At 46.4% G+C, this 72,089-nt stretch overlaps 1 protein-coding gene across 4 annotated transcripts; it reads right to left on the bottom strand.

The window, feature by feature from the left end:
• Positions 1–25,709: 25,709 nt before the first annotated feature.
• LOC138282964 (zinc finger protein 271-like) lies at positions 25,710–55,416 on the bottom strand. Of its 4 annotated transcripts, none has more exons than XM_069221037.1 (4): positions 55,344–55,416; positions 40,028–40,172; positions 35,606–35,688; positions 25,710–27,375 (listed from the first exon to the last, which is right to left on the bottom strand). In XM_069221037.1, exon 4 carries the CDS (start codon positions 27,110–27,112, stop codon positions 25,772–25,774), a length of 1,341 nt encoding a protein of 446 aa, XP_069077138.1. In that variant the 5' UTR covers positions 27,113–27,375; positions 35,606–35,688; positions 40,028–40,172; positions 55,344–55,416; the 3' UTR covers positions 25,710–25,771. The 4 variants fall into 4 exon arrangements, with proteins under 4 accessions (XP_069077138.1, XP_069077139.1, XP_069077141.1 ...); XM_069221038.1 differs by having other exon boundaries at positions 35,635–35,688; XM_069221040.1 differs by having other exon boundaries at positions 40,028–40,169; positions 55,344–55,406.
• Positions 55,417–72,089: the final 16,673 nt, after the last annotated feature.

The raw sequence follows: 72,089 nt of genomic DNA, 5'->3' as shown, positions 1-72,089 counted from the left end.
GACCGGGACGAAGATATCCATCGCCTGGAGAAGCACTGCACCTGCTTTCCCCAGGCCCGAGAAAACTGACCACCGGTGCAGCAACGACCAGCAGGTGGCCCTCACCCGTGCCCAGTTAGTGGTTTGCTCGAGAAGCCCCCTTATGCCCTGCCTGCAGGTCCTAAGTGACCCCCGGGTCTCTCCATAGAGTTCTATTGAGAATTCGACGCCCTGTTTGCACACTGCACCCGGCCTACCCTGTACCACTGAGGGTGTGGTTGTTGTGCCTACTTGGTGCCCCTCCAGTGCTCCTCTAAAGCCCCCTGGTCTGCCCTCTGACAACGCGGGTACTTATCTGTCAGCAGACTGGAACTGAAATAAACCCTGTCTCCATGGGGACCCACGTTATTTTGGCTCCTGTTTGACCTCTGCACCTAACAGGCCCGGTGTTGCTGGTGCTGGGTTTTTGGGGTTATCTTGAACCCCCAACGGTGGGCTACCTATGCCCTGAAGATTGAACCCGTAAGTTTGTTACTTTACTTACCTCCCCCAGGAACTGTTGAAAATTGCAGTGTCCACTTTTAAAATAGCTTTTTGCCATTTCAAAGAAAACTGTGTACATTGTTGATTCCATTCAAAGTTCTAAGTATTACTATGCAGAGTACCTTTCATTTAATCTACTTACCTACTATATGAATCTTGTTGTTCTAGACATAAATTAACAAAATAATATTTTTCTATGTAAAAAACCTATTGGTCTGGAGTTAAGTCATTGAGTGTGTGTTTTCACTTATTGCTTGTGTGTGTGCAACAAATGCTTAACACTACCCTCTGATAAGCCTAACTGCTCGACCACACTACCACAAATAGAGCATTAGTATTATCTGTTATAGCCTCTGTCAAGCCTCTAGGGAACCCCTGGACTCTGTGCACACTATGGGGCATATTTATACTCTGTTTGCGCCGGATTTGCGTCGTTTTTTTTTACGCAAATCTGACGCAAAACTAACTCCATATTTATACTTTGGCGTTAGACGCGTCGAGCGTCAAAGTTCATGGAGTTTGCGTCATTTTTTTGCGTGGACACCTTCCTTGCGTTAATGATATGCAAGGGAGGCTTCCCTACTAAAAAATGACTCCGAGGCATGTGCGTCGTATTTATACTCCAGGGCAAAAATGACGCCCGGGAGTGGGCGGGTCAAAAAAAATGACGTCGACCCTCGTTAGCGTCATTTTTTAACGCCTGCTCAGGGCAGGCGTTAAGGGACCTGTGGGCTCGGAAGGAGCCCAGAGGTGCCCTCCCATGCCCCCAGGGACACCCCCTGCCACCCTTGCCCACCCCAGGAGGACACCCAAGGATGGAGGGACCCATCCCAGGAAACAGTAGGTTACAAGAGACTTTGTTCTGCTTTGCATCAAAACGTAATTATAGCATTCTAACCACACATCTTGCTTCTCTTATTCCTTCAAGGCATTGAATGGAGAGACCTTTGCAATAGCAATCTCTCTCTCTCTTCCATCCCACCATGGGATAGAAGAGAGAGAGAGTGACAGGGCCGCAGGGGTGCGGGGAGCCTCAAGGCCCCTGCGGGCCTAACTGGCTCCCCACTTCCAATGGGAGCCAGCATTTGTCCCCCAAGAAGGCAGCTGCTTTTAATAGCAGCTCCCTGCTTGCAGGAGCAATGTTTTCATCTATCTTTCCTGCACACATATTTGCGTGAGGGGAAGACAGATGCAAAATCCGCTTTCTAACAGCGGAACCTGTTTGACAGCTCCCACTGTCAGAAAGTGGACTTTGTTTGCTTTTGTTTAGTGGGGGCTGTCAGCTCCCACCAAGCAAAAGCAAACAGCTATGTCCTGGGAGTGGGCACCCTGAGACATAGCAGGAGCCGGCCCGGGTGGGGATGGAGGGGGGTGGTGGTCCCCAGAGCCATTAGTGGATCCTCGAGGGAGACCACATGTTCCCCCCTCTAATGAGTATAGCCCTGTGGAGGTGGTGGTCCATGGGAGTCTGAAATTGACCCCCTTCACTTTTTATTTTACTGTAGCCCCAGGGGTGTGGTGGGTGACCCCCCCCCCCACTGCATTATTTATAATTGCTGCCATAGGGGAGGTGGTGGTCTCTGGTGCTGCAAGGGGGGCGCACCCCCCCTGCATTTAATTACATTTAAGCCTGGGGAGTAGGCAGTCCCTGGGGCTGGGGGGGGCCATGTGGTCCCCCACACATAATGTTTTTTGCCCCATGGAGGTGGTGGTCCCTTGGGCTGCAGGGGGGTTGGGTGGCCTTCTCCACTTTGAAATTAACAATGCCCATCGGGACTTGGGAATGACGAAGCCCAGGAGCCCTCACTTTTTTTTTTTTTTCTCCAGATACGCCACAGATCATGGCAAGAATTCAACTGGAAAATGCTCTTGGAGGGGGGGGGGGGTTCCTCTTGGACTGCAGCACCAGAGCTAAGGGGTCAGGGTGACTCTACTCTGGCACCTTTTGTTTTTTTTCACACTTTTTTCTGGGGCTGAGCTGAAACCAAGTCCCAACATGGCTGCCAACACTTTTTTGTTGGAGTGCTGGCAGCCAATCAGATCTCAGCATGAGATCGGGAGGGGTTGCAAATCCTCCCCGTCCCTATATGTACAAATTTGGATTTTCATTCATTTCTCTAAAACTCCTGAATGGATTCACACCAAATAACAAAAAGGCATCTTTGTGGACCAAGAGCTACCTCTCTGAGAAATTTGGTGTAATTGCGTCCAGTGGTTTTAGTGCTATCACTGTTCAAAATCCCTATGGAAAAATAAATGGGAAAAATGTGTTTTGGGACCCTCCTTTTTTCTCAGCCCTCGCTTGACGGATCTCCCCGAAACTTCGCAGAAAACAGCTGAAGTGAGCATAAAAGTTTTTCAGAAAATTTGGTGAAGATTACTTAACCAGCCCGAAAGAAATAGACAAGCCCAAAAAATGTTTTTTTTCTATAGAAATTAGGTCCTAACTATAACTACCTAGTGATGTCCACCACTAGGTAATATATATGTATGTATGTATGTATGCATGTATGTATATATATATATATATATATATATATATATATATATATAGTTGTTTCTATTAAAGCATTGCTTTATGCTTTCTCCGTCAAAGATGGGTTCTTGGAATCCCCTTTTCTCTGTGCTTTTACAGAACAGATTTGGCTAAAATAATGGTTTTCTACAGCAAAGAGCTATGGCTCAGTGACATTGCCTGTTGATTCTGGTCCCCCACGTACCGGCTGTACATAGGTTCAGATCCTACCATGGGAGCAAGTAGTTTTTATGTTCATATTGTCTATTGTCTTCTGACACATTTTTGTCCCACTGCCATGAATAGCACTATTCCCATGCTTTTCAATGTCTTTATGACTTTACTGGCCTGTGGTCCTTCCCACATTTCTTATGATGTAGTGTATGTGCTTACTCACCTAACTTCCTTAGAGTGTCTGATCTCGTTATCTAGCCCGGCTTGTTCTAGTCAGAGACCTTCAGTAGGATCAGTTGTGATCTGCATTAAAATCTGCTACGTACTGGCCAAGAAGCTACCCCCTCAGGACTTACGTGCTCATTCTACCAGAGCTGTGACCACTGCATTGGAATGCGGGGTTCCGGACATGGATATCTGCCAGGCAGCAACACGGGCTTCCCTGCACACATTTACCAAACATTATCGTCTGGACAATCGGGTCCGTTGTAGGTAAGTAACCTCTTTTTAGCATGGTTACCCTCACTTTTTGCATGTTTATCAGTGTGTGTGACTGTGTTCACTGGGATCCTGCTAACCAGGACCCCATTGATTATGCTCTCTCCCTTCTAACTTGGTAACTTGTACCATTTTCACCCCACATTTGGCATACTGGTGCCCCCATGTAAGTCCCTAGTATATGGTACCCAGGGCATTGGTGTACCAGGGGATCCCCATGGGCTGCAGCAAGTATTATGCCACCCATGGGGAGCTCATGCAAAGTGTTCTGCAGGCCTGCCATTGCAGCCTGCATGAAAGGGTGCATGCACCCTTTTTCACTTCAGATCACTGCACCAGGACACAATAAGTCACCCCTATGGCAGGCTCTCCTAGCTGAGAGGGCAGGGTGCAAGTACCGGTGTGTGAGGGCACCCTGCACTAGCAGAGGTGCCCCCTCAAACTCCAGTGCCATGTTTCTGGATTTTGTGAGTGCGGGGATGCCATTTTTGTGCATGTACTGGACATAGGTCACTACCTATGTCCAGCTACATAATGGTAACTCCGAACCTAGGCATGTTTTGTATCAAACATGTCAGAATCATACCCTAATATTGTTGCCAGTATTGGAAGTATGATTCCATGCACTCTGGGGGCTCCTTAGAGGACCACCAGCATTGCTCCTACCAGCCTTCTATGGTTTTCTGGGCAGCCCAAGCTGCTGCCACCCCTCAGACAGGTTTCTGCCCTCCTGCTGCTTGAACAGCTCAAGCCCAAGGCTGCAGAACAAAGGATTTCCTTTGGGAGTGGGGGGTAATACCCTCTCCCTTTGGAAATAGACGTTACATGGCTTGGGAGGGGTAGCCTCCCCAAGCCACTGGTATGCTTTGAAGGTCACATTTGGTGCCCTCCATGCATAAGCCAGTCTACACCGGCTCAGGGACCCCCAGTCCCTGATTTGGCATGAAACTGGACAATGGAAATTGAAGTGACCACTCCCCTGTCCATCACCACTCCAGGGGTGGTGCCCAGAGCTTCTCAAGAGGGTCTCTGGGTTCTGCCATCTTGAATCCAAGGTTGGCAGGGTCCTCTTGGAGCATCTGAGTGGCCAAGCCAGGCAGGTGATGTCAGAGCCCCCTCCTGATAGGTGGTCACCTGGTTAGGTGACCAATCCCACTTTCAGGGCTATTTAGGGTTTCTCTCTCTCTCTCGGGTGGGTCCTCAGTTCGGCTTGCAAGATTCCAGCAGGGCTCCTCTGCAACCTTACTTCGGCTTCTAGCCACTGGAACCGCGACTGGACCCCCCGGGAAGCGACAATCTGCATCCATGACGAAGACTCTGCTTGCAACATTGTCTTCACGGCTCCTTCCAGCTTCTGCAACATTTCCCCGGCTGTGCATCCTCTGAGGGCGGCAATTCTTCAGTCTGCACAAGAAGGAAGAAGGAATCTCCCTTGGAATGAAGGAGTCACTCCTCTGCATCCGCAGGCGCCAACTGCAACGACGGCCAGCTACATGGATCTCCTCTCATCCTGAGCTGCGTGGATCCTGCATCACAGGTGGTGATCCGGAGTGGTCCTCTGGGTCTTCTCTGTCAGCTGTCCTACTTTGGTGGAGGTAAGCCCTTGTCTTCCCATGCAGGACCCTGTGCACTGTGTCTCTTGCAGCATCCAAGGCTTGTTTGCATCTCCTCACTCCTTCCTGCGAAGCACAGCTCCCTGCGTGATTCTCGTGCAGCATGAGACCTTTCTCCACTCGTGCTGCGTAGGCTCTTCTGCAACTCCTGTGTCCCTATCCTGTGTGACTCCTGTGGGTGCTACCCCTGCTCCTGTGGAATCTCTGTGTTGCTGAGGGTCCGTTGTGACTCCCCCTCCTGGGTTGAGTCCTCCTAGGCCTTACTGGTCCCCAGCAGCTCCACTTCCCACCAACCGTGACATTTGCCGCTGCCAAGGCTTGTTGGTGGAATCCCTGAACCAGAACCTAACTGTAATTCTTCTTCCAGCATGGGACATCATCTGCATCCCTCAGGAACTCTTCACCGACTCCAGGGCTGACCTTCATCACATCACCGTCAACCAACTCCTGCATCCACAGCTGGGTGGATAGTAGCTCCTAGTTCTCCTGGACTCTTCTGTGACATCTGGACTTGGTCCCCTTCTTCCGCAGGTTTTCCTCTTCAGGGATGCACCGCTGGTTTCTTGCAGTCTTGTCTGGGTGTTGCATTTTCTTCTTTCGCTTCCTTTTGGGTGGTTTGGGGAAAATCTAGTAATTTACTCCTTTCCTCCTGGTCGCTAGGGGGCACTGTGGTTCTTACCTTTGGGGTTTCCTAGTACTGCCAGCTCCCCTCTACACATTCCACTTACCTAGGTGGGGGTTCTGTGTTCGCATTCCATTTTTTTAGTATATGGTTTGGACTGCCCCTGGGTCACTATTGTCTAACTGCATTTGCACTGTTTTCTATAGCTTCTTATGCCTATTGCTGATATCTAGTGTATATATTTAGTATGTTACTTACCTCCAAGGGTTGCCTCTCTAGTACTTTTTGGCATTGTGTCACTAAAATAAAGTACCTTTATTTTTGTAACACTAAGGGCCTGATTACAACTTTGGAGGAGGTGTTAATCCGTCCCAAAAGTGACGGTAAAGTGATGGATATACCACCAGCTGTATTACGAGTCCATTATATCCTATGGAACTCGTAATACGGCTGGTGGTATATCCGTCACATTTGGGACGGATTAACACCTCCTCCAAAGTTGTAATCAGGCCCTGAGTGTTTTCTTTCATGTGTGTAAGTACTGTGTGACTACAGTGGTATTGCATGAGCTTTGCATGTCTCCTAGATAAGCCTTGGCTGCTTATCCACAGCTACCTCTAGAGAGCTTAACTTTTAGACACTGCGTACACTACACTAATAGGGGATACCTGGACCTGGTATAAGGTGTAAGTACCTTAGGTACCCACCACACACCAGTCCAGCCTCCTACAAAGAGTAGTCCACCGTCCTTCTCGACCTCTCCTTAGTGCCCTATGCGAAGCTGCCCTGCTGGCCAGAACTTGTCACCCAGAACCCCAGGCACAGTCCGGCATCTGAACCGTAGGCAGCTCATTTTTGCGATTTGACTCCTGATGTCTTAGAATTTGGCGTCCCTGTACTCACGAAGTCTGGGAAAATTGTCCTGGAGGTACCTCTGCTAGTGCAGGGGTGCCCTCACACAGGTACTTTACACCCTGCCCTCAGGGCTGGAGAGCCTGCTATAGGGGTGAGTTATAAGTGACCTGGTGCATTGAAAATGGTAGTGAAAGGGTGCAGGGCATCACAGCAATTTGACATGCTATGCTGCCCTGTGCCAAAAGCCCATAAATATGGGCCCAAGTATGGAAGGAGTGGAAGAGGAGAAAGAGCATAGGTAAATGTCCTTGAACAATTTGTCCGTTGTTCATTTTCGATGGACTCTGGGTGTAGGACCCAGACGGTGAAGCTTGGGTGTTTTCGGCAGTAGCGAAGACGTCTATATCAGGGGACCCCTAACAACGGAAGTAGGAAATGAGGGTGGAGTTCCTACTCAAGGACTTGTTGCTGCATACTGCTGAGCAGGTATGCAAAGTCGTCTATTCCTGGTAGGTACTCCACTAGGAGATGTATGCTGTTGTGGAGCACCTACTGCCAGGGAGGGCCTTGCGCCAACACTTACAGCTATTGTGAGGGTGTGTCGCCTTGTTTTTGGAGGCAGTACATGGTGTTCATGTTGTCTGTCTGGATGAGGACTACTCTGTGCTGTATGCAAGAGACGGCTGCTTTGAGAGCCAATTGCATGGGCGTTAGCTCCAGGAAGTTGATGTGGAACCCCTACTGGTAGGGAGTCCACATGCCCTGAATGGTCAAGTCTTGTAAATGTGCCTCCATCCCATAACCGAAGTGTCCATGGTGATGGTCACGTACCGAACTGGATCAGCCCCGCAACAGATTATTGCTGTTTCAACATAGCAGAGAGTGATGGGTGTTGGCCCAAATCAACACTAGATCTTCCCAGTGACCCTGTTTAGGGAAGTGCCTCTTTTGACATGGTCACCTCCACCTCCCCCCCCCCCAATGCCCCCCATTCCCCCCTTTTCCAAGTTTCTGTTGTAATTCGACTGAAAGTGCGCTGGGTTCCTGCTAACCGGAGCTCCAATGCCAGACTTCCTTCCCCCAAAACTGCACAGTCGATTTCTCAATTGGCAAAACCTTTAGCACCCACACTAAGGGCCATATTTATACTCTGTTTGCGCCGGATTTGCGTCGTTTTTTTTTACGCAAATTCGACGCAAAACGAACTCCATATTTATACTCTGGCGTTAGACGCGTCTAGCGCCAAAGTTCATGGAGTTTGCGTCATTTTTTAGCGTGGACACCTACTTTGCGTTAATGATATGCAAGGTAGGCGTTCCCTTCTAAAAAATGACTCAGAGGCATGTGCGCCGTATTTACACTCCCGGGCAAAAATGACGCCCGGGAGTGGGCGGGTCAAAAAAAATGACGTCCAGCCGCTTTTGCGTAATTTTTTAACGTCTGGTCAGGGCAGGCGTTAAGGGACCTGTGGGCTCGGAAGGAGCCCAGAGGTGCCCTGCCATGCCCCCAGGGACACCCCCTGCCACCCTGGCCCACCCCAGGACGCCGCCCAAGGATGGAGGGACCCATCCCAGACAACTTAAGGTAAGTTCAGGTAAGTATTAATTTTTTATTTTTTGTGGCATAGGGGGGCCTGATTTGTGCCCCCCTACATGCCACTATGCCCAATGACCATGCCCAGGGGATGGCCATGGGCAAGGGGGCATGACTCCTGTCTTTGCTAAGACAGGAGTCATTTCAATGGGGGTTGGGAGTAAAAAACAATGGCGCAAATCGGGTTCAGGCGAGAATTTTGCCTCAGCCTGACTTGCCCCATTTTTTTGACGCCCAAGCTCCATATTCCCCTACGCCGGCGCTGCCTGGTGTAAGTCATTTTTTTTGACGCACACCAGGCAGCTCCGCCGGCTAACGCCGGCTAACGTCATTGAATAAATACGGCGCCCACATGGCGCTTCAGAATGGCGTTAGCCAGCATTAGATTTTTTGATGCACAACTGCGTTGGCGCAGTTGTGCGTCGAAAAGTATAAATATGGCCCTAAGTCCCTAGTAAATGGTACCCCTAGTACTTAGGTCCTGGAGTACTAAAGAGGATCTCCTTAGGGCTGCAGCATGAATTGTGCCACCCTAAGGGACTCCTCACCAAGCTGCCATTGCAGGCTGCGTGTCTCGGAGCAGACGAAAGTGAATACACGACATGGCACACAGCTGGTGTGCCATGTCCCCTAAACACTGCATGCAATATACGTGTCACCCCTCTAGCAGGCCTTATAGCCCTAAGGCAGGGTGCATTATATTAATGCGGCGAAGGCCTGGAATGGTCATCCTTTTGACAAAAAATCATTGCCCACAAATGTGCTTTTTAGGAGGCATTGAAAACATGGCTTTTCACCAGGAATTAGGTTGTTGGGACATTCACCAGTACTCAGGCTACTAGAACTTTTCTCATGGCTTTCAGGTAGCGCCAAGACAGCTATTTTGGCATTCAAGCAATCTATAAAAATAATTAACATAACAAAACATTACATATGAGGGAATATCTGCACAAACAGATATGCTCCTGCTGTGTCGAATCTCAGACACAGTAAGTGACCAGGGAAGGCATGTTAAATGCATGCGCTGGGCACTGCTCACTAGGAGTTTCCCATCAAACGTTTCAGATTAATAAACCCTCACTGATGCCAGTGGGGGATTTATTAATAACTACACCCAGAGGGCAGTTTAGAGGTGCCCCCTGAAAACCTACCAGCTACTAGAGGGTTGACTTTCCTGCCCTGACAAGCTCAACCACCATAGACACGTTACTGCCCCCCCCCAAGGTGAGAGCCAGCACTCTTGAGTGCCAGAGACAAAAGCCTGCACTGGGTGGGGGTGTTAGCACCTCACCCAGGAAGGATGAACATTCCAGAGCGGGGAGCTTCAAAGGCTTAGCCGCCTTTGTAATGTGACCCAGGTCTCTCCAGATGGTGGAGACGACCTACCCCCCTGTGCTGACCCTACTTTTGATGGTAGAACAGGCTGGAAAATTAGTTAGATTTTTTAGTTATTTCATGCCAGTCCCACCCCTAAGGTGGACAAGCTGAAGTGGACACTACTTTTAAATTCCTACATCTGGTTTGGAGGGAATTAGGCCACTAGGGTTAGGATTATGCCCACTTCCCAACGGAAGTGGTCATAGGAAGTGTGTAGTCACCCTAAAGGTGGCCAGCCCATTAGCTACCACCTGGCACTTCCTGTAATGCCCCTAAATTGAGTATTTAGGTGGCAGCCCTGAACCCTAGAACTCAGATCCTAACTACCGACGAAGAAAAGGACACAGAGGGGGAACAGAAGAAGCAGCTCACTTAGTGATAACCCCGCCAGCCTGTCTGCACTTCTCGAGGGACTCTGCACCAGAAGACGCCTCGTCCTGCAGTTGAACCTCCAGAAACCTGGGAGGACTGACTGCCTTAGAAAAAGACTCAAGTCTCCCGTGAACAGTGGACCTGCTCCCCAACCAACTCTACAGCCTCTGGAAACCACAAAGACCCAACAACTGAAGACACCACTGCTCCCGTTGACCCGAGTAGGAGTGGATCTTCGCTGCCAGCACGGTCCCCCAGCTGTCCAGAGTCTGGGTCCCTCATGGTTTCACCCCTCCTGCGCTCCCTGATGTTGCCTACAGCCTCTGCACACAGACCCCCTCTCCCACAGCTTCTGTGGTGAGAAAAACCTGATGCCTCAAACAGCCACTGCACTCGCTGCAGCCAGCCCAAGATGAAGTGGACTCCTGTTGTCAATGTCGTCCCCCAGCTCTCCTGAGCTCAAGTCGACTGTGGTTTCACCCCTCCTGGACTCCCCAATGATGCCTTCAGCCTCAGACCACAGGAACTCTCAACCACGAGAGCTCCCGGACAAGAAAACCCAGTGCCAAAGAACACCCCTGCATGCGTTGCCCGTGGGCCTTGGAGATAAAGGACCAAGGCCCATATTTATACTTTTCGACGCACAACTGCGCCAACGCAGTTGTGCGTCAAAAAATGTAACGCCGGCTAACGCCATTCTGAAGCACCATGCGGGCGCCGTATTTATTCAATGACGTTAGCCAGCGTTAGCCGGCGCTGCGGAGTGGTGTGCGTAAAAAAAAATGACTTACACCAGGCAGCGCCGGCGTAGGGGAAAATGGAGTTTGGGCATGAAAAAATGGGGCAAGTCAGGCTGAGGCAAATTTTTCGCCTCAACCCGATTTGCGTAATTTTTTTTCCACTCCCAACCCCCATTGAAATGACTCCTGTCTTAGCAAAGACAGGAGTCATGCCCCCTTGCCCAATGGCCATGCCCAGGGGACTTATGTCCCCTGGGCATGGTCATTGGGCATAGTGGCATGTAGGGGGGCACAAATCAGGCCCCCCTATGCCACCCAAAAAAAAAAAAAAAAATACCTACCAGAACTTACCTTAAGTTTCCTGGGATGGGTCCCTCCATCCTTGGGTGTCCTCCTGGGGTGGGCAAGGGTGACAGGGTGGGTGCCTGGGGGCATGGGAGGGCACCTGTGGGCTCCTTCCGAGCCCACAGGTCCCTTAACGCCTGCCCTGAGCAGGCGTTAAAAAATGACGCTAACGAGGGTAGACGTCATTTTTTTTGACCCGCCCACTCCCGGGCGACATTTTTGCCCGGGAGTATAAATATGACGCACATGCCTCGGAGTCATTTTTTAGTAGGGAACGCCTCCCTTGCATATCATTAACGCAAGGAAGGTGTCCACGCTAAAAAATGACGCAAACTCCATTAACTTTGACGCTCGACGCGTCTAACGCCAAAGTATAAATATGGAGTTAGTTTTGCGTCGGATTTTTTACGTTAAAAAAACGACACAAATCCGGCACAAACAGAGTATAAATATGCCCCCAAAGGTGCACGTACGTCCCCGAGAACCCCATGTTTGGCACTTACATATTGGTTGTCCCCAACTGGCCTCCCAGCCAGAGCCTGCAGCCCAAATCCACCCCAGTGCTCCCCGGAGTGACCAGTTGGTGTGATCCTGACACTTGCCTAGTACTCACCTTAAGTCTACAAGATTGGTCCCATGAGTTGTCGTAAAGTGCTTGTTTGCTGAATGTGTTTTCCCTCCATAGGTTAACATTGAAGAACTCTGAAATTGCACTGTGTCGATATTTGCAACTGAAAATAATTTATGCTTTAAAACAAACTTAACATAAAGTTCTTAGGTTTAAAGTATATACAAGAATTGTTATTTTTCAAAATGGGGCTTTGATTTATTCTTTGAGTGGGTCTCATTTATTGCCTCTGTGTGTACAACAAATGCTTAGCACTATTTTCTGATAATCCTAACTGCGCGCCCATACTACCACAAAATAGAGCATTAGTCCTATCTACCTTTGCCTCTGCAAACCACTTAGGGATTATAGGAAGCTGGCTCTGCATATACTATATAAAAATGAGATATAGGCCCATATTTATACTTTTTTAGCGCTGCATTTGTGTCATTTTATTGACGTAAAAGTGGCACAAACTTACAAAATACAATTGTATTTTGTAAATTTGCACCGCAGCTGCGTCAAAAAGCGGCGCAAAAAAAGTATAAATATGGGCCATAGTGTGCACAGAATCCAGGGGTTCCCCAAGAGGATTGACAGAGGCAATAATAGATAATACTAATGCTCAATTTGGGGTAGTGTGGTCGAGCAGTTAGGCTTATCAGAGGGTAGTGTTATGCATTTGCTGGACCCACACAGGCAATAAATGAGAACACACACTCAATGACTTAACTCCAGGCCAATAGGTTTTTATATAGAAAAATATTATTTTCTTAATTTATTTTAGAACCACAAGATTCAAACTGCAGGTAAGTACATTAAATGTAATGTACTTTGCATAGGTATAGATAGGACTTTGAATCAAAACAGTAATGTACACAGTTTGGCATTAAATGGCAATAAGCTATCTCAAAAGTGTACACTGCAAACTTCAACAGTTCCTGGGGGAGTTAAGTACAAATTGATTAATACAGTAAGTAAATCACTTACAAGTTCAGTCTCCGGGGCATAGGCAGCCCATCGCTAGGGGTTCAAGTCAACCCCAAACACCCAGCACCAGCAACACAGGGCCGGTCAGGTGCAAAGGTCAAAGAGGGCCCCAAAAAACATAAGCGCCTATGGAGACAGGGGGTGCTCCGGTTCTAGTCTGCTGGCAGGTAAGTACCTGCGTCCTCGGGGAGCAGACCAGGGGGGTTTAGTAGAGCACTGGGGGGTCCCAAGTAGACACACAACACACACCCTCTGCGGCTCAGAGGCGGCCAGGTGCAGAAGGCAAACAAGGCGTCGGGTTTGTAATTGAAATCAATGGAGGGACCCGGGGGTCACTCAGATGTTGCAGGCAAGGCACAGGGGGGGCTTCTTGGGCCAGCCACTGACTGGGAAGGGTGAGGGCTGCCTGCTGGTCACTGCTGCACCAGTGGTTGGTTCTTCACGAGCCTGGGGGGGTGCAGTGTTTCTTCCAGGTGTCGGGTTTCTTCTTTCCAGCAGACGCTGTCAGGGGGGTCCTCAGGTTTCCCTCGGCAGGCGTCGTCGTGGGGGTGCAGAGAGGTTAGCCCAGGTTGGAAACGTCGTCAGAGTCCCCTGGGATCCTCTCTGGGTCGTTGGTTTCTCTGGACATGGGCCAGGGGCGTCGGGTGCAAAGTGGTGGGGACTCACGCTTCAGGAGTCAGGTGAGAGTCCCTTTAAAGATGGTTTCTTCTTGCTTGGTTGGACAGGTCCGTGGTCCACAGGAGTTTCTTGGTCCTTTGTAGTTGCAGGGTAGTCCTCTGAGTCGGCAGAGGTTGCTGGGCCCGCAGGATGTGCCTCTGGTGAAGGTTCTTTGAAGTTGGAGACAGCCGGTAGGGCTGGGACCAAAACAGTTATCTTCCTTCTTCTCTGCAGGGTTTTTTAGCTAAGCAGTCCTTCTTCTCTGTAGGTCGTCAGGAATCTGATTTTCTGGGTTCAGGGTCTCCCCTAAATACTAAGGGCCATATTTATACTCCGTTTGCGCCGAAATTGCGTCGTTTTTTTTGACGCAATTTCGACGCAAAACTAACGCCAACTAACGCCATATTTATACTATGGCGTTAGAGGCGAATAGCGCCAAAGTTCCCGGAATGTGCGTCATTTTTTAGCGTGAACCCCTTCCTTGCGTTAATGATATGCAAGGGAGGCGTTCCCGTCTAAAAAATGACTCCCAGGACTTTACGTGGTATTTATACTCCCGGGCAAAAGAGACGCCCGGGAGTTGGCGTGGCTAAAAACGGCGCATTTGCGCCACTTTTTAACGCCTGCTCAGGGCAGGCGTTAAGGGGCCTGTGGGCTCAAAATGAGCCCACAGGTGCCCTCCCATGCCCCCAGGGACCCCCCCTGCCACCCTTGCCCACCCCAGGAGGACCCCCAAGGATGGAGGGACCCACCCCAGGGACATTCAGGTAAGTTCAGGTAAGTTTTATTTTTTATTTTTTATATTTTATTTTGGTGGCATAGGGGGGCCTTATTTGTGCCCCCCTACATGCCACTATGCCCAATGACCATGCCCAGGGGACAGAAGTCCCCTGGGCATGGCCATTGGGCAAGGGGGCATGACTCCTATCTTTCCAATGATAGGAGTCATGTTGATGGGGGATGGGCGTCGTTAAAAAATGGCGCAAGTCGGGTTAAGACGATTTTTTCGACGTAACCTGACTTGCCCCATTTTAAGACGCCCATGCGCCATTTTCCCCCTACGCCGGCGCTGTCTGGTCTACGTGGTTTCTTCCCACGCAAACCAGGCAGCGCCGGTCTGATTGCGCCGTCTAACGCCATTCCATAAATACGGCGCCCGCATGGCGCTTCAGAATGGCGTTAGACGGCGCAAAACTTTTTGACGCTAAACTGCGTTAGCGCAGTTTAGCGTCAAAAAGTATAAATATGGGCCTAAATTCAGGGGAGTGTTAGGGATGGGGGCAGTAGCCAATGGCTACTGTCCCTGAGGGTGGCTACACCCTCCTTGTGCCTCCTGCCTTTGGGGAGGCGGGCACATCCCTATTCCTATTGGGCTAAATCCTCCAAAACAAGATTGAGGATTTTCTAAGGAGGGGTCACATCGTCTCTGGTCACCTTAGGGGTAGACCTGGCTGAGGGGGTGACACCTCCTTGTTTTTCTCATTATCTCCCCAGACTTGCCGCCAAGAGTGGGGACTGTGTCCAGGGGGCGGGAATCTCCACTAGCTGGAGTGCCCTGGGGCGTTGTAACACCAGGCTTGAGCCTTTGAGTCTCACCGCCAGGTGTTGCAGTTCCTGCAGGGGGAGGTGTGAAGCACCTCCACCCAGGACAGGCTTTGTTCCTGGTCACAGAGTGCACAAAGGCACTCACCCCATGTGGCCAGAAACTGGTCTGGAAGTGGCAGGCTGGCAGAGACTGGTCAGCCTAGCACTAGCAGTTGGGCTGGCATGCAGGGGGCATCTCCAAGATGCCCTCTGTGTGCATTTCTCAATAAATCTCACACTGGCATCAGTGTGGATTTATTGTGCTGAGAAGTTTGATACCAAACTTCCCAGTATTCAGTGTAGCCATTATGGAACTGTGGAGTTTGTGTTTGACAAACTCGCAGACCATATACTCTATATGGCTACCCTGCCCTTACAATGTCTAAGAATTGGCTTAGACACTGTAGGGGCATAGTGCTCATGCAGCTATGCCCTCACCTGTGATATAGTGCACCCTGCCTTAGGTTTGTAAGGCCTGCTAGAGGGGTGACTTACCTATGCCATAGGCAGTGGGTTGTGGGCATGGCACTCTGAGGGGAGTGCCATGCCGAATTAGGCCCATATTTAATCTTTTTTAGTGCCGCATTTGTGCTGCTTTTTGATGCAAAAACGGCACAAACTTACACAAATGCAGCGCTAAAAAAGTATGAATATGGGCCTTAGTCTTTTTCTTCCCACCAGCACGCACAAGCTGAGGCAGTGTGCATCAAATCAAATCAAATCAAATCATTAACATTTATAAAGTGCGCTACTCACCCGTGCGGGTCTCAAGGCGCTATGCATGTGCTGAGTGAGGGGTCCCCAGGGTGGCATAATACCTGCTGCCACCCTTAGAGACCTGAGGTTCCTATAAGAATAGAGGAGGTTGTTTCGGCAATAGCCCGGCTGGACGCCCTGAAGTTTCTGGGAACCGAAGGCTTCCCGGGGTTGTTCTATTAAACCTTTTGTGGCGAGCTTGCCCCGCTACTGACGCGCCTTTTCAAAGCCATCTTTGGTCCGGATACAATTCCACCAACCATGCTGGACGCATCCATTGTGGTCATCCCAAAACCAGGGAAGGACCCCGCACTGTGCGGGTCTTATAGGCCCATTTCATTATTTAATGTGGACATCAAACTGCTCATGGGCATCTTGGCCTCCTGCCTGAACCCGCTGATGCCCGGGCTCTATCCCACTTCGCCAGTGGGGGGACAATACCAAACGGATTATGCATATCATAGATAAAGCGCAGCGTTCGGGGAGAGAATAGATGCTGCTTAGCATTGATGCTGAAAAGGCATTTGATAGGGTCCAATGGCCCCATCTACAGGCAACCTTAGAGCATTTCGGGTTTGGGCCCAGGTTCCGTGCATGGATAACTAGTGTGTATAGCCATCCAAAGGCCACAGTCAGGGTCAATGGGGCAACATCTACCCCATTGCCGGTGGGCCAAGGAACCCGGCAGGGGTGCCCACTCTCTCTGCTACTGTTCGCTCTCTATATGGAGCCCTTCGCGAAGCTCATAAGGGACGATCCAGAGATCAAGGGCTATTTTTGGCGGGGAAGAACATGTCATAGCACTCTATACGGATGACGTGGTGGTGGTGGTGGAAAACCCACTGAGGGCCGTGCCGGCTTTCCTGAAGGAATTGGAGACTTTTGGGGAAGTCTTCAGGTTTAAGATAAACCTCTCAAAATCACAGGCCCTTAGCCTTACACTCCCGAAGGATATGGTGGAGCTGTTGGCTAGGCGGTACCCATTTCAATGCCGACCGCAGTCTATCCCATATCTGGGCCTGCAGATAGCTAAGACTGTAGCGGAGATTTCCCATTTGAATTATCAGCTCCTTCTCCAAAGTGTCAGACGAGACCGGTGGAGTGCACACCCCATCTCTAGGTTAGGCAGAAACGCAGCTATAAAAATGTTGATACTGCCCAGGGCCCTATTCCTCTTCCAGACGCTCCCAGCAGAGCCCTCACTGGGTGCCCTCCAGATGCTACAGAGAGCCATTTGCCATTTTACTTGCGCCGGGGGGCGACCCAGAATGACACAACACTTATCCTGCCAACACCCGCGGGAGGGTGGCCTGGCTGTTCCTGACATGCAGCAATACTATAGCGATGGCTCTTCATGGATAGGGCGGTCGCGGGGACTGCCCTGTGGAAGATCCCTTTCATTCAGCGCGGAACGTGGGGTCTTTACTCTTCCCGTCACTGGCGCAACAATGAATGCATGGGACCAAGTGGCCGCACTAAGGAGCTCACTACCTTTCCGTCTCCCCTGACCCCCATAGTGGGAAACCCAGATTTTACGCCAGGCTTGAGCCAGGGGTCTTACAGGCTGTGGTCTACTCCAAACTGTCGCTCCATAGGACACCTATTCAACGGAGAGGGCATAATATCTTTTGACATCTTAAGGAAGGCACATTCTTTGCCAGATACGGCACTGGGTGATGAACCCCATGACGCGTGAGGCAGCATCCCGTCCCCTCCTGAAGTTTGAGCGATGGCTACTGACCAAGACATCAGATAAGCGTGTCATCTCAGAGCTGTATGCCCCGATTCAAACAGCAGGTACACAGCCTAGAATCCCTACCCAGCAGAGGTGGGAGACAGAACTGGGAAGGAACTTCACAACCGAGGAATGGGAGGCGATCTACTATAGGGCCAGACACACGGAGCGCAGTATGACAGCCACTGAGGGCCCTGTGCAACCTGGAGGGGGGGGGGTTAGTGAGTGGTTGGGGGGTATGGGGTAGTTTCCCCAATTACTTTTTTACTTGTTGGACGGCAGATTTTTGCTCATGTTTATATTGGCTGTTGAAACTCAAAGAAATTTGCACCATAAAATTCAAGAAATTGGCAATTATAGTGCACGTTGATGGCCACAGCGGTGGTGGAGTAACAAGTGCCCTATTCGCTCTTTCAGTGATGAACAGCGGGAACAGATCTCAGGGCTGCAGCACCTACACAATCCATTGTTTGAGAAACTCTCCCAAGTACATTAATTTGGTCCGTTCAGGAAAGCTTATGAATCTTAAATTGTTCTTGCATGCATTGTTCCCTGCATCCTCAGCCTTTTCTTTAAGGGCCAAGGTCTGGGTCATGAGCACGGTCACTGTTTGGTTCAATACGATACCTCGAAGAGCAGCCCCCTAAGATAACCTCCTGTTGTGGTCACCATATCACCTATTTTCCGGAGATCAGCTCGCAGAAGTTTGACTGCGACGGTGATTTTGTCCATCCTGGTTTTTAGTGATGCTCTTCTGTTTTGGATGGCTGTGAGCCGATGCATCATTTTTAGTTCAGTGGCAGATCAGAGGTCTCTGAAGCTGCAATTGCATTAGCTTGTCTGAGCTGAATTTCTGTTAATGGCTGGGTGTGGTCTATTTCGTGATGAATTGCTCTGACTAGTTTTGTTGCCCTTATCTTTCGCATATAGAACTGCAATGGAAGGCAACGTCATAGAGACTCAGGTGGCTTGTTACATGCTTCGTATTTTCAGTTGGTGGATAGCCTCCATCCAACTCATAAGTGCAGGGACTCATAGATTTCCACTGTTATGATCATAGCCTGAGCAAAAGGAGTGCTGCTAAAGTGGTTTCTGCTTTCAAATGTCTGCCCTACAGGGCATTCCACCCACACCAGGCAGCCCAAATATGGGGCCCCAGCCCTCTCACCAGGCCCTCAGTCTATATTCACAGTACTAGCCTCATTCACATTACTCTTGTCTAGTACCCCGCTGCACCCATGCTGTCCTCTTTCTGGAGCATCTCTTGTGGCCAACTCCTGTCCACATTCTCTATGTTGCCGCCTACATTATACTATATATTTGACCCTGGATGGCATCAGAAAGGCATACTACCTTACCAAGTTCCAAACAAGGACCAAAGCCCTAGCCAAGGAAGTCGCGGCTGCCTCAGTCCACCAATACCTTACCGAACTAGGCAGTCCCAGCCTCGCTCTGCTGGTATCCCTCAGCCAGGAGCTCACCAGCTCTGTAGGCACTTTTGCACAGTATACACTGGTCTCCAACTCAGCAGTGTCTGCTGCCCACCAAGCTCATGGCATCAGACAGTCCTGGAATTCCGGAGCATGTTATTGCTAAGTGTGAGAAAGTAGCCTCTTTCTAGCCTTGTTACCCCCACTAAGGGCCTGTTTGTGAGTGTATGTCAGGGTGTTTTCACTGTCTCACTGGTATCCTGCTTGCCAGGGCCCAGTGCTCATAGTGAAAACCCTATGTTTTCAGTATGTTTGTTATGTGTCACTGGGACCCTGCTAGTCAGGACCCCAGTGCTCATAAGTTTGTGGCCTATATGTATGTGTTCCCTGTGTGGTGCCTAACTGTCTCACTGAGGCTCTGCTAACCAGAACCTCAGTGGTTATGCTCTCTCATTTCTTTAAAATTGTCACTAACAGGCTAGTGACCAATTTTACCAATTTACATTGGCTTACTGGAACACCCTTATAATTCCCTAGTATATGGTACTGAGGTACCCAGGGTATTGGGGTTCCAGGAGATCCCTATGGGCTGCAGCATTTCTTTTGCCACCCATAGGGAGCTCTGACAATTCTTACACAGGCCTGCCACTGCAGCCTGAGTGAAATAATGTCCACGTTATTTCACAGCCATTTTACACTGCACTTAAGTAACTTATAAGTCACCTATATGTCTAACCTTTACCTGGTAAAGGTTAGGTGCAAAGTTACTTAGTATGAGGGCACCCTGGCACTAGCCAAGGTGCCCCCACATTGTTCAGAGCCAATTCCCTGAACTTTGTGAGTGCGGGGACACCATTACACGTGTGCACTACATATAGGTCACTACCTATATGTAGCTTCACAATGGTAACTCCGAATATGGCCATGTAACATGTCTAAGATCATGGTATTGCCCCCTCTATGCCATCCTGGCATTGTTGGCACAATTCCATGATCCCAGTGGTCTGTAGCACAGACCCTGGTACTGCCAAACTGCCCTTCCTGGGGTTTCACTGCAGCTGCTGCTGCTGCTGCCAACCCCTCAGACAGGCATCTGCCCTCCTGGGGTCCAGCCAGGCCTGGCCCAGGATGGCAGAACAAAGAACTTCCTCTGAGAGAGGGTGTGACACCCTCTCCCTTTGGAAAATGGTGTGAAGGCAGGGGAGGAGTAGCCTCCCCCAGCCTCTGGAAATGCTTTGTTGGGCACAGATGTGCCCAATTCTGCATAAGCCAGTCTACACCGGTTCAGGGGACCCCTTAGCCCTGCTCTGGCGCGAAACTGGACAAAGGAAAGGGGAGTGACCACTCCCCTGACCTGCACCTCCCCTGGGAGGTGTCCAGAGCTCCTCCAGTGTGCTCCAGACCTCTGCCATCTTGGAAACAGAGGTGCTGCTGGCACACTGGACTGCTCTGAGTGGCCAGTGCCACCAGGTGACGTCAGAGACTCCTTCTGATAGGCTCCTTCAGGTGTTAGTAGCCTATCCTCTCTCCTAAGTAGCCAATCCCTCTTTTCTGGCTATTTAGGGTCTCTGTCTCTGGGGAAACGTTAGATAACGAATGCAAGAGCTCATCCGAGTTCCTCTGCATCTCTCTCTTCACCTTCTGCCAAGGAATCGACTGCTGACAGCGCTGGAAGCCTGCAAACCTGCAACATAGTAGCAAAGACGACTACTGCAACTCTGTAACGCTGATCCTGCCGCCTTCTCGACTGTTTTCCTGCTTGTGCATGCTGTGGGGGTAGTCTGCCTCCTCTCTGCACCAGAAGCTCCGAAGAAATCTCCTGTGGGTCGACGGAATCTTCCCCCTGCAACCGCAGGCACCAAAAAGCTGCATTACCGGTCCCTTGGGTCTCCTCTCAGCACGACGAGCGAGGTCCCTCGAATCCAGCGACTCTGTCCAAGTGACCCCCACAGTCCAGTGACTCTTCAGTCCAAGTTTGGTGGAGGTAAGTCCTTGCCTCACCTCGCTGGGCTGCATTGCTGGGAACCGCGACTTTTGCAGCTACTCCGGCCCCTGTGCACTTCCGGCGGAAATCCTTTGTGCACAGCCAAGCCTGGGTCCACGGCACTCTAACCTGCATTGCACGACTTTCTAAGTTGGTCTCCGGCGACGTGGGACTCCTTTGTGCGACTTCGGGTGAGCACCGTTTCACGCATCCTCGTAGTGCCTGTTTCTGGCACTTCTCCGGGTGCTACCTGCTGCTGAGAGGGCTCCTTGTCTTGCTCGACGTCCCTTCTCTCTCCTGGTCCAATTTGCGACCTCCTGGTCCCTCCAGGGCCACATCAGCGTCCAAAAACGCTAACCGCACGACTTGCAGCTAGCAAGGCTTGTTGGCGTTCTTTCGGCGGGAAAACACTTCTGCACGACTCTCCACGGCAAGACGGATCCGTCCACCAAAGGGGAAGTCTCTAGCCCTTTTCGTTCCTGCAGAAACCTCAGCTTCTTCTGTCCAGTAGAAGCTTCTTTGCACCCGCAGCTGGCATTTCCTGGGCATTTGCCCATCTCCGACTTGCTTGTGACTTTTGGACTTGGTCCCCTTGTTCCACAGGTACCCTAGATTGGAAATCCACAGTTGTTGCATTGTTGGTTTGTGTCTTTCCTGCATTATTCCTCTAACACGACTTCTTTGTCCTTAGGGGAACTTTAGTGCACTTTGCACTCACTTTTCAGGGTCTTGGGGAGGGTTATTTTTCTAACTCTCACTATTTTCTAATAGTCCCAGCGACCCTCTACAAGGTCACATAGGTTTGGGGTCCATTCGTGGTTCGCATTCCACTTTTGGAGTATATGGTTTGTGTTGCCCCTATCCCTATGTTTCCCCATTGCATCCTATTGTAACTATACATTGTTTGCACTGTTTTCTAAGACTATACTGCATATTTTTGCTATTGTGTATATATATCTTGTGTATATTTCCTATCCTCTCACTGAGGGTACACTCTAAGATACTTTGGCATATTGTCATAAAAATAAAGTACCTTTATTTTTAGTATAACTGTGTATTGTGTTTTCTTATGATATTGTGCATATGACACTAAGTGGTACTGTAGTAGCTTCACACGTCTCCTAGTTCAGCCTAAGCTGCTCTGCTAAGCTACCATTATCTATCAGCCTAAGCTGCTAGACACCCTATACACTAATAAGGGATAACTGGGCCTGGTGCAAGGTGCAAGTACCCCTTGGTACTCACTACAAGCCAGTCCAGCCTCCTACACTAAGCCACGAATATTCCACTTCCATAGGTTCAGGTCTCACATTCCACAGCAAAGGGCTTCAGCATATGACTGGCCACAGATACGACTGCTCCACACCGCCAGCAGTCTTGATCGACTGCTCTACAGCCTCACTAGTCCCAACCAGGCCAATCCATGTCAGTTCTCCAACCTAACTCTCAACCCCTGATCGCCCACCTTTCAAATGTGTTCCGTTGGCAATGTTATTCCAGTGAATCTCTGGCAGGTTTCATTTCATGCAGCCTACGCTGTGTCCAGACCCTCAGCTCACGTGGCCCAGCAGAGCCGTTACAGCCACACTGCCTCTTGCGTTTCTGCGGATTACACAAGTCGAGATCACATTGTTGTGCTGTATTCTCTCTTCACCTTATTGAATTACAAGATCTTCTTATCTGTACAATTCAGAATGATGCAGGGTCTATGTGGGGTTGGACGGAGCTGCAAGCCAGTGTGACCAGTCAGCTATCTCATCAAGCCACACCCCAAGATGTCCCATTGTTATGTACGATACCTTCAGCTAATCATAGCTTTTTACCCCTATTGCAATTTCTCTTAAAAGGTCAAGACTGGCTTAATGTGAGACATTTGCCATGGAGACAATTGGCAGCTATGAATGTCCACACAACAGCAGCAGCACCACCACCCTAAATCAGCCAGTCAAACAGTGTAGAAAAGCAATGGTGAGTATGCTTGAAGTGCAAATGACATATGCTGAATGTTGAAAATTATTAGTTGCATGTTGTCTGCCTAGCCCAGTAAGGTGTTGCAGGACTGGGGAAGCTGCAACTTACTTGGCTAGAGCCTTGGACCTTGTTCGCAGAACTAGGCAAAAGTGGTCTGCCTTCCCATTTGGGCGCCGGGTGAGGGTGGAGCTCCAAGTAGAACTGACAAACTCAGATAGGAACAACATGACCCTTTTGCTCCAGCCATGATCACAACAGTGGAAATTAATTGGACCCTGCACTTACAAGTTGCGTAGAGCTTATCACTGAACTGATATTGCAAAGCAAGCAACAAGCCAACTGAGTTTCAATGACTTGTCAGTAGTAGAATTAACCCTGCATTGGGGTGTGGGGTTTTCATTAATGGTCAGTAGCTCCACTATCAGCACCATGGAGTAAACATGTTCACACAAAAAAACTGCAGTATACAGAAGTTGGTCAAAACTACTTGATAGTCTTATTCCAGGCTGGTTGTGCAGAACTGGATCATGTGTTTTTCCAGGTGGCTGTCTCAGTTGTATTCGGAGCAACTTTAGTTTGACACTTAAATAACTGATTTTTCTTTTTAACTCTAGTCCACAACTAGCAGAACTTATTTTTGGTCTTTCACAGAGAAGTTTATGGGAAGACTGACCAAGATTTATCTGCAGCAAACAGTGAGCATTTGAAAGGTATCTGAGTAATCACCCAGAAAAGACTCAGTCATGTTATTTTCAAGTCAGAATGACAGAATAACTAGCAATGGAGTACCTTATGTTTTGCTTAAATTATCTGTGTAGAGCAGTGGTTCTTAACCTTTCGATTTCTGTGGACTTCCACTTTACCTTTAGTGGAATCTGGGGATCCCCCACTCAATCATCACTGAAATCCATGGACCCCACTGAGTCATTCTGAATCCAGGGATCTCTGCCAAAGCAATTTCAATGATTTGAACAGAAAAAAATACAAAAAATTACAAACAAAAATACACAAAATCACAACAAAAAAATTATCAAAATGTTCATTTTAATGGAAAGGTTGGAACTTTTTAAAGTTCAATTGATGCTACCCAACATCCATACTATTAATTTGTTTAAAGTACTTCACTGCTCACACAAATCAATCCGAGCACACAAACTTAATTTGTTGTCTTCAATTTCAACTTACTTCACAGTTGCAGAATGTTGCTACATTTTCAAACTATATTTTGCTTCTTTAGTGACATACACTTTATTAATCTGTTAATATTTTATATTCTAAGCAGTTGCGGACACCCTGAGTAAGCTTGGCAGACCAGCAGGGGCCTCATGACCACAGGTTAAGAACCGCTGGTATAGAGGATTGGTTCAACTTTTCTTTATCCCCAGACTGGAGTATGTTTTTCAGATATCTAGGTCTGCTTTGTAACTATATTAAAATAAAGTAACTAAAGGGTCATAAAACTAAGTTGGAAGTGAACTGGTTATGTCAGTCTGGCTTTAGGAGTTCATAGGCCCGTATTTATACTCCGTTTGCGCCGAATTTGCGTCGTTTTTTTCGACGCAAATTCGGCGCAAAACTAACGCCATATTTATACTTTGGCGTTAGACGCGTCTAGCGCCAAAGTATGAAGAAAGAGCGTAATTTTTTAGCGTGAACGCCTTCCTTGCGTTAATGAGATGCAAGGAAGGCGTTCCCGTCTAAAAAAATGACGGCGACGCAAATGCGTCGTATTTATACTCCCGGGCAAAAATCACGCCCGGGAGGTGGCGGGTCAAAAAAACCCGCATTTGCGCCTGAATTTAACGCCTGGGTCAGGGTAGGCGTTAAGGGACCTGTGGGCTCAGAATGAGCCCACAGGTGCCCTCCCCTGCCCCCAGGGACCCCCCCTGCCACCCCTGCCCACCCCAGGAGGACACCCAAGGATGGAGGGACCCATCCCAGTGAAGTACAGGTAAGTTCAGGTAAGTATAATTTTTTTTTTTTTGTATTTTTTTTGTGGCATAGGGGGGCCTTATTTGTGCCCCCCTACATGCCACTATGCCCAATGACCATGCCCAGGGGACACAAGTCCCCTGGGCATGGCCATTGGGCAAGGGGGCATGACTCCTGTCTTTACTAAGACAGGAGTCATGAAATGGCGTCTGGGCGTCGAAAAAATGGCGCAAATCGGGTTAAGACGATTTTTTTGCGTCAACCTGACTTGCGCCATTTTAAGACGCCCTAACGTCATTTTTTCCCCACGCCGGCGCTGCCTGGTCTACGTGTTTTTTTTCCACGCACACCAGGCAGCGCCGGTCTGATTGCGCCGTCTAACGCCATTCCATAAATACGGCGCCCGCATGGCGCTTCAGAATGGCGTTAGACGGCGCAAAATGTTTTGACGCTAAACTGCGTTAGCGCAGTTTAGCGTCAAAAAGTATAAATATGGGCCATAGAGTCTAAGCTTCCTCCTGCCCACCCAAAAAAAGACCTATAGTTCTAGGTGGAGATAGTCTTTGTAAGTATATCAGTCATCATAGTGGCATCTTCCTCAAAGGAATACATCTTGTATGTTGATAGGGAAATCTCCTTATGGGAATAAGGCAGTCAGTTTCTTGAGTAGTTCCATGTTGTGTTCATTTTTTGCATTACTAAACCCTTAGGCTAATTGCAAGTTACCAATGATCTTTTTAAACCGTGATTTGTACCCAAACTACATCCTCTGACCATATCTTAGGGCTGGCAACTGCATAAACCCATCCGAAATATGAAATAGGGGGATTCCAGAAGTATAGATGTATCAATGTTTTAATAAAACTTTCCTAGTGAAGCTTTTTTTTCCAATCGGTACACTATTGTATTTTTTCTCCAGTATGGATCACCTGATGCCTGTAAAGAAGTGAGGATTGACGAAATCTTTTCTCGCACCCATAACACTGGTGTGGTTTCTCCCCAGTATGGATTCTCTGATGCCTATAAAGACTTGAGCATCGACTAAAGGTTTTCATGCACTCAGTACACTGGTATGGTTTCTCCCCAGTATGGATTCTCTGATGACGAACCAGATGTGCCCTTTGAACAAACCTTCTCTCACACTCTGAACACTGATAAGGCTTCTCCTTAACATGGGTGATCTCGTGTGATTGGAGATGAGAGAGAAGACTGAAGCTTTCGTCACACTCTTTACACTTCTGTGATTTTACCCTAGTATGAATTTTTTCATGCTGTACTAACCCTGAATTACCACTGAAGCATTTGTCACACTCAGTACATTGGTATGGTTTCTCCCCGGTATGGACTCTGAGATGCAGTACCAGAGATGACAGAAAGGAGAAGCTTTTCTGGCACTCAGGACACTGATATGGTTTTTCCCCAGTATGGATCCTCTGATGAGAGTATAGATTACCCTTTTGACTAAAGCTCTTTTCACACTCAGTACATTTGTATGTTTTTTCTCCAGTATGGATTCTACAATGCCGGGAAAGATGTCCCCTTCTACTGAAGCTCTTCTCGCACATTTCACATTGGTATGGTTTCTCCCCAGAATGGATCCTTTGATGATATAACAAACCTTTTCGATAGGTGAAGTTTTTCCGGCACTCTGTGCACTGGTATGGTTTCTCCCCAGTATGGATTCTTTGATGCTTCCTCAGATAAGAATTTTCAGTGAAGCTTTTCCCACAGTCCGTACACTGGTAAGGTTTCTCCCCAGTATGGATTCTTTGATGATTTAATAAAGATGACTTTTCAGTGAAGCTTTTCCCACACTCCGTACACTGGTATGGTTTCTCTCCAGTATGGATTCTTTGATGATTTAATAAAGATGACTTGTTAGTAAAGCTTTTCCCACATTCCATACACTGGTACGGTTTCTCCCCAGTATGGATTTTTTGATGATTTAATAAAGATGACTTGTTAGTGTAGCTTTTCCCACATTGCATGCACTGGTACGGTTTCTCCCCAGTATGGATTTTTTGATGATTTAATAAAGATGCCTTTTGAGTGAAGCTTTTCCCACAGTCCGTACACTGGTACGGTTTCTCACCAGTGTGGTTTCTTTGATGTTTTAATAAAGATGACTTGTGAATGAAGTTTTTCTCACACTCTGTACACTGGTACTGTCTCTTCAGGGGCTGATAACTTTCATGCTTGAATATATCTGAACTTTGAGTGACACTCTCCATGCAATCCATATGGGGTTTCTCTCCAGTAAAACAAAGCCACAGTGATGGGTTTCCCCTCACACTGGTATAAGTATTTAGAGATAATTCTCTAACATATGAACATATTCAAGCTGGGGTCAAGGTTAACTGGCACTCTGATGTGTATGTATATCTGATCTTCAAGTGTTTTCTCACAGTCCCTGCTGTGGTACGATTCTTTTTTCCGACAGAGGGCATGCTGCTGTTAGCACATCCTATTGTACAGCAGGTCTGTTCATCAGCAACCTTTCACGCTGTAAAAGAAAAAACAATCAATTGTAAATGTGTGGTTTAAAGGGGTCTGGTGTTCACTTATACACAAAAATAATGCCTGCAAAAGTGTATAGGTATGCATAGCTGTAGTGTTTTTGAGTGTGGAGTCCCATGTTACTTTTAACTTCCTGGAATGGAAAGAGACAAGTGCAATAGGTATACCCTGTTAATGTACTTTGTCCAGACCACTAGAATTATGTGATTCAGCGCCCACAGTGTTTTTGTACAATTACAGATTTGCCACATAATCCATCATATCGTCAATTATTTGCAAATTTTAACACAAAAAGAAATTTTCTTTCTAACTTAAACAGTTCAACAGTTACAAAAAAAGTGGCAATGCTTGCTGCTTTCCAGGGGAAAGCACTTTGCAATGGTTGCCTGTTCTCCTTTCAGTTGCTGATTGCTGTATATAGGTGTTAAACTAGTATTAATAAGGTGAATCCTTTGTCCAGACAGTGTTAAAGTGTAAATGCGACAAAACAATGATCTGGTACTATCACATATTGTGCTGCATTATGCAGCATAATTTGCATTTTGTTCCCACATAATTTAGTAAACACTGCTCAATAATTTGGTTCTCCTTTGCTGCATATTCCAGGAGCCCTGACAACATGGAAGATGCAAATGGTGGCACATTCTTGTATATGAATGAGAGACTAGGGATGGGTTGAGCCAAGAGAGAGAACAGGACACGAGAGAGAAGGGTGGAGAGTGCCTCTTACATGCTGGAGCTGTGAATCCTCATGGCTTGCTCCACCTTTTATTTTTTTAAATATTATATTGATTTCATTCACTGCAAAACACAGTCATCATAAATACATTAAAATGGTAGCACAGTACTTAAGTCTCCGATATTCTTGCAAGCAAGAGCTTAAATCACAATTGCAGTAAAAACTGAATCCAGCGTTCCCCCCCCTCCCCCCCCCCCCCAGTTATATCTGATTTTTAAAACGTCAGACTGCAAACTGTATAAAGATTAAAAACATTTAAACCTGCTTCACTCTGAGTGGGCCCATATTAATTAATCAGGATTAGCATGAGAAAATAATGAATAACCTATTTGACTGATTCTCAGTGGACTTACCTATACATATTTACTGTATATACACCCAATTTTATGGCAAGACCACAGCCTCAAATTATGCTATCTATTATCCTGCTTTATTGACTGGCAGCAGTCAAGAAACTTAAGAACTACATATACCATGAATCTAAGGAACAGGAGGCAAAGGATAACGGAACAGAAAGCAGCAGTAGTACATTGCACCATTCATGACCAAGGAGCCCTCTATTGTACCTAACGTGACTGCAAGCAGCCCTCTTTTCTTGCTGCTCGCAGGCAATAAAAGTACTTTTTACACTGGTTAAGCTTCTGATATTTGTAACTATTGTTTTACGAGGTTTATATATTTATAATAAATGTGGCTGGTCTCTTGCATGCTGCGTTAAAGCTCTCACCTTTTTTTTATTGTGGTCGCACCCCCGATTACCTGTAGTGCAGCACGAGGATCATTCTACTCACTCTCAGCAGACCCCTCCCCCCTGCAGTACACAGCCTTTAATTTTCTATTGTTTGTAGTTTCAGCGACCGGGGGACCTCCTTTCTCTGTGCCTTCTCCAGGCAGTCTTCCCCATGAGGTAGCTGCCCTGAAACACCCTGGAGGTGTGGTCTTGCTTCCTGCCCCTCCACTACCTCATATTCTTAAACCTATGCATTTCCTCTCTTTGGGAGCAAATCTTCAGGCCTGCATTTTTCAATTTTAACCCCTTCATTCCCTTCTATTATACAATATATATTTACCCTGTTTACCGTATTCCCTGTAATTTTTACACATAGGAACCTCCTTTTTGGATGAAAATAATGAAGAGGATTTCAAAAATAATTTAAATGATTTCATACAATGCTCTGTGGCTCAAGCAGTTTCAGCTTCCATGACCAAAGTAAACAAGAAATTTGAAAGGATTACTTACCCTGTAATCATTTGTTGGTATCATGTAGTGTTGTAGATTCACATGCTCCTGCCATCTAATGTTGAGTCCGGAGTGGTGCAACTTGCTTTTCTTCAGAGTGGTGCAACTTGTTTTTCCTCGAAGAAGTGTTTCGCGTCAGGACATGTCAGGCACATGTGCAATATCACCTCCTCATGGTGATATTGCACATGTGCATTGACTCCTTTGTTAGATTGTTTTCCCACAAGCGGGTGAGAAAGGAGTAGGAGGAGTGAGTAGGAAATGATATGTCCATGTGATGTGTAAATACATGTGCACAAATATAAAGTATAAAGTAACTGTAAAAGCCACAGGTATCTGGGGAGGAGGGTGGGCGCATATGAATCTACAGCACTACATATCACAAACAGATGCTTACAGGGTAAGTAACAATCCCTTCAATGGCGTGTGTGGCTGTAGATACACATACACATGCTCTGCATAGACTGTAAAGCAGTCCCTCCATAAAAGTGGTAGCTAGCCTGTGGGAGTTGCAGTTAACTGGTAGAGTATATGTAGCGCCGCCTGACCTAAAGTGGCCGGATCCACACAATAGTGTTGTTTGAAGGAGTGTGGTATAGGCCATGTAGCTGCTTACAAATGTCAGATACAGGAATGTTTCCAAGGAAGGCCATAGTAGCTCCCTTTTTGCTAGTTCAGTGTGCTCTGGCAGAAACAGGTAAAGGTCTTTTGCCTTACCATAGCAAGTTTTTAAGCATTTCACTGTCCATTTGGCTATGCCTGATTTGGATACTGGGCTACATTTGTGCGGTAGGGGAAAATGCTACAAAGTGCTGTTTGGCCTTCCTAAACTCTTTAGTTTTGTCTATATAGAACATAAGTGCTCTTTTGACACCTAGTGTGTGACGGGCTCTTTCCTCAACTGTGTCATGTAACGGAAAGAAAAATGGTATCTCAATAGACTGATTTAGTTGAAACTGAGAAATCATTTTAGGAACAAATTTGGGATTAGTCTGAAGAACTACTTTATCCCTATGAATTTGCAAGAGAGGTTCTTCTAAGATTAGTGCCTGGAGTTTACTAACACGTCTGAGTGAAGTGATGGCAACTAGAAAAGTGAATTTCCATGAAAGAAATTGAAGTGGACAGGAGTGAAGTGGCTCAAACTGTGGACCTATGCGTCTTGTGAGTAGAGGTTAAGGTTCCAGAATGGGCAGGTGGAATGACACTTTGGAGTCCTTCCATGAAAGCCTTTATGACAGGCATTCTGAATAAAGAAATATGTTATTTGTTTTTGGAGCTATGCAGCTATAGCATTAAGATGTAGGCAGGGCCACTGGAATTATGCAGCACATTTTGAAATAGTATGACTTCATTATTTAATCATTTTTAAACTTGGTAACACTTTCTGGGCATTGGTTGCACCTCATTAGCACCGAACAGAAAGATGACCTGTCCAGCTTAGCCAAGGGGGTTTTCACTGTGCAGCAACCCCTGTTGCGGCATTTACCAGTAACCTTTGAAGCATTTGAGCTAGAAACATTTTGTTAAAATCTGCAGATTATGCGCCAGATGGATTATGTGGCAAAAATTCTATAATTATGCGAAAAACTGCCATGTGTGCACAATCACATAATTCCAGTGGCCCTGGATGTAGGCAAATGGCAGTATAGGCGAGATTTGCAGACAATTTTTTGTACTGTGGCTTTCATAGGATTAATCTGTTTAGATTGGCAGTAGCAAACAAAACATTTCTATTTTGCAGCATACCAGGCTCTAGTAGTGGGTCTACAAACTTCCTTGGAATGTTCATACATTGTGTGGGCAATACCAAGTAGCCAAACTATATGACCTCAAGACCCATATCGCAAGGGTGAGAGACTTGTGGTCTGGAAGCCCGATTTGTCCTTGATTCTGGGTAAAAGGTCCAGCCTGTTGGGGAGCTTCTCCTGTTGAATTACTGAACGATCCAAAACTATGGTGAACCAGGGTTGGCATACCCAGGTGAAAGTCACAAGGATCATGGTGAGAGATGTTTGCCTAACCCTCCGAACTAGAAATGGAATGAGAGGGAGAGGTGAAAAGGTGTAGACAAATATCCCTGACCAATTTGTCCATAAAGCATTGCATTTGGATAGCTGGTGTGGATACCTTAAGGCAAATTTTGGGCACTTTGCATTTTCTGCTATGGCGAAAAGATCTGTGAGGAGTTCCCTACTTTATGAAGTATGTGTGGAAGACTTGCAGGTGGAGTTTCCACTCATGGACTTGTTGCTGTATTCTGCTGAGCAGTTCTGCAGAGTTGTTGTCCGTCCCCGGCAGATACTCCACCAGCAGGTGAATGTGGTGTTAAATGGCCCAATTGCAAATGGTCTGAGACAGGTGTGATAGTTGTGAAGTGTGATAGTTGTGTCCTTCCCCTGTTTTTGTGTGAGAAAGGAAATCTTTCAGGGCTAGAAACACTGCCTGTGGTTCCAGGTAGTTGATGTGAAGGAACTGGTGTTTAGGATCTCAGAGCCCTGCACCATCAAGTCTTGGAAGTGAGCACCCTAACCTGTCTGTGATGTGCCTGTGGTCAATGTGATGTGAGGCACAGGATCCAGAAAAGGCCACCTCTTCATGAGGTTGTTGGTGTTCCACCATTGCAGAGAACGTTGAGTTTGTTGGTCTAACAACACTAGATCTTCCAGGTACCCTATGACTAAGACCATTGACAAGCTAGACACTGCTGTAGGGAACGCGTGTAGCGTGGCATGGGGAACTATGGCTATGCAAGAAGCCATCATCCTAAACAGCCATCATCCCCCAAAGTCGTTATTGTGTAGGATTGATTTTCCTAAGACAGATGGAAAAGTGGCTGAAAAATTTGGATGCAAGCTGGATTGGGGTACAATATTCCTAACTCTGCATTCACCATTGCCCCTAAGAGAGAGGTTGAACTTGTAGTGGCTAGAGATGGGATTTGGGAATGTTGAGAGTGAATCCTGGTTTCTGAAGGAGATCCACTGTCATCTGAGCGTGCTAACACTCGTGCAGTGTACTGGCCTTAATGAGCCAGTCATCCAAGTAATGAAACACATGGATGTTCTGTCTTCCACAGGTGTGCTACGACTACTGCTAAACATTTTGTGAACACCCTGAGAGGGGTGGTGACTTTGAAGGGAAGGACTGTGAACTGATGTTTGCCTGCAATTACTAATCTTAAGTACTTGGGGTGTACAGGGTGAATTGGTATGTGAAAGTAGATGTCCTTTAGATCTAGAGTTGTCATGAAGTCACCTTGCTGAAGTAGTGGAACGACATCCTGAAGCATGACCATGTGAAAGAGTTCTGAGAGGATGTATTTGTTTAGAGGTCGGAGATCCAGTATTGGTCTGAGGGACCTGTCCTTTTTGGGAATCAGGAAACATAATCCTGAGCCCCGATGTTCTGGAGAGAAAGGGTTCTATGGCCCCTTTGAGAAGAAGAGATTTAACTTATTGTTTGATAAGGGTTAAATGTTCCTGTGATAGCCTGTGAGTGTAAAGGGAAATATTGAGAGCTGTGGAAATGAGCTCCAGACAATAGCCATGCTAGATAATGGCAAGGACCTATTGGCCCGTAGTGATGATATCCCAGGTGGTGTGGAAAAGTTGGAGTTTTCTCCTGACAGGTGTTGGGTGATCGGGAGGAAGGCATAGGTAATCACTGCTTGGCAGTGGAGGAGAATCTGCATGTGGTGGTGCTCTTCCCTCTCCCCTCATTATTGGCCCCCTGTAGGAGCCTCTGTAGAAACCTCTAGTGTAGGAAGACTAAGGTTGCCTGGCATGTGATGTAGAAGTGTTGGGGATAATCCCAGAGACCCCTTGTATCCAGGGTGATAAAAGGAGCCCCAATGTGTGGTAGTTTGGAGGGCACCCGTAGCCTTGGTGGTGTCTGTGTTTCATTTTTCTAGAGTGGTATCCACCTGTGGCTCAAACAGCTGCTCTTTATCGAAAGGCATGTTCAGAACTGCCTGCTGGACCTCAGGTTTAAAGCCAGAGCACCGAAGCCAGGCATGCCTTCTTAGTGGGATGGAGGTATTAATTTCCCCGGGTTGTAGCATCTGCTGCATAAGGGGTGTACCAGATGGAAGTAGTGATGATGGTTTGACCCTCCAAGACAATATGTTGTCCCCGCTTACAATGCTCCATGGGGATGTACTGTAGTAACTTCTCCATCACATCCTAACGGGCCCAATCATACTAGGCCAAAAGGGCTTGATAACTGGCTATGTGCCACCATCCTCTTCACATGCAGCATCAACCCTCTTGCTTTCCTTTTCTCAGGGAGGAGAGTCCTCGGTGGCCTGTTAGCCCATTTACAGACAGTTGTTGCCACTACGGAGTTGGGTGGTACCAGAACCCTGATGTAAAGCAGGGCAGAGGGGGGCCGCCTTGTATTTCTTCTCCACCCGTGGCGTGATCACCCTAGAACATACAGGCTCTTTAAAGACATCCTCTGCAGCATGGGGAGGTATTGTGAATGCCTATGCATAGTGTAAAGGGTGTTGTAGAAGAAATCTTGCTCAATGGAGTCTTTGTGCAGCTCTACATAGTAAAAGGTGGACGGCCTAGCAACTATCTGCTAAGAGGTAGTGTCTTCTGGCAATGAGGGCCATGCAGGGTAAAGGCCAGTGTCATTGAGGGCAAGGGATCAGGGTTGTAGTCATCCTATGGGTCAGTGTCATCAGGAGGGCTCCCTAAACCCTCATTGTAGGACTGTGGCAATCCCTGAGGAATGTCATCCTCTTGAATGGGTGACTGTGGAGGGGAAGGGTGAGGACGGGAGTAAGGAGGGGGAGTTGGAGGGTGGGGGGCAGGGGGGGAAGAAGGCCTGGGAGGTGGGCTAATAGCCTTATCCTTTGTCCTCTTTTTGGAAGGGATAGGAACATCCAGGGCCTCTTGAATCGAATATTTCCTTTTGGGGAGAAGAAGAGAGGGCAGTGTGGTAATGATATGCCTTCTTCGATCTGGAGCTTGCGCTATCTAGCGTCCATTTTCTCCAGGATTGGCTCGACCGGAGAGAGGCTGGTGGAGGACTGGCCTAAGCCCCTGGCTTCGGATAATTTCAGCTTCGAGGGTTTCAGTGCCAAAAGCTTGTGCTTCAAAAACTTAATCAATGCAGATGACAAGGCTGGCAGCTAGTGCAGAGGATTGAATCGATACCAAAACAATCTCTTAGTCAGAGGCTGTTGAGGGTCGAAGCCAATGGCGTTACTTTGGCTGTGGCAGCCACTTTCTGCACCGTGCCAAAAGGTGCGGAGGCCAAAACAGTCTTTCGGTACCGACCATGAACGGATGGAAAGAGTGGACCGGCGACCATTATGATGGGCTGCAAGGCCTTTTTGGAGGATTTGTGCGGGACAGTAAGGGCCACAGTACAGTTCTTGACTTACAAGGTCAAACTCGACGTCTAACTCTGACCTGTCCTGGATGGAAAGGGCTTCCTCCCTCTGCACTGGTTCCTCCTGAGCAAGTTCCTCTCCGAAGAGGTGCGGTGTGTCATCCAGCATCTTCTGAGCCATTTCCAGCCGACTAACGTGTCGATCCCAATGGGTCTTTTTCGTCAAGAAAGACTTGCAGGTGTCAGTTGGCCTCATGGTGATCCAGAAAGAAAGAGCGTGCACACAAGGTGTTGGTCAGTGTGCGAGGACTTGGCGTGGCACAGAGGACAAAATCATAATAGAGTCTGTTCCATCAGGAAACCATTCACTTCAGTGCCGAAGTATGTGAAAGGTAGGCCCAATGCGGGCACTTTTGCTCTGAAGGGCAGTCGGTCGGAGGCCAAACTGACGCAATCGGTGAGAGCGCTAAGATAGGACGAGTACAAACAGCAACAAAAATGTCAGAACAGGAAGGAAAGATTGAGAGAACCAAACTGAATGGAGACGAAAGACGTAGCAAAGGCACACACGTCCGAACTCGATGGCGGAGAGAAAACAATCTAACAAAGTAGTTGATGCCCATGCACAATATCACAAAAACGAGGAGTCATTCGATCTTGTGACTCGAAACACTACTTCAAAGAAAACATTGCTCCACTCCAGGTCCAAAACTAGATGGCTGGAGTATGCAGCGCATGTATATCTACAGCCACACGTGCCATCTAACATACTGTTCTCAGTTAGATGTCCCAGTCCAAATTGGCCCTATCTGCAGGGGAAAGCAGAAAGCGCAACACCATGGAGGTCCAATCATCAGCTCAGTCACAACAAACAAGCATATCAAAAAATATTACTGTGCTATTGGCTGGTGACGAATCCTCACATGGGTTTGAAGTCGACGTTCCTCCAAGGCCTCCTTCTAAGGATGGGAATAGCTCTGAAGTTAAACACAAAAATAAATCAAAACATTTAGAGAACAGTAAACTTAAGATTGTTATAGCCAATATAAAGGATACAGATGAGGACTTGGGTGATCTTGATACGGATAATGACCCTTATGGGAAAAATGACCGACTTCTGGTCTGGTCCGCAGGCAAAGAAAAATAAACTGATCCCTTCTGATAATCCCTTTTATTCCAAGACATTATTAGATACCGAAGACCAGCTAATGTTTGATCCTAAATTAATTCACCCTCTGAATTCCAGAGTGGCTCCCTTCGGAGCATCTGGGGGATATATATTGCTGCCAAACTACGTTTACCCATAGACAAACAAACAAGAGCAAAACTAAAAGTCTGAGTGCCCCAGACTTTCTCCTCACAACCAATACATCCCAATATGTAAAACTTTTTTTCTCCAAATTCAGCAAAGGCCCTCGTAAAGGAGTAAATATGGCCTGGTCTACCTGCCAGGACAAATTGTTGGACGTTGTTGGTCCGCTATCATGTATTCTTGATATAGCTGAAATGGCCAGGTTGGATAACATATCCACTGACCACGAGGAGTTATCCATGGGGATACAAAGAGCCTTCTGTCTTCTAGAAAATGCCAATTTAGCAATTACCCACAAACAACGCAAAGGTTTGTTGCTCAAACTAGACTCCAAGTTGGCAAACCTTCCAACAATTGACACTGGCATCAAGGCAGACAGATTACTATTCAGCGATTCCTTTATCAAGGAACTCAGTAAATATGTCACCACCTTCGCTAACCTAGACCAGGTGCAAGAATCAATTAAATAAGTTTTCTCTAACCACGGGCTGGTAGACAGAGGAGTTTTAACGTCCGAACCCTCAGAAATCAAGGGTACAGAGGCTCCTACAATTCAAACTACCAAGACTTCCGACTGCAGTTTTATCCTCAATGGACAAGAGGCTACCCCAGCCAAAGAATTGTCAGGACATCACACCCAGAAAGTAAGTCTTCCTCTTGGCCCGTTTTCCATAGGGGGTCGATTAAAGTTCTGTCTAAGCAAATGACAATCTATCACTTCCGAAGTTTGCGTATTAAACATAGTTCAGGGTTATTCCATAGAGCTTTACGACCACGTCCACAATCTAAGTCTTTTCCTACCTAACAGCCTGGAAGGTAGCGGGTCTTCCTAACTGTATCCAGGAATTTCAGCAGAAGCATCAGACTATATTGACAAATCAGGGACTCCAGGCAAACCAAAGCTTACAAATCAGCCTGGTCTGTTTGGTCTAGCTGGTGCTTGGGAAGATCTGTTGATCCCTGAAGGAAGCTGGCTCTGTATATACTATATCAAAATAAGATAGCGTGCACAGAGTTCAGGGGTTCCCCAGAGGCTTAACGAGGCTAAAGTAGATAATACTAATGCTCTCTTTTGTGGTAGTGACGGCGAGCAGTTAGGCTTATCAGAGGGTAGTGCAAAGCATTTGTTGTACACACACAGTCAAGAAACTGAGGCACACACTCAATGACTAACTCCCAGCTAATGTACTTATATAGGAAAAATATATTTGTTACTTTATTTCTAGAACCAAAATATTCTTGTTTCTGGTAAGTAAAGTTGTAATTATGAATTAAGCATATGTATCAAATGCACTTTGGTTAGATTTGGCAAAGAAAGCAGTTTACAGGCAAGTAACACTTCTCAGTTTCAAACGTTGACAGTGCAATTTTCAGTACAGTCCTCGGGGGCGGGGCAGGGGTGTTAGTGCAGTTTTGAGGTAAGTACTCGACTTACACTTCCAGTCTCCGGGGGTTAGGATATCCACTGGTCAAGTTTCAAGATGACCCCTAAAATACACTACAAGCAACACAGGGCCTGCCGGGTGCAGAGGTCAACGTTGGTGTTGGATTTAGAATGGAATCTTATGGAGTCTGGGGGCACTCAGAAACAGATCTGCTGGCAACTAAGTACCTGCAACTTCGGAGGGCAGACCTGGGTGGCTTAGATGAGCACCGGATGGGGGGGCACAGGTCAGCACCAAACACACACCCTTATCGGCACTGGGACGACTGGGTGCAAACACAGCATCGGACCCCCAATGCTTTTCAATAGGGAGATCCCGGGGGTTACAAAGATGCTGCAGGCTGGGTCCAGGAGGTCGGTTCTGGAAAACCACAGGATGGACAAGGAGCAGGGCTGTCTGCTGAATGTCGCTGGATCGTCAGTCGGATTCCCCAAGGCCTAGGGGCTGCAAGTGCAGGGGTACCTTTAGGCATTAGGAATCTCCGTCCGGTTTTCTCACGGTCAAGGGGTCCTCTGGATTTAGGCTGCACGCGGCGTTGTGTTGGCCAGGAGGGGTCAATCAGGGTGGACACAAAGTCGGAATTGACTGGGGACATGCTCTGGACCGGTGGACCACCTGGACTCAGGCCGTGGGCGTCAGGTGCAGACTATGCAGGACTTGTGGAACAGAGGCAGTTCTGGAGTCCCTTGTGGAGGTTCTTGTGGACAGGGCCACTGTCCCCTGGAGTTCCTAGTCGTCTGGTGGGCAGTCAGTCCTCTGATGGTTTAGAGAGGTCACTGGTCCTGCTGGATGCGTCGCCTTTTGGTAGCAGAGTCCTTGAAGCTGCAGACAGGCCGGTAGGGCTGGGGCCAAGTCAGTTGTCATCTTGAGTCTTCACTGCTGGGGCGGGGGCGACTTAGCAGTCCTTCTTTTTGTCTTGAGATCACCAGGAATCTGGTGAACTAGGTTCAGGGGTGCCCTTAATCCTGGATTTATGGGAGTTACAGAGGTCAGAGGGCAGTAGCTAATGGCTACTGTCCCTGAGGTTGGCTACAACCTTCCTGTGCCCATTCTCTGTGGGGAGAGGGCACACCCTAACACTATTGGTCCCTGCCCTCCAAACCAAGACAGAGGATTCTGCAGGGAGAGGGTCACTTCAGCGCTGCCCACCTTAGGGTTGGGTCCTAGCTGGAGTGGTCACTCCTCCCTGTTTTACCTAATGTTCCCCGTCTGACTTGCCACCAAAAGTGGGGCTTTGTCTGGGGGGGTGCATCTCCACTTGCTGGAGTGCCCTGGTGCACCGTATCAGGAGGCCTGAGCCTTTGAGGCTCACCGCCAAGTGGTACCGTTCCTGCAGGGGGGAGGTGTGAAGGACCTCCACCCAGAGCAGGCTTTGTTCCTGACCCCAGAGAGAACAAAGGCTCTCACCCCGTGGAGTCAGAAACTTGTCTGTTAGTGGCAGGATGGCACAGACTGTTCAGCCTTACACTAAAGGGCTGGGTAAAATCCAGGGTGCATCTCTAAGATGTCCTCTGTGTGCATTGTACAATATATTCAACACTGGCATCAGTGTAGGTTTATTGTGCCGAGATGATTGATACCAAACTTCCTAGCCTTCAGTGAAGTCATCATGGAGCTGTGGAGTTGTGGAGTTTGTAATGACAAACTCCCAGCCCATTTACTGAATATGGCCACACTGCACTTACAATGTCTAATAATGGACTTAGACATTGTAGGGGCATACTGCTCATGCACCTATGCTCTCACCTCTGGTACAGTGCACCCTACCATAGGGCTGAAGGCCTGCTAGAGGGGTGACTTACCTATGCCACAGGCAGTGGTTTGTGGGCATATTTAGGGTTGCAAGCTAGCACAGGCAAAACTTACCAGGCCGTAAACCTTTACAGTTCTGCAATCTCCATGAACTATCCACGTCAATGTTAAACCTGTCAGAAAACACCCTCTCATATGTCTATTAAAGGGAGTACAATGTTGTAATCCGCCTATTCCAAACCTACCAAAACTAATTTCACTTCTGTGTTTTATCCTTTTTATTACAATCAACCCATGTTATGTGTAGGAAATTGTCTTAAAGTTTATGAACAAAAAACGATCCATCTCAGAATGCCCTAGCATACCCAACTCCTCATCTCTTTCAGGAAACGCCACAAACCTGTCTCCTCCCCTAACCTTGCCTGCTGGGTTAAATGGATTACGACCCTCGCTGGTATTGGCACCTCCATTTTTGGAGCCCACCCATCCTGTGGAGCCATGGCCTCCAAAGCATTCTGGGTTGGTTTCCGTTTAGAGGACATTCTGAGATTGGCTGAGGCAAGTGCTATCTCTCTGCAACACTGTAATAATTCTGTGTTTCACTGCCCTAACAGTTTCATCTATTCTAACACCTACTTCTACATAAGAAGCTCCTGGTCTTGAGGAAACAACACATATCTGGTCCTGTCCTCCACAGTTCCTTCCCTGCATTCTGGACCTTTTTTGGATACACTCTGTTCAAGGTTTTTTACTTTCATATTAGTTATCTTCATTGGGTTTTCCATATTACCTATGTTCAATACTTACTCATAACTTCTTGCACAAGAAAAGGGGGCTGCTTGCAGTCAAGGGCTCCTCCGTCCTGATTGGTGTAACTAAGGTTTTTCGTTCCCATTGGCCTGCTGTTGCTTGGCCTCACTGGATATGGAGTTCGTAAGAGTCTTGACTGCTGCTATTTAATAAAGCAAAAAAAGAGATAGAATAATATGAGCCTTTGTGTCGCGATTAAGACTTGGCTTCATAAATTACTAGGAAAATCTACCTCAGCATTTATTCTGCTTTGTATCCAATCTAGACACTTTACATAGTTTACATATAAAAACAAATTAGGCTTTAATTTCCGAGTGTTTGTGTTTGAAAAGTAGGGACATCTCCCAGGGCCTCAGGTCATCTTTATTATCATCTTGAATAACCGACATTTCATTCCATTGTTGTGCCGTATGCTGCTTCTTCAATCCCAGTCTTTACTTTCTGCATCTCCCAAACAAATCCCAATTTTACTCCTGATAGTGGCCAGACAGAGTCTGGGGGTCAACATGAATACCAAATCAATAAATCTCAAAGCCACTTACCCCATTAAGGTCTCCGGAATATCACCAGAATACAAGCTTCTGCTTATAGAAGGGAAGCCCTATAGCATGGGTCTGAAGCCTGTTTGCATCTCACTTCAATATGGGCTTTCTGAAGAGGGGTTTGGAACTATCATGTTAATTTTCTGCTGGGTGAGGTCAGCTCTCTTTAACATGTCAAATTGTATAAATGAATTAGAAATTCCAGGAGACCTTATGTGGACAGGCAAGGGTATATATTGCCATTCCGTGTCATTGAATGCACGCTCTATGACTGCTTCCCATGTGCGCCTAAGTGGCACGCGTGGTATGCCTGAATGTTGAAGTATTGCTTTATAGAACCAGGAGACTATAAGTCTGCCCACCCCCCATAGTGTAGTGCTTGTAATAAATTATGTGTATGTTGCTCGTCCAGGATGGTACTTTCATTTTCTAATAGATGGACTGATCACCTACTTGTGTGAAGCCCGCCATCTCTCAATGCGTCAAGTTGTTTGCAAGAAGGATGGCAGCTTATGTAGGGAGCAAATTAAGAAGAATCACAGGTGCAGTTGGCTTAACTGCACAAGTTTAGTTCACACTTCACTTCAAACAATTCAGCATGGTGTGCGCTAGGACAGGAAGGCTTTAGCAGTTAAGGCACTATAAAATAAGCTGAAAGTGGCCAACCCGTTATTGCACAGGAGTATAACCATATTAATCTGAGTGACTTTCTGCTAACCAGCAAGCCACCCATTGGAGCTGGGCTTCCAGATGATAAACTGAAAAAACAGGCCCAGCCCTCCCTTAGCAGCTTTAATTTTGCTAATGCCACTTGTCTTCTGTTAGAGTTCTGTATCAGCCCACTCGAGTTAAGTTTCCAAAAATATTGTGTGAGGAGCAAAGAAGGAAGATTTATGAAATTGCACAGAAGAGACATGGTAACATAATCATTTTGTATAGACAGAACTGATATTGCCCATAGTAGACAAAGGGAGTGTGCATGAAGTTCAACCCGAGATCTCAGTGTATGAACTACACATCCCAAATTGTCTTCCAATAAATTATAGTTCAGATGAAACATCCTGGTCCCCAATTATCAGTATATAACTCCTTCCCATTGAATCTCCTGCTTTCCTGGAGTCACTCTAACCTGTGGTAGTGTATGGGATTTTGGAAATATACAATATTTGCTCTAATTATTACCTAGGCCTGATACTTCTTTGAAGGAGCTCAGACTATTCAAAATATTTCAGAGATTACACTCAACATCCCTAACAAATTAGCATATCATCTGCATATGATGAGACTGCATGACTAGCATTTTCTAGTTGAGTTGCCGATTACTTTCCCAAAACCGCTAGTTGTTCAGTGGGTAGGTTCCTCTCGCCACTTGACAATGCCAAAATGAACTGTTGGGGTTGAACTCTGGCCGTTGGCGTGGCATGGGAGATCTTGATCCATTGGATCGTTTGCCTATCATACATTTTCCCAGTACTTTGGACATATAGCGCATGTTACACATTGAAAGGTTTCTTCCAAGTCCACACGTGTGGCCAAAGACCTGAAGCCTCTTCCATAATACAATAGAGGACTCTAATATTCAGAGATGTGTTAAGAGGGATGAAGCCATTTTGGTCTCATGTGGGCAAAAAGGGTAGTAGTATGTGTGTTAAGATTTTATTGAGGATCTTGAATTCAGTATTTAGGATTCGCAATGGGTGATACAGGGAGTGCAGAATTATTAGGCAAGTTGTATTTTTGAGGATTAATTTTATTATTGAACAACAACCATGTTCTCAATGAACCCAAAAAACTCATTAATATCAAAGCTGAATATTTTTGGAAGTAGTTTTTAGTTTTAGCTATGTTAGGGAGATATCTGTGTGTGCAGGTGACTATCACTGTGCATAATTATTAGGCAACTTAACAAAAAAAAATATATACCCATTTCAATTATTTATTATTACCAGTGAAACCAATATAACATCTCAACATTCACAAATATACATTTCTGACATTCAAAAACAAAACAAAAACAAATCAGTGACCAATATAGCCACCTTTCTTTGCAAGGACACTCAAAAGCCTGCCATCCATGGATTCTGTCAGTGTTTTGATCTGTTCACCATCAACATTGCGTGCAGCAGCAACCACAGCCTCCCAGACACTGTTCAGAGAGGTGTACTGTTTTCCCTCCTTGTAAATCTCACATTTGATGATGGATCACAGGTTCTCAATGGGGTTCAGATCAGGTGAACAAGGAGGCCATGTCATTAGATTTCCTTCTTTTATACCCTTTCTTGCCAGCCACGCTGTGGAGTACTTGGACGCGTGTGATGGAGCATTGTCCTGCATGAAAATCATGTTTTTCTTGAAGGATGCAGACTTCTTCCTGTACCACTGCTTGAAGAAGGTGTCTTCCAGGAACTGGCAGCTTGACTCCATCCTCAACCTGAAAAGGCCCCACAAGCTCATCTTTGATGATACCAGCCCAAACCAGTACTCCACCTCCACCTTGCTGGCGTCTGAGTCGGACTGGAGCTCTCTGCCCTTTACCAATCCAGCCACGGGCCCATCCATCTGGCCCATCAAGACTCACTCTCATTTCATCAGTCCATAAAACCTTAGAAAAATCAGTCTTGAGATATTTCTTGGCCCAGTCTTGACGTTTCAGCTTGTGTGTCTTGTTCAGTGGTGGTCGTCTTTCAGCCTTTCTTACCTTGGCCATGTCTCTGAGTATTGCACACCTTGTGCTTTTGGGCACTCCAGTGATGTTGCAGCTCTGAAATATGGCCAAACTGGTGGCAAGTGGCATCGTGGCAGCTGCACGCTTGACTTTTCTCAGTTCATGGGCAGTTATTTTGCGCCTTGGTTTTTCCACACGCTTCTTGCGACCCTGTTGACTATTTTGAATGAAACGCTTGATTGTTCGATGATCACGCTTCAGAAGCTTTGCAATTTTAAGAGTGCTGCATCCCTCTGCAAGATATCTCACTATTTTTGACTTTTCTGAGCCTGTCAAGTCCTTCTTTTGACCCATTTTGCCAAAGGAAAGGAAGTTGCCTAATAATTATGCACACCTGATATAGGGTGTTGATGTCATTAGACCACACCCCTTCTCATTACAGAGATGCACATCACCTAATATGCTTAATTGGTAGTAGGCTTTCGAGCCTATACAGCTTGGAGTAAGACAACATGCATAAAGAGGATGATGTGGTCAAAATACTCATTTGCCTAATAATTCTGCACTCCCTGTATGAAGCTAAATTAAGAGAATTTCTACCTGGTTTAAGGACATTGGTATTGCTTTGGTTGTTGTACTAGGTAGAAACCCATAATCAAAGGCAGTTTCCAATTTTCTGACCACTTTGAGGGCCAAAAGAGCAGCATATTTAAGTCCTACTTTGCCCAAGGTGGTGGTCACCCCATGTGCATCTGGATGTTTTGCCTAGATTGCTGTACTACCTTAACATGGTTGGCATGCCATGCCCAACTTGGTGTGACCCGCCCTTTTATGGTTAAGAGGTGCATGTTCTGTGTTATTGTGTGTCTAGTCATCAAGGCTTGAGTCTCCAATAGAGCTGTTTGTTCAGTACAGGTTTCTCAGAATACCTACTAGTGCTACAATGTGACCAATCTTGGGCCCCAGACTGGACTAGTGAAGTGGTTTCATGGAACATCCTGGCGAAACATTGACAACCTCACCTACATCTGGTTTATTTCTGGATTCATAGCGTTAAAAGCACCATGCTAACAACTCAGAGCGCTGAATTTCATACCATTAGGCCAGGTTAATATTTTAATATTGTCAAACAAGTTAAGCAAGCTTATTAGTTTTAGAAATAAGAGGTCAGTATGAAGGTCATCTAATATGTAGATTCTGAAAAAGTTAGTGTGGGATTGTCAGGATATTAATGAGAATTAGGAATATGAATGACATTCATTAGGAGCAGAAGTCACAGCCTTCTGCCCCACTTTCTTCAGCTGCTGCATCCATCCCAATCGACTATCTACTGCAGTTAGGGTCCAGGTAGAACATGAGGTTGGTTCTCAATCTGCTGAACCATAATGCTTGCTGTGGACTTTAATGTCAGTCTGAGTTTCATGTCACAATTACAGTTTATTTTGTGCTGATTAAGGGCAATAAAGGCAGAGAAAAAGCATAAGGGGGTCAGCGGGATTCCAATTGAGTTATAGAACGCTGGATTGCAACGAGGTTGTGGCCTTACTGTTTTCGTAAACAGAGGCTGTGCTCCCTTAATATCTACTGGTAAGGAAATGTAACTGAATGCTGTCTGCTGGGATCTAGTTTGCTCTACAGGCCAAATTCCAGAAAGTTCCACTTGGAATTTTATCATTGAAAGGTCATGAAAATAAGTACCTATTCTGATTCTCTGAGAACAATTATACATACAAATTTTATAAGTAACATGCATTGGATAAAAATGCTAAAAAAGGATGCCACCTGTGCCTGTATTATGACCTGTGCTCCCTCTAAGTTGTGTCACTGAGTGCTCTAGCACACTCTCTCGCCACGACGCGCGGAGAGAGGATGCCACTGATCATAAAGGAGATCCTTTAACACACAGGGTAAAGTGAGAGGAGGGGCTGCATCATCGAAGGCTTTAGGCTAGGTGTCCTGCTTGTGTGTTGATGAAGGCAGCCCCTCAAGAAGAGTTACCACCTGCGAAGAGTAAGGTGGTACTAGACACTGCTTGACATACACCACCTTTGGAGGTGCAGCTTCTGCCTCCAATGTAAACAAATGCAGTCAACACACTTCTAATTTACTGAAAGTACACGTCCTGCCTTTGGAAACAAGTAAGACTTTTTAATCAGAAAATTAAAATGTTAAGTTAAATCTATTCATGTGGTACTCTTCCATGCTCTGTGAAGGAAAGTGCCTCTATTGACATGGTCACCCCACCCCACTGTTTGTCTGGTTCCTGGATTAATTTTGACTGCTAACCAGGTCCACAGTGTCAGATCTCTTTTTCCCAAAACCTTTATCTCCCACTGTAAAACCCTAGTAGGTTGTACCCCTGGTACCTAGGGCCTGGGGTACTAAAGAGGGATGGTCCCTAAGGGCTGCAACACAAATTGTGCCACCCTAAGGGACCCCTCACCAAGTACATGACAGCTTGCCATTGCAGGCTGCGTGTCTTGGTGCAGACAAAAGTGAAAACACGACAGGATACACAGCCTGTGTGCCAAGTCCCTAACAGTGCATGCAATATATGTAAATCACCCCTCTGGCAGGCATTACAGCCCTAAGGCAAGGTACATTATATGACGTGTGAGGGCATACCTGCACGAGCTGATATGCCCCTGCTATGTCTTTGTCGATTCTCAGACATATAAGTGAATAGGAAATTAATTTTAAATACATGTACTGGACACTGGTCAATACAAGTTCCCCAGCTGCATGATGGCTTCATTGAAAATAAAACATCTCGTATTGGTGAGCCTACACTGATGCTAGTGTTGGATTCCCCAATACCTGCACCTAGAGGACACTTCAGAAGTGCCCCCTGAAATCCTACCAGCTACTGGTGTGTTCACCGACTAGTCCTGACCAGTTAAGCCACACGAGCCACGTTTCTGGCCCAAGATGGGAGCCAGCACTTTTGACGGCCAGAAACAAAAACCTGCACTGGGCGGGGGTGTTAACACCTCACTCAGGCAAAATGGACATTCCCGGGCGGGAAGCTTCAAAGGCCTAGCTGCCTTTGTGATGCGCCCCAGGTCTCTCTATATGGCAGAGATATCCTACCTCCCTGTCCTGACCCGACATACAGATGGAACTCACTTTTTAAATTCATCCATCCATTGGAATGAATTAGGCCAGTAGGGTTAAGGTTATGCCCACTTCCCAGCAGAAGCGATCATAGAAAGGGTGTAGTCACCCTAAAGGTGGGCAACCCACGCCCCTAGATTGAACATTTAGGTGGCACCTCAGAACCCTAGAACTCAAATCCTGACAATCTAAGAAGAAAATGACTAAGAAGTGTCACAGAAGAGAAGAAGAAGGAACAGCTAACCTTGTACAAACCCAGCCGTCCTGTCTTCACTCCTCAACAAACTCTCTCACCAGAAGACGCCTCATCCTGCACCTGAACCTCCAGAAACCTTGGAGGATTGCCTGACTTCGAAAAAAGGCTCAAGTCTCCTGTGAGCAGCAGACCTGCTCTCCAACCAAATCTAAGGAAAGGAGTCTGCAGCCTCCGGAACCGCAAACCCCTGACGCTTGAAGTCAGTACTGCACCAGTCCTCAACAACCTGCGGTGAAGCAGACCACTGGTGCCAACAAGGTCCCCCAGCTGACCAGAGTCTGAGTCCATTGTGGTTTTACCCCTCCTGGACTCCCTGAAGACACCTGCAGCCTCTGCACGCAGCCCCCCTCTCCTGCAGCTTCTGAAGTGACAGAAACCAGATGCTAAAAGCAACAAGCCTTTGTCACGAGTTGAAGTGGACCCTTGGTGTCCACGACATCCCCTAGCTCTCCTGAGTTGAGTCCACTGTGGTTTCACCCCCTACTGGACTCCACAATGACGCCTGTAGAATCAGACCACAGGACCTCCCCAACCACGAGTCCTCCAGGACAAGGAAACCTGACGCCAAAGGACACCCCTGCATCTGTCATCCATGGGCCTTAGAGAAGAGGACCAAAGGTACACCTACGTCATCAAGCACCCCATGTTTGTGGCCTAACTGATGGCTGTCCCCAAATGCCCCCCTAGTCCAAGCCTGCAGCCTAAACCTACGGAGATCAATTCCCATTGAAATACATTGGGCACCCAATGCGTACTGCACCTTGCCACCCCAGTGCAGCCCGAGTGATCTGTTGGTGTGGTCCTGACCTTTGCCCAGTACTTATCTTAACTCTACAAGATTGGTCCCATGAGTCGTCAAACAGTGCTTGTTTGCTGACTTTGTTTTCCTCCTATAGGTTAACATTCAAGAACTCTGAAATTGCACTGTGTTGATTTTTAAACGAAAGAAATATTTAAGCTTGAAAACATACTTACCTTATTCCGAAGTTCTTGGGTTTAAAGAATATATTTTAAAAAGTGTTATTTTTCTAAATTGGTCCTGGATTTATTCTTTGAGTGTGTCTCATTTATTGCCTCTGTGAGTACAACAACTGCTTATCACTATCCTCTGATAAGCCTAACTGCTCGCCCACACCTCCACAAAATAGAGCATTAGTCCTATCTACTTTTGCCTCTGAAAACCACTTGGGGATCCACTGGATTCTCTGCACAGTGTACTTCTTTTAGTGCACTATATTATAGAGAGCCAGCTTCTTGCACTCTGCATTACAAACATTTGGTGTTACCACTTCAGAAGAATGTACCAATTAGTGTATTAAAAGAGTTGTTGATTATTTATCATTACTTTAAACTGAAACATGGTTTTTATCCTTTAATATTAAAAACAGAAAATCGAAATGTGTACGTTGACATTAAATTTAGTAGAGGACATAAAAGAAAAAACATACATATACTATTAGTTTTCCTTAAAAGAGTCTTAGTGAAGTCTTAGTTGCTTCACAAGGAGTGTGTTTAGGGATGACGTTTTAGGACATTCCTTAGTGCTGTGTGTCAGATTAGTCATGGAGAACTACACAATATGTCCACAATTAGTCCTTTTTGTCCCAAACTTGAATGAAGCTTGTATTGGGCATTGTGATTTATGTATTGTTAAACTCTTCCACTTAAAAGCATTATGTAAAAACACTCTTTTACCCACCCATATTTGTTGCTATTTTAAATATTTTTTAATTTTGTTATAAATATTAAAATAATACAGCTAGCTAATACAGAGATAGGAACTGTGGCCTATAGACTCAATATTTAAGATTGGGGGCATTATCGGGGCCACTGGAATTATGTGACTGGCATTTTTTGCATACTTAGCGATTTGTCGCATTTGCCTCATAATCCCTCATTTTCTGCATAATCAGCAGATGCAAATAAAATAAATATTGTTTCTAGCTCAGATGGTGCAATTGCTACTAAAAACGCAGCAACACTTGTTGCCGCGAAGTGGAATACCTTTTTCAAAGGTTCATTGGTCACAGTTCTGTAGCTTATTGCAATAGCTGTTGTTAAGCTGATACTAAGGGGGTGCAACCTATGCCCAGACAGCATTATTAAGTGTAAAAATATAAAATAACTCAGTAATACTACCTCACAATGTGCTGCATTATGCTGCAAATGTAGCTTTTCTTGACGAATAATGTAGTCAGCCTTCCCATATAATTTGTCCCTCCCCTGCCACATAATTCTAGTGACCCTGTACATTATTCATGGAGAACCCCATGAATTATGCAAACAGAGTGAAGCACCTGTTCGAGGTCATTGCACAGACTACAAACGCTTCCACCATCATCAGAGGCCTGCTGCAACAAATTCATTGATTTATTTGTTAAAGAAGTCAGAAACATCCATATCTCTTTACCCACCAGCGACTCTGCAGAAACGACAGATTCTACAATGCAAGGCGCTGCATTCATGGTCATCTTTCTCCCCAATTTCTGAATGCGATCTACAGCAAACAATCTCCAGAGTAAAACCCTCGAACCACCTTTAGGACGCCATTCCAATTCTACTAGCAAATCTGTTGCTATACATCTACTCCCCATATGGACCAACATGGTCAAACTCTCTCTTAAACATGGCATATTTACAGAACAACTAAAAGTGGGTCAAGTCTCTCTTCTCTTGAAAAAAAAACAACCTTTCAATCCATAGAACATGAACTACCGCCCAGTCTCCACACTCTGATTTCTAGGCAAAGTCACTGAAAGTTGCGTAGCGTCCAAACTCATGTCGCACATTCAAACAAACAACCCCTTAGACACTCTTCAATCAGGTTTTTGCCAGGGCCATAGTACAGAAATACAATCCTCTAAGTAGTTGATGACTCCCTTAGAATCCTCAACTCTGGTAACTCCTGCCTCTTGGATTAATTCGCTGCATTTAACACTGTCAACCCTCTAGACCTTGTTCGCACTTTAGAACAACGCAAGTGATTTGGAGGCAAATCCCTCAAGTGGTTCTCTTCATACCCAACTAACTGTTCCTAAATTGGGAAAATGGGTAATGTTGTCTCTAGACCAGTCAGCGTACATCAAGGGGTCCTTCATGACTCAATCCTCTCCCCAACCCTCTTTGACCTCTACCTGGAACCACTATGTGTGATTCTCAGGAACTCTGGGATTCTCTTCCACCTATATGGCGACAACACTCAAGTATACATGAAAATCTCTTCCCCAGAAGATGTTGCCATGCTTTCAATCACACTCTTAAAGATTCAAAACTGCATGTCTAACCACCATTTAAGCTCAACCAAATTAAAACAGAATTTCTATTGCTTTTGCCTCTGAAAGCAAAAACTCCAGTACAGGAATGGATGGATAACGTTTCCGCCCTAGATGGCTGCCCTGCCATTCTCAAGAGTGCCAGATCACTTGGTGTCACCCTTGGGAATCATCTCACTCTTCGCAGCCACATCGCAGCCATGGCCAAAACCACACAACACCAACTTAGGCAGCTTCGGGGCATCAGACAATCGATCACGGAAAAAGACCTTGAAACAGTTGTGCAGCCTCTCCTTCTCTCCAGACTAGAATATGGAATTGTCCTTCTCTCATGCATTCCCAAAGTTCACCTAGGCCCATTGTGAGAAACACTACAAGCAGAAGCACGCTTTGTTTTAAGTCTCAAAATCTGACCACATTTCCCCTGCCCTTCTAACCCTCTAACGACTTCCCATAGAAGCATGGGCCCAATTAAAAGCAGCCTACATTGCCCAGAGGATGCTCCACTCTTTTTCACAATATCTAAATGAGAAACTGCAGATCTCTGGAGCAAATAGGGGTTCCAGAAATGTCCAATCCCTGCTCCTGGAACCCCACCCACCCAATTACTGTGGAGAATAATACATGAGCCAGCTATTCCCTGGTAGTGCCACAAGAATCTGGAACTCTGCCACCCTCTCTCCACCTAACCATCTTCCTAGTCACCTTCAAAAAGGACCTACAGCTTCTCTTTTTTGACAGACTCCTTGGTTAATCACCCTCAACCATTCTCAAGTACTTTCTCCATCAGGATCTAAACTACCTTTGTTACAAGACCCCCACCATCTAAAATCGATGCCTTAACTGTGTACAACATTTGACCAACCGCTGTAATTGCCTCATGTGGTAACTCCTGCACACATCTTCCGATGTAAATGTCCAAGTTTAATTACTGTAACTTGAACTCTCTGTCACCTATCCATCCCGCTACCGTTGTAAAGCACTCTGATGCCTTCGGACCATGTCTGCGCTATAAGAAAATTCCAAAAATAAAAAATGTATTTAAAAACTGACTGGGGGAGGAGGGAGGTAAGAAGCAACAGCAGGGCGGTAGGAGGAGGAAGGAGAAGCAACACCAAGGACAGCAGGAGTTGTGTGGGTGGGGGATAGTACAAGCAAAGACCCAGAGCTGAAGAGACAGACTACAAACACATGCACCCGTATTGAATGCAACAAGGATTATTATTTTTTAAATATATTTTCTCTCCCGAAGCACACGAACAGTGAAAGGACACTGTTCCCTGACAGGAAAGCGTTTCTGGTCCATGCTCAATGAAATGAACAAACACAGGAAGAGAAAGTAGATACAGGAGGCGCTGACCAATTACAAGCAAGGCAATAAGAGTGACATCAAAGCCAACCAAAGGTAAGTACTGGGGAAGCGCTAAGCTCTTTTTTTCTCTATGAGATCTTGCAAGTGACAGTGATTGCCATGCCTCAGTCAAGACCTAAAAAGGTTGCGGAAAAATTTGGCATGGTGTAACATGTAGAGTGGTTGCAAACCAGTGTTGAACAAAAGGCTTAGGATAGAGGATCAAGCCAGTAGCCAAGATATCTATGAGGGAGCTGGCAAAAAGGAGCTTGCAAGTGTAGTGATGGGACCTAGATGAAGGTGTAGGGATCATTCCTGAGACAAAGATTTGTCCCAACTGGGTTGCTTATAGGTGGGAGGGGTAATATCATGGTACAACCTTGGAGTGGACACAGGTTTGTTGTGAAGCAAGCACAGCTCACAGAGGAAGAGCATTGAGAGTTGTAGCAACCTGCAATATGTAAACCAAAAGAAGCAGACTCAAAACAAGACCAGGTGCCATATTAAAAAAATTTGGGTTGCAAGCAGTGTTCATAGTAATTCGATTCAAGGATATCACACACAACTATAAATAGTAAACGTTAGGGGTCGAAGTGCACTAAAAAAGTATGGGAACTTATATGTTTTGCACAAAGGTCGCAGGTCGAGTGTAGGGACTAAAACAAATTTACAAAAAAATACTCTAACTTTTGTTAGTCTTTCACTTTCAGGTAACTACAAAAAAAACAAGGCACAGCGTAAATGAAAAGCAAATTTAACCTAAGTTAATCAATGAGAAATATACAATTGTGCATTATGAATCCTCTATTAGTTAATGCACTGCAGACGTCTGCGTCTGCAAACAGAGAGCCAAAGAGTTGAATCATAGTTGGTGCAGTCGAGAATACTGGCTTGGGTACGTTTAGTGCTACAAGGTTCAAGTATTTGATAGAAAGCATTGAGAATATCCAAGTCATTCTTTAAAACTTGCATTACACACAAAATAAAATAGGTTGCTACAAAATGACCAAATATTTTAAAGAAAACACAGGTGTTTGAAAAAATAGATTTTTGCAATACCCAAACTGTACTTAGTATATTTTTCAGGTAGAACGAAAGAGTACAACCCCGTGTATACCTTACTATACAGTTCTGTGGGCTTTAATCCATCCCAGTTTCTCATTTCTTGTTTCAGTGTCCTTTAAAAATCCGTGCTTGCTAATGGTCAATCCTGCCTCTTTGTCCTTCCTTTTCTCTTTCATTCTACCAATGGAGCAGGGACTAAGTACAATATCCTTCCTCTTTGCTGTGTTTATCTGTTCATAGGGGATTATTTTATTATTTTTTCATGCTCGTGTTACACTGTGGGGGCTCAGGCCCGTAGCTGCTTGCTAGTGATGGTGCGCTCTTTTTTTGGTTGGTTTCTGGCTGTGTGTTTCTCTTGATCAGCACGGCGCCCGCTTCAGGGACTCTCTGCCCCTTTCAATTTTTCTGCACCATCTTACTTTTCGCTGATTATCAGCGCGGCGCCAGCTTCAGGGTCGCCACGCTTCATCTTTCGGTATGGGGCCACTTTGGGAGGCCGTGCCCCTATCTATTTTTCTGCACGTATAGCTGCTGTGCTTCATCTTTTGGCATTGCACATTAAATTGTGCTGCAGGCACATTAACCGATTACCAATAAACTATTCCTACCCACTTACCTCTTGTTCTCCCTATAGTAATTGTATTTATATATAGCGCTTACTACCCCAGATGGCATTGTAACAATATCCATGTTTTATTGACGAGCACTAAGCGGGTAGGCCTCTCCCACATACTTGGCATCCATGAGTGGATGAGCTGCCCCACCCATGGGCTTAAGACCCCGCAAAGCATACTTAGACTCTATTTGTAGCCCAAAACACCACTATAATAAAAACAGCTTAGAACCCAACTTTAATTACAAAAAGAGCAGTGGACTACATGTTCACTGGCCTTACACATACATGCCTCACATTGGCAACAGCCTGTCCCACAGTGACATTGACATTAAAACCAAGAGCCCCACACTGACAGTCTAAAGTTCAACTGTTTTTTCCCTGTCCCCATTGCTTTTCATTGCTGCTTCTCATAATACATACCAAACCTCTGCAGCACCGCTGATCTAATAAACATGTTTCCCAGGTGACAGATGCAGCCTGAATTGTGCATTGCTTATTGCTAACAGCGAACTGGAGGAATGAATTAGCATTGTCTTGCCGTAGTGGCTGCTGTTAGGAATGGGACTGGACTTATTTTAGGAGTACATGTTTTTTGCCCTTATGTTGCTGAATAGGTTTGAAGGCACCCAGCTGACAAGTTGCACAAGTCATAGTTATAGTCATAGTTATAAGATGGCCACCCAGTTATCTGTCTAGGGCTGGGGGTGTCACGCCTAGTCCTTCTGTGTCCCTATACCTAGTAGCTCTGTGGACCTCTGGCTGTGTCCCTGCAGGACTGGTTTCCGCAGTGTGCACCGTAGAATTTGCCAGACCCTGCAGTAGGCAGGTCTGGGATGCCGGCCCTCAGCCTTTCCACTGAAACGGGATAAGCACCCCTGGGTGGCCCTGTCCATTGTTCAATAGGGCAACCTGCTGCCTCACCAAGGCCTTCCTGCTGCTGCAGTCGATGCGAGCCAGAGCCTGCAGCTTCTGTCTGTGCAAGCAATTACTCCTGTGGCAGCCCTCTGTGATCAGTAGGCCATGCGGTGGTGAGTCCGAGTTCCTACCCCTCTATAGCGTGCACGCAGGGGGTGCTCAAGGTCTTCAAGTGCTTTTTGCCATTCAACCATTCTGATGTTTGAAATAGAGGCTCTTTCTTTCTGTTTGTCTACAGTTTACTAGTGACAGTAGCTTAGTCGTTCTACCACTGTAGTGTGTGCCCATGTGGGAAACGCTTTCCTCCAGCTAGAATTCTTCTAGTACCAGCTACAGAGCCACACATGGCAATAGAGCCATACAACTGTCCATGTATCCCACAACTCAGTCCAATGCACCAGCTTCTGGGGAGTTCCCATATGGCACATATTCTGCTGGGCTTTGCTCACCTACCTCTCAAGTAGCTTTCATGTGAAGGTATTTATTTGTCCAACCAACCTGTAATGTTTCTTGTGGGGGTTCCTGACATAGTTCCCTTTTACGCAGTGTGCTTCTATCCCACAACTCTGCTATAGGTGAAAAATGTCATGGCTCACTACAGCAAACCTGTGAAGCTAACACTTCTCCTGCCACTCTTCTGTAGATCACTTAGCCTTTCTGCCACTCTTCTGTAGATCAGCTACAGATCTGTGTTTGCCATTCCAAACCATATAAAACACAACACAGTTATGCAACACACCACATAAATCCAATCCACAACAGAGAATTCCACATCATGCCACAAAACTCAACAGCACATCACATAATTAAGCTCCACTGCATACCACTCCACAACAAAAAATAACACTGCACAGAATTACACTCTGACACACAATCCCACTCCTCATAATTCTAGTACACTCAATACCACATAATTACCATCCACATAATTCCACTCCACAGTTCTATTGCATGATGCCACACGATTCCACTCCACACAATTCCACAACTAACAATTACAATCTAACCCACATAATTCCAGTCCACGCCACATACACCCACTCCACTCTATAACACATGGGTAAGAGACACTGTGCAAATCTAAGACCTATTGGCTTTGCCAATGCTAATTTATAGCTGCCCTTTAAATGCACACACTTCGCAGCTGAACTGGTAACTCCTGTGAAATACCACTCAAAAAGATGTAATCCGTGTCATCAGGAAGCTTCAAGTCATCCCATCAATTAGGCACAACACAACACACCCTTCACACTACCAGGTTGACCAGTTGCACACATTTACATTTTTTACAGGTAAACAGACACCCTGACAAGAAGGCTCGTTTAGCTGTCCGCCCCTCCCTCGGTATCACAGGAGAGTGGGGGGGCACCGGACCATGGAGGCTCCAGGAGGATGAAAGGAGGCCGAGGCTGCAGGGGGCTCGGGGAGGGGGAAGCGCAGGGGTCTAACATCAGCGCTGAGGCTGGGCGGGTCCGTGATGGGGCTGGAAACGGCTGAAGGGCGAGGCAGACACTGACCGGCACCGGCTCCCGGGAGCTCCGCGCTCAATCAGCTCTCCCCGTGTGTCTGAAGAGCAGAAGAGACACAGAGCCAAGGACATAGAAAGGGGACTCTTTGTTACCAAATGATGGTGGCTATCCCATTCTAAGATGGTGGCGGGCTCCGCTGAAACTGACTTCTCGTCTTCCGCGGCGGCCATCTTGGAAAGGTGCAGGTCACCCAGGAAAGAGCCTGTGCTTGGGTCACAAATAGACTTTTTCTGCAGACGTTTATGCAGGCCTTGCTTTCATAACTGCCGCTTTTTGGGATACTTAACGAAGTGCGTATGGACACAACTTAAGCATACATACGCAGCTCCTTTTTCATTCCACACTCCGATAAACCACAACCAAGTCATGATAAATATTCCACAAAGTGTTAACGTCGGGGCCTATGTAATAGCTATCTCACATTAGTACACGCTCTATTACTTGCCTTTAAATCACATTCCAATTTAGTTGCCCGCCACTGGCATTTAACTCCTGTGATTCAAATGATCTCAGTATACACGAATGTATTTCATACCAAAACCTGAGTTATGAGCCACAAAGTGCTTTCAATCTAAACCCAAACAGCTGACAAACTTTCCATTAAATTATGTGTGACATTTCTATAATGACACTGTTTCTCAAGGCAAACAAAGAAGCAATTTTCAAAGTATTGGCTAGGGCTTCTATCATGCACTCTAAATGCAGCCCCCTGGCTAAGAGACGTGACAGACACTACCTGCCGCTTATGCGGTGAGGGCACAGAAGACCTCCCACATGTCCTCTGCTCATGCAATCATCTTGCATCATAAAGAAAAGCCTTATTGAAAAAATGTAATGGAAGAGGCCTACGGACAAGGAGGCAAGCAGTGATGGCCTGGTTTGCACCAGGGAACATACAACTGAACTGCGCCCTAGTGAAATTTCTCTCCTTGGTAACAAAGAAGCAGCATTCAATACGGCAGCACCATCCTTCTTCAACCTCTTATACAGTCTCCCAGGTATATGACCCCTCCACTATGACCAACGGGGCCAACCCAGGTCTTCAAATCAACCAACTAGAAGGAAATATGAGCCTAATGACTGCTATGAAAATCTTAGATGGCTTAGAGAAAATTGTTTCATGCAAGGCTACGCCAAATGTTCATGCAATAGGCCCAGGCGACTATGCAAACAAATAACAAAAATTGCACCTCAGGAAAGGGGTGGGACACTGAAAGACAAGGTGATACTTTAAGATGACATTTTTTTCCTAAACTCCTGACTTTAGCTCTCAATGGTACTAAGAGATGTTTTAACTACAATAGAATGAGCTACGTTTTTGAGAAGCAAAGGAACTGCCATGAGGATGGGTCAGCCCAATTGAGGTATCGCAACATGTTTTATATGCATCAGGAAGAAGTTTATAAATAAGCAATATGGCTGCATGTAAATGAACAAGACTGCTAATGATAGCTTATTAACAATTCAGTTTTCACAACGTGTTTTATATGCATCAGGAAGACGTTTACAAATAAGCAAGATGGCTATGTGCAAATTAACAAGACTGCCATTGATGGCTTAATAACAATTTGAATGTTTCGTAAAACTTCTTTATTTTTTATTTTTTACATTGTTATGGTTATAAGTGACTAAACAATACATCTATTTATCTATCTATCTGTAATGACATTGTGATTTTATTACAAGACTGGAGGCTCCTATCATGCTTCCTTTTCTTGCTTTAATTTCAATTGCAACCAAGATATAACAACAAAACTACATTTCCCATGAGCCCATGGGAAAGAAGAAACCACTAAATTAACTCATAGGGGAACAACCAAAAGGGAGACTTTAAGCTTAATAACTGTCTTAACTGCAAGGAACAATTCCTCTTTTCTAATTATCTTCTAATGATAAGTATCATTATTTTATATTTTTCTTCACACTTTTTTTTCTTAAAATGTACTGCTGTTTCGCAGTTATTGTTGATTTTTTTTTAGATACCCAGGGCCTGATTCATGAGCAATTTGTGCTGCCTTTGCATAATTTTTAACGCAAAAGCAGCGCAAACATACAAAATACAATTACATGCTAAGGCGGTGCAAACGTTTCTTAAATAAGGCCCCTGGTCTCTTAATTCCTTTATGTGGTAGAGCGCATTCCCCTGTCAGGCGCTCTGTCGGTGCTGTGCTCAAGTGTGTCTTTTCTTCATTGCGCGCCTTTCCGTACTGTGAGGATAGACGCTCTGTTCCAGGAAAGATTTCCTCATTGTGCACCTCTATATGCTTTGAGGAGAGACGCTCTGTTATAGGATACAGTAACCGGTGAATTCACCCGCTCCATTTGAGAAGACTGCATTGTTCCTCACATCTTTCCAATTCTTTCCCAGCAGGCAGAGTTTATCAGTCGTGCCCGCCTACCTCCAGTGATTTTCTGGTTTGGGGTGTGTCTCAGTCTGCTCTTGGAATATATATATATATATAATATATATATATATATATATATATTTTTTTTTGTATAATTGGAATATGGACGAAGATTCATTTTGAATCTGGGAAGTTAATTTTGGAGGTACTGAATTGTTTCTGCTCTATTTATGGAGTTTTGATGGAAATAAGACCAGATTAGGCGTGGATATATTTTGAAGATCGTGATATGAATTAAATGGAAACGGTTCCCGAGAAGTTTTTGAATTAGCTTGCTTTTGGTAAAAATAAGGTAAACCTGCCGGCAATGTTGTCTGTCCCGATATTAGAACGTGAGTGCAAATGCAGCCAAGTGGACAGTGAATGTGTTTGGTAACTTTAGTGCCGGTCAGCAGACGCGCCTTCTGTAGAGAGCAGGTATTTGAAAATAGGAGAGAGATATCTCGCCACAGAATGTTCGTGGTGTTTTAGATGTGGAATGAGGTTTTCAGAGGATCGTGATTTTATGGATCAAATCTGTTTATTGATTTTAACATATAAAAGTACAGAGCACTGTAGCTCCAAGTTACTAAAGTTCCAATCTGGCATGAGGAAGGCCATCCACAGGATCACTGTTCTATCGCCAGGAGGGACCTCCCCCCACCAACCGCCTCCTGTCATTAAGAAGGACAAGGTGGCCAAAGCACAAAAGTCTGAGCTCAGAGCTCCGTACATGGTGTAACAGAACATATAAATAACTGATAATACAAGAACCGTGCTTCCCCCCATAAGGCTGTGCCCCTCTCCCACCCCCGTGCTCTCTACCCCTCCCCCCTCGCTGCATTGTCCCAGACCCCCCCATACCTCACCAGGTCGTCACCCTCTAAGAAGTTCGTGTCAGCCCCAAGACCCTCAAATAAGCCGGGCATGTCAGCTCAGTAAATTCTGTCAACAAAATCTGAAGAAACCACTTCCATACCATACCTATGTCACCCACTCTCTGCTGAGAAGCCAGAGTAAGCTTCTCCATTGCGAGAATGAACCACAGCTTCTGGAGCCAAGACACATACGTCGGTACTCTGTCCGTACCCCATAGTGCTAGTATCGACTGCAGTGCCGCATTGAGGGCCAGGGCCATCTGTTGCCTCTTCAGCGATCAAAGGGGAAAGGTGAGGGGGTTGAGTAAACCTAGCAGTACGTACAATGGAAATCTAGGAATCTCGGTCTGAAACACCTTGTCAATATCGTCTAAAATGCTCGCCCAATATCTCTTAAGCTTGGGGCAATGCCAGAGCAGATGCACAAGCGTGCCTGTATTACCACACCCCCTCCAACAAAGGCTAGACTTGGTGGAATCCCATGCATGTATCCATGCTGGGGTATAATACCAATAAGAAGCCACCTTATATGCCGTCTCCGTCCCGCTGCATTATAGGCCGTATGATGTGTTCTGTAAAATATATTGTCCCATTCCTCCTCAGAGATCTCCCTCTCCAGCTCCCTCTCCAATCTCAACTGCCCTTTGGACTTAGGCGGGCGGTCCACCCCCTGGAAGAGTCTATAAAGTTCTGAAATCACTCGTCTATCATCCTTATTCGTCAGCAGCCATTTCTTGAACGATGTGAGCGGCCTATCCATCAATGCTCTGTTCACCGGCAGAAGGGCCCAATGCCGCACCTGATAGTACATCAGCCTATCTGCCTCTGTCAAGCCATATGTCTCCCGCATCTGGTCGAAGGAGATCACCCCCTACTCATCAAAAAGGCTCCCCACCCTCTTACAACCCCCATCATACCAACTGCGCAGACTTTCCACTCGCAGACCGGGCCCAAAATCAGGATTCGCGACTATCAGAGTCAGAGGGGACGGAAACGACGTAAGCCCTGGCCGACATGCCACTGCGTCCCATACACGTAACGTCGCTCCCGTAATCGGGGAGGAGTAAAGCCCCCGCGCCCTATGTCGACGTCGGAGCCAAGGCTCCTTCCAAATGTGAGATCCCGCCACCGCCTGATCCATGAAGCACCAATGTTTCTCAGTAAGAGGACGACTCCACTCTAGAAGAAAACGCAACTGCGCCGCCTGAAAATATCGTAGAAGGCAGGGGACAGCCAGCCCCCCTTCCCCCCTAGAGCGGTACAAAACCCGTCTTGGGAGCCGTGCTAGACGCCCATCCCAGATCAATTTCAGGACCACAGATTGAAGAGTCGTTATCGTCCGAGACGGAGGGGTCAGAGGAAGCGCCTGGAACACATAAAGTATACACGGCAACACGTTCATCTTCACCGCCGAGAACCTACCCAGCCAGGAAAGTTTATGTTTCCCCCAGTTCCCCAGATCCCGCTGCACCTCACGAACTGACATCGCATAGTTCAAGCTCACCGTCTTTGCAACTGAATGCGCCAGATCAACACCCAGATAAGAAAGCCTCGATGTCGACCAAAGAAAGGAGTATCGAGCTCTCAAATCCTCCTTGTGCTCCTGGGTTACAAATAAACGGAGGACCTGGGATTTCTGCATGTTCACCCGAAACCCAGAGACCTGGCTGAACTCACCGATTATCACCATTAGCGCAGGCAGTGAAGTCGTGTGCTCCGCCAGGGTAAGGATCACATCGTCTGCATACAGAGTAATGAGATGATGATCTCCTCTGAATTTAACGCCAGAAACCAAGGGGCTGTTGCGTAAACGCTGCGCAAAGGGCTCTATATATAGCGCGAACAAGAGAGGAGGGAGCGGACATCCCTGCCAAGTCCCCCGTCCAATCGGGAACGGTAAAGACAACGTACCATTAACCCGGACCACAGCCCTAGGTGAATGATAGATACATCGGATCCACGTCCTAAAGCCCGGACCTAGTCCATAGCGCTCCAACACCCGAAAAAGGTAAGGCCAATGAACCCTATCGAACGCCTTCTCTGCGTCAATAGAGAGGAGAAGCGGCTCCCTACGGGATCAACCGGTTTTATCTATCAAATGAAGAATCCGCTTCGTGTTATCGCTGCACTGTTGATGGGGTATGAAACTCGCCTGATCCGGATCTATAAGACCCAGCATGCAGGGATTAAGGCGGTGAGCCAGTATTCCAGTAAATAGCTTGGCATCTATATTCAGAAGCGAGATCGGCCTATACGAAGCACACTCCTCTGGGTCCTTCCCAGGCTTATGTATAACTGCAATGGTAGCTTCTAACATACTGGGCACGAGGGCTCCCGACGCCTGAAAGGAGTTAAAGAGCCGTACCAGGAGCGGTGCAAGCTCCACGCAGAAGGTCTTATAAAAGAGCGCCGTAAAACCATCGGGACCGGGGGACTTCCCAACATTTAGGCGTGAAATCGATGAGATGACCTCTTCCACCCTGATAGGCTGGTCCAAGGAAGACGCTTCCCTCTCGCCAAGCGGGGTAATTGCTATCCCCTCAAGGAATGCGGCCGGGTCCACATCACCCTGATCGTCTGCCGTGTATAACTCCCAATAGTACTCAGCGAACGCCTCCGCAAATTGATAATTTGTTCGAGCTTCTCCCCTCGAAGGGGAACGGACCATTTTTATCAGCGACGCCAAGCGTTGTGCTCTTAACCGGTGCGCCAAGAGCTTCCCACACCTATTACTCCCAATGTAATATTTATGCTTGAGCCGCACTATCGCGTACTCGGCCCTGTCCCACTCCAGTCGTCTCAACTGCTGCCGCACTTTCTCCAACTCCCACCATATTCTAGGCGCACCAGTGGACTTATGGGAGCGCTCCAGTGCCGCCACCTTCTGCTCTAGCACCGCCCTCTGCTCTCTCCTTGCTTTATTATCTCTAGCTTATAGCGACATTACCTCCCCTCGCACCACTACCTTCAAGGTCTCCCACAAAGTCTCCAAACAGGTGTTCCCATCATCATTGAGACTAAGATAGTCCGTAATCACGCGCCAAAGCGACTCCTCTGTTGCCCTTCTCTGCAACATCGCGTCCCTAAAGCGCCAGCTCGGACTCCCCACCCGGCCTATGTCTATGGTGACCTCCACAGTAATAGGTGCATGATATTTTAGGGCCCAAGGCTCAATTGTGGTCTCCCTAACTCTAGAAGTGAACTCCTGGGAGACCAGAAAGAAGTCAATACATGCGTACGTATTGGTAGCCACCGAATAAAAAGAATAATCCCTAAGTGTAGGATGCGCTCTCCTCCAAACATCCTCCAGACCACAATCAGCCAACCACTGTCGCCCTGCCGCCATCAACGCTCCAGTCTGCCCAAACCGGTGCCGAGATCGATCCAACTCATTGTCCATTACCAGGTTAAAGTCACCTCACACTAAATTGGCGCTATCCGACGTATTAAGCACTGGGGAAACAGCCTGTCTCAGGAAGGTTTCTTGCTGCGCATTAGGAGCATACAAGGAAGCAATGGTAAAGGAGAAGGCTCCCACCCGTATTCTAAGAGCCAAAAGTCTACCCTGCACCTCATGTATTTTTGCTACCACTTCCCCAGAGAAGGCCCTCGAGAGCAGTATCGCCACCCCAGCATGTTTCGTGGAGGTCGAGGACCAGAATTGCCTAGGGAACCACTTTGACTGCATGCTATATGTGTCCCTGGGCAGTAAATGCGTCTCCTGTAACTAGCAAATGTGACTACCAGACTTCTCAAGACCCGACAGGATTGCCAATCTCTTAGCCGGACTATTAAGCCCCCGGACATTCAAACTTAGACACTTAATAGCCATGCATCCCAGAACTAGGTTCCCTCAGGGGGGAGGGACCCATCGGGGGAGCCGAAGCCCAGGACAGCACCAAGGCCGCTCCGAACTACAGGGCCAGTCAGCTAAGACAACTTCTAAACAAGTTCCAGGGGAAGCACACCAACATGCAACCATAACGCACAACAGGTGCTCACAACATATAAGTCCTCTAACACTCATCTCCAAAGAGGCAAAGTCTCAGCAGGGGCAGCAGAACCACTCAAGTTTGTCGTGCAAAGTCCAACGGCTCCCCCGCCAAGACCCCTCTCAAATGGTCTTTGTGCGACCCATATCAGCACAGCCGTCCCCGGCCACCCCTCCCTTAAGCCTTGGTCCCAGCGGCTACGCTACTCAATGCAGATTGCCGCTCTAACGCCTGCTCCGAAGTTGTAGGCTGCTGCTGTTTCCTCTTTCTCTCCTTTCGCCACCAGCGCGGACGGTCCCCGTCGGCCGCCTCCATACTTGCGCCAGCGTCTTGACTATCTCCCTCCAGGCGCAGAATCCGTCTCACTTCTGATACCGTCTTCACATGTTGGAGCTGATCCTCCCATCGGAAGATAAGGCGGAAAGGATGACCCCAAGAATAAGACACAGCATGCGCCCGTAAATGCTCTGTGATGGGCTTAAATTCTCACCGCCTCTGCAAAGTCCGTAGTGAGAGGTCTTGAAATAATTGAAGCGTGTGTCCTCTAAAATGGATCTGCGGGAGGTTGCGGGCCCTCTGCAAGATGTTTTCTTTAAGCCCGTAGTTGTGGACACATGCTAGAATATTTGGCGGGCGTTCCCCGGTCCCACCAGCACGGCCCACTCGATGAACCCTGTCTAGCGTAATCTCCTGGGTCTCCTCTAGGCCAAGGACCGAGCTGAACAGCACCACCACAAATTCTCCAACGTCCTCCTTCTCAGCCCCGATCGGCACACCCCTGATGCGGATATTATGCCGTTGCAACCGGTTTTCCAAGTCCTCAACTGCAATCGGAAGAAGATCCTGCTGCTCCCGCAGGCGTATGATCTCCTGTTGCATGCCTGCCACCTCCTCGCCGCGGGAAATCTCACCATCCTCGACCTGTGCCACCCGCTCACCCAGGGACGCGACTTCCACTCGAAGCTCCTTTACCTCTTGGAAAATGTCCCTACGGAGTTCATGCAGGTCACTCTGAAGCAAGTCAAAAAAGGAGGTAAGGAAACCCTTTGTGACTGGGGCCCGCCATCCTCCTCCATCTCCCCTCGTACCTCTGGAGATCTCGTCGCAGTCTGGCCTTCGACAGACCTACCCTGCACTGGGTGGGATCTGGTCAACATTTCTCTCACCGACTGGTCTTGTTTGGGCTTGGAGGACGCCATCTCACCAGACTCCCCACTACGGCCGCGTATTCACCCCGTTGATTGCCTCCTCGCGCTGTCCTCCGTGGGCCTGGCCGTCAGCACCCCATCACCTTGCGCCTCGTGCTCCAACCAACAGCACTGGCCTCCACCGCACCAAGGCTCTCTTAGGCCAGCCGCAGCTCACCGACCCCCCCCAGCTCCGAGCAATACCACCATGGGCCGACCGCACCGCCGATTAGTGGCCCAGCCCCTCTGCGCCGCTCTAGGCTCCACTACCATGGAGCGGGAGCAACCCAGGAATGCTCAATTCTGCTCCCTTTCTCGCCCGGGGCTCCCGCTCTCCAGCGGCGCCAAAAGCAAAATGGCCGTTCCGACCTCCAGGGGTCCGAACCCGGGCTCGTCTCCGCATCAGCTCCTCTGGCACGGGCCTCACTGTGCTCCACCACCGCAGGGCCCTCTTGGGCGACTGCCGCGTCTCTCTGGGCGGCCGGCGGACTGCTGAGCCCAGAATCACGCCACGTGGCCTGGCCCGCCGCGCACCGCCTCCCCGCTATCCGCGAGCGCGGGCTCAGGCCGTGAGGCACAGCGTCGCCGCCCTCCGCTCCTGTGGGCGTCCCCGACTCCCTTCGGGGCGCCCACTGCTTCCTGGCACCGGTCGCGAAGCTGGGAAGACCCGGGCCACAGAAATCCGGGGTCGCAAGGCTTTCACTGGGGCCCAGGCGGCGGAGCTCAGACAAACGCATCCACTCACGCCGCCATCTTTGCCACGCCCCAGGATCGTGATTTTAGCGACTACTAATGCCTGGTTCGTTTTCAGAACAGGCTTGATTAGGGAAGTTTTTGAATTCGCTTTTTTTTGGTAAAATAAGGCAAACCTACCGGCAATTATGTTTTGTCTGTCCCGGTCTTAGAACGGTAATGTAAATGTAGCCAATCGGACAGTGAATGTGTTTGGTATTTTTAGTGCCGATCTGCAGACGTGCCTTGTGTGTAGAGCAGACATTTAAAAATAGGAGAGATACCTCACCAGAGAATGTTTGTGGTGTTCTAGATGCGGAATGAGGTTTTCAGAGGATCGTGATTTGTTTAGCGATTACTAATGCCTGGCTTGTTTTCAGAACAGGTTTGTTCAGGGAAATGAAACTGACGAAGGGAAATGCTAATACGGCTGCAAGTATTTGAATACACGGCGGATCGGACGTGCGGCCGCGCGATATAAAAACGTGCGTTTCATGATGTCGCGTTTCTAATGTATTTAGAATGCTGATGGATACTGCAGGATCGAAATACAAATACGAATGACCATAAGGTATTACAAGTATATGACCCTTTGTTTTTGATTAATATCATGAAAGGTCAATATACTAGTGGAGGGATATAATGTCATATATCTAAGATGGTAGAAGAAGTAGTGTTTCTCTTTATATGATTTTATTTTATCGATATGAGAGGAACTGTAGTAGTGGATTCTTGAGTTGAGTAAAGAAGATTACGGTAAGGAGGTTTGCCTAGTTCATTAAAGGTCTGGCTTATGAGATAATATGAGGGATAACAAATAAATAAGTGTATTTTGATAATTGAAACCATGGTGTGGATTGGGTCTTGAGTAAATAGATATGAAAGATACGATTGATATAGGTAACAATATGATTTAGAATATTTTGTTGTTTTATTGAAGGAAATAAGGATCATACAAGGAAGAACTTGGGAGATGTGCCCTTGGTAATTGATTTACAACAAATGTGAAGGTATGTTGTGTAGGGTGGGACAAAATCATGAGAGATACCATATTATAGATGACTTGATATGGAATGTGTGTATTTGAATAAATTGAGTTGTCTTCTGCTTGTATTTGTAGATTGATTTTGATTTGAAGATTTTGTCTGGAGAAAAATAAGTTGGTACTGATTACATTGTAACTAGTGGTAAGTAGAGATGATGTTGGGTTTGAACAGAATGGGACAGAGAGGATTTTTTGGTATGATTGATTTGATTTATATCATTGTAAGGGTCCCTATTGGTTTGTCCTGAAGAAGACCCGTGGAGGAGCCTTTAAGTTTGGCCCAAGAGCGTAAAGGGGGTCGAAACGTCAACGATGATGCTCTAGCCTGTTGGAGTTGTTTATGTGGAGGACTAAAATGGCAATTTAAGGCCTTGTCAAATTAAGGACTGGTTGAATGCAGATAAAGATTAACCAACAGGCTGTGTATACTTTTTTAGTAATTGTTATATTACATGGTGATGAGATTTATCTTCGCTGTTTTCTTTCTTCAAACACGAGCACTTGATCTTTGCACTTTTTCTGTCCTTCTACTGTTTGGGTGTTGTGTCAGGGACTCCTTTTGATATGTAAGAAAGTTTTTATTCTGTATATATTAATAAAATGATTTTCTCTAATGTATTTTTACCCATTCTGTTCTTTATTGTGAGTAAACCCCTGTGTTAATAATGTGGTCTTCTTTGGGGATGTTGTAGTTTATGTAACATCAGTCTGCTCTTGAGCACAACTCTTGCGTGACTCCTTTTAACCCTTCTGAGCCATATATGTTTTAGTTCTGAACACTTTCATTTGTTTTTCTTCACATTGGTATTGTTGGGTGTCATTGTAAGCTTTCCAGTCTATATTACTATAGTTGCAATATATTTTTCCTATTCAAAATGTCAAAAACACCTCTTCTGTCATTGATGATAAGGAAGCTCAGGAATTCTGTGATAATTTAAACGCATTTATTCAGGGCTCTGTACAACAAGCTGTCTCAGCTTTCATGGTAGAGGTGTCAAAAAATTTAGAAGTGTCATTTTAATAACTTGTCTCACAGAATAGTACTTCTGCGTGAAATAAGGGGAGGAAAATACCTTTTCTAAGGTTCATTCAAATTTAAATAAAATTACTTCTTCCCAAAAAATTCCAGTCCTCCCACCTGTGAGGATTCTAATACGGCAGATAAAGTTTCTCCACAACTGAATATTACCTGGTTGATGGATACTGGCGATGACATGGATCAGGATGATGTTAATGACCAGAATACAGACAATGTCTAGCATGGGCCTCCTGGGAAAAGGTTATAATATTCTCAGACGGATTTGGGGGAGTCATCTAATGAGACAGACTTGACTGTATCTGATTGTATGGGCAAACAAATGTTTGATCCTACTTCATGCACCATCCAAATTCTATGGAGTGGTTCCTGTCTGATCATGTAGCTGACTATGTTTTCCTCCATTTGAGACAACCTTTGGATAAATCAATTAGGAACAAATTACGTTCTGAATGTCCCCGCCCTAGTCTTCCACATAACGTTACCGCCACCCGAGCTATATATCCTATCATGGTTTTGATTCTTTTCTAAGTTTGGTAAATGCCCTAAAAACCCTAAAAAAAAAGGGGGTTGACAGGGCCTGGTCAAACTGTCAAGACAGGCTTCTTGATTCAGTGGGTCCTCTAACTAGATTTATGGATTTGGCTGAGGAAGCTAGACTGGAAGGCTCACAAATTGATACAAAAACTCTTTCAAATTGGGCTCAGAGGGAAATTTGCATTCTGCCATTTCCCAATAGAGACGTAAAAGTCGTTTATTAAAGATTGATCCAAATCTGGGCCACCTGTCCACCTGAGAAGAGGGCCAACGTATTACTTTTCTGAGACTCTTTTATAAAAGAGATGAGCAAGTATGTGACTACTTTTGCAACTATGGATAAGACTCAGTTTTCTCTCAAGAATATTCTCAACTCCAGAGTCTTTGGCAAGGCGAGTAAAGGGAGAAGCTGCTTTAGCAGTTGCTATGGCTCCCACTGAGGCAATTTCTACAGAGGCTTCTCCAGATTCAGTCAAGAATACAAACCCCAGTTCTACCCTCAAAGAGTAAGAGGACTCAGGAGCAGAGGTTTCCGTCAAAGAGGAATCCAAAACTCAGGTAAGATTGTTCAATTCTGGCCCTCAGCCTGTAGGAGATCGTTTGGCATTTTTTCTTCCAAATTCCAAATTGGTGCAAGATCACTGCAGATCCTTGGGTTCTACAAACTGTTTAAGGTTATTGCATAGACATATAGACCTTTCCCAAACCCCTCGTCAAACACATTTCCCTCCTTTAAGATTTTCCCAAGAGCGAACCAATCTCTAATCAACATGGACATTTTTTCTCTAATCTCAAAGAACGAAATTGAAAAAACAAATCTTCACCCAACTGTTCTTTTCAGTACAATTTTTATTGTACAAAGGTTTTGTCCTGTGATAAATCTATGAATGTTCAACAATTATGTAGTCTACAATCATTTTAAGATGGAGAACAGCCTTCATCTCAGAGACACCTTGAAAAAGGGCGATTGGATGGTCTGCTTAGATCATCAAAACACTCATTTTACTATTCCTGTTCATCTGTTTTACAGGAAATACCTGCAATTCCAGTGGGAAAATTCAATCTTTCAGTTCACAGCTCTTCCTTTCAGATTCTCTTCAGCACTATGGGGCTTCATGAGGTTAATAAAACCAGTAGTGACTCATCTAAGAGCCCAAGGAATAACATTGCTGATTTATTTAGACAACTTCCTTATTATGGCCCAGAACAAAGATCTTCTTCATTGCCATTTGGAGAAATGTCTTCATCTTTTGAAATCCCTAGGCTTTCTGGTAAACATGGAAAAATGTTCTCTCATTCCCTCGACTCAAATTGAGCTGTATTTCCCCATAGACCCCAAAACACTCTTTGCTTCTTCTGTCGCATGGGCTCTCATTATCCTAAATGAGACTACTGGATTTCTAGGCAGCAGGATCGATCACAGTGTGGGGGACTGAGTCGGACCCACGTGTAAGGAACTCTGTCACGCTAAATCCTGTTTTTGCTCCGGCTAACTAGCAGTGCCTCATTTCTCCCAAGGGAAAGAGATGATTGGGCAGCAGAGCGCATGACATCTTTGGACCTTCTCAGGGAAGTCGTGGTCACTCAGATCCAAACCAACTCTCTCGTTTACAGTATGATCTCATATACAAATGACAAAGGCAGTATAAGTTTTATATAATGTTTTAATAAAACAACTGCATTTTAGATAATAAGGCGTGAGCCGCAATAACCAGAACCATACAACACAGTAGGATTGAAATAGTCACCAGGAGTAAAACATAAGAACAAAGCTATCATGGTGTCTAATAGTTTCTACTCTCCCTCTGCTTGGTCTATTTCGAGCACAGCATGTTAAGCTTCTAACTTGCCTTTCTGAATCCCTGGGGAGACATCAGCCCTCATACCTGAGCAAAGGCCTGTGATCTTGGTTCAGCATTTGCAACGAGGCAGTCAGCGTCTAGTTGTGGTTCCCTGGTCGGAATCTCCCTCTCGCGTGTATTGGGACAAGGAAGTGTTTTTATAACTAACATGTCAGCGTGATCAAAAAATGTCCCTACGCAGAAATGCCAAAGACTGAACTCCTACCACGTCTATCGGCAATGTACCAGACTGTATCCTTGACTGAAGCACAGAGTGAACAGGAATGTGTTATGGAGAACTCCAGTGCTGAAGTAGGCTAAACAGTGTGATATGAATAAAAAAGAAGACCGTAGAACTGGCTATTTGAAAAATAACCGTACGAAGCCTAATAAAAAGCATTTAGCGCAAAGTGCACAGAGGCTCTAAGCTGCAAGCAAATGAATAAAATACATCCAGGGCAAAGTGCACAAAGGCCTAAAGCCTGAAGTTAATGCGCAAAGGATACGTAAAACTAACCACACTACACCCTCCCCTTGTCGGTAGCAAGTGGTTCCAATAATATAAAAGTTTGCCCCAGATATAAACAACACCTAAAAATATATATATTTCGACATGGTCAGAGGACAACAAAGTCATAAATTTGGGAAGCATTTGACGATAAAGCCAAATACAATATAATGTCAATTTTCGAGGGAAAAAAAAATCCAATTGTCGGACAGAAGCAATAGAAAGCAGGAGCTCCTCCACTTCGATATATGTCAATATCGGAAGATCCACGCCACAAAGTACCATGGAACAGGTGTGTTCCAAAGCCCCAAAACCATTCAGGGCGGCACCCCGTGCAGGGCCTATGAATGAGACAATACCATCTTCCTCCAGGAAGGGAATCTCATAAACTGCCTCACGAAGCAAACGCAACCGTAGTGCACAAGTCTAGGAATGAGCCCTAATCGGGAACATCAACAGATCAGTTTCGACCACTGGAGGGCGCTGCAGTGAGAGACAGAAAGCCAGTGCATGTTCAAACGAGCACCAAAGGCACCGAAACACGGGTTGCACACAATCCAAAACTGGTCGGAATGACAGAGACCAGTCACACTCCAAATGTCCCAGGAGTGTCGCTCCAAAATGCTGTATCATGCGTTCACAACACAGTTGCGCTGACGGGAGCAGCAATATAGGATCTCGTTGTGGCGGGACAGCCATTGCGGAAGAACAGCAGCAATAGCAAGACTCCAGCCAATAAAGCCAAAGTAATCGGGAAACCCCCAAAAATGCTTCAGAAAATAGAGTGTATAGCCGAAGGTATTAAACAGAATATGGAAGAGAAGGTGTGAGCAAAACCAACACCAACGGCTTTGATAAAATGTGCAATTCTAGCAGTGCTGGACGCATTAAATATATGTCCCACAAGTTCACCAAAGTGACTCGGAAAATTAGTATTCAAAAGGGGCTGTATTTCCGCTGATGACCTTGCCACCTGTAGTGCGTAGGTCTCTCTAGCAGATGTAAGGGCCACATGCTTTTGAAACAATAAAGCCTTCAGTCGACTCAACTTGTCGAAATTAACCTTGGAAGTAGCAATATGAGGCCAGATGTCCGCTACCTCCCTAATTTGAGTGGGGGGAAACAACACATTCCCGCAGCACGTAATGGCCTTGGTGACAACGACAACGTAAACTATTCCGACACGCATGCCACAGCAGCGTTCGCTGTTAAGAACAATGTAACTGCCGTTAGAAAGCACCTGGAAAGTGTTTTTAATAACCGGGACTGGAACTCCCTTCAGATAACAAGCTAAGTTAGCAATCGAAGCGTTACACGCTCCGTGCAAGGACAGCTGGACCATGGAATGGCTGACAGAAGTTTCGCATTGACTACCGCTAAGAAAAACCTCCCTCAAACCATTAATACATCTGTATAAAAAGGGAAGCTCCCACACCTCGTGTATGTAACTGTCTCCCAACCGTTCATATCTACCCACCGGAATGTGCTTCAAACAAGAAGTAAATTGCAGAGTGGAGATAGGCAGATTAATTACCCCATGAATCAACCACTCAGCTGACGGAATCTCAGCAACCGGGAAAGGCAGTTTTTCCAATTTTTCAATATTCAATATGACATACGTTGCTTCCTTTTTAGCCATCAGCTGTTGTTGACGAGTTAAATTAAAGGAGACAAAGATCTCTCTGGCACGAATGTGCTGCCACGGAACGCGACCTGCCTTCAAGGTCTGAAGAGTCCAACCCAGCTGCATGATGGACCGCGTCTGACTCTGCCCATGATATAAAGAAGACATATCTGATTTAATAATGTCTATAGCAGAGGAAACGATGCTGTCAATTGTGTAAACACGGTCAGAAAGGGTATGCATGCCATTATCTACAACAGACAAAGCCTGCATCAGGTTTTCCTGATCAATTTGCCTCAACCGGGCCGCTGCCTCCTGCTGTGAAAGCTTCCAAATCTCATTATATACTTCGTATAAAAATTGTTTCTTCCGTGGTACCTTAGGTCCTGACAAAAAATCTTGTAAGTCAGTATCATTAGACAGTAACGTGAGATGTGATTTAACTGCATCCAACGTGGACGACTTCAACCATTGCTGACAAAGCTTTCCCACGCTGTATGTAGTTATGATATCAGCATGTTCTGGTGAAATGTAACGAGGGTCTGCCCTACTAGTCCTGAACCCCCCTGAAGAGGTGACAAAACGTTGATGACACTTATTAGTGTCTACAGGCCATAATAACCACCCGCCTGGATGTACCAATGAAGTGTTAAGCGTACCATTCTGGACCCAGTGTGTAAACTCACTAAACGTAGCATTTACATATCGCTGCCAATTGTTCAATTTGGAAGGGACAGGTATACTAGGCAAATTAAACTCTCTAATCGTTGCCAAGCCCAAACAGCTAGTCTGTTTTACTGTGTCATTGAGGAAAATCATCTGCACAGGGATAATACATGCTCTAAATAATGTGTCCCTGCCCTGCATTTGCCAATTTTTCATTCCCCAGACACTTTTCAAATCAACAGTCTTAAACCAATATTCATACCCCTCAACCAAAAGTTTAGACACAAACAAATTTGAATACAGT

The sequence above is a fragment of the Pleurodeles waltl genome, chromosome 2_2 (assembly GCF_031143425.1).
Source record: "Pleurodeles waltl isolate 20211129_DDA chromosome 2_2, aPleWal1.hap1.20221129, whole genome shotgun sequence".
Taxonomy (NCBI): domain Eukaryota; kingdom Metazoa; phylum Chordata; class Amphibia; order Caudata; family Salamandridae; genus Pleurodeles; species Pleurodeles waltl.
This window is presented reverse-complemented; position numbering and strand designations above follow the sequence as displayed.

What these genes read in the sequence shown, in the direction of transcription:
- LOC138282964 (XM_069221037.1), bottom strand. Translation starts at nt 27,112, where the DNA reads ATGGATTGCATGGAGAGTGTCACTCAAAGTTCAGATATATTCAAGCAT.